General features: G+C 39.6%; 1 protein-coding gene across 1 annotated transcript; it reads right to left on the bottom strand.

Moving 5' to 3' along the window:
* Positions 1-18,710: 18,710 nt before the first annotated feature.
* Positions 18,711-58,828, bottom strand: IPO5 (importin 5). The gene is made up of 26 exons (XM_055336040.1): positions 58,626-58,828; positions 52,151-52,231; positions 49,299-49,491; positions 46,461-46,563; positions 45,267-45,363; positions 44,952-45,056; positions 42,392-42,514; positions 42,183-42,303; positions 39,813-39,900; positions 37,831-37,937; positions 35,392-35,516; positions 35,211-35,300; positions 34,918-35,091; positions 32,267-32,485; positions 31,177-31,260; positions 29,682-29,814; positions 29,473-29,594; positions 26,889-26,985; positions 25,539-25,711; positions 24,465-24,576; positions 24,323-24,378; positions 23,188-23,310; positions 22,196-22,415; positions 20,985-21,213; positions 19,456-19,597; positions 18,711-18,855 (listed from the first exon to the last, which is right to left on the bottom strand). Exons 1-26 carry the CDS (start codon positions 58,713-58,715, stop codon positions 18,769-18,771), a joined length of 3,294 nt encoding a protein of 1,097 aa, XP_055192015.1. The 5' UTR covers positions 58,716-58,828; the 3' UTR covers positions 18,711-18,768.
* Positions 58,829-72,089: the final 13,261 nt, after the last annotated feature.

Below are 72,089 nucleotides of genomic sequence, written 5' to 3'. Positions count from 1 at the left end.
CTCTAGGCCCTGCCATCGAGAACCAGGCAAAACAAGTCCAGTCCCTATTATAGACAACGGGGATCCTCTCCCAGGATCTTGAACTCCCATGTCTTTCCTCTGTGTGACACAACCAGATTTCATGATTCAGGTGGAGGTGGGTGGGGCTCTCTTTTCCCCAGAACTCATTAGTTTTAAGAGCTGACTACATCCTCAGAACACCACCTTCTCCCAAAACTACTCATAAGAATCAGCTGCAGTGAGGGGTGGGCGTGAGGGAGCCAGTAGGGGGCATTTATGTCAAAATTCCAGAGGAAATATAAAGCCTTAATTCCATTTAGGGGACAAAATGTTTCTTCTTATTAAGGAAAGATCGAGCTTCAACAGGCACAAGAATTTGGCTTATTTTTGTAGGGTTGAGATGAAGGAAGGAGAGGAGAGGAGATTGACCATTTAGGCACAAAAAAAAACCTTCCTGATTTCTCTGGAATCATGGTCTTTTGGGATATAGACCCATTATCTATGAAGTGTTCTTCCTGCTCCCCTAGCTGGGCATCGAGCCCTTTAGAGACAACTTGGGCATGTGGAGAATGCAGCCTTCCAGACAGGATCCAGCTGTGCGGACAGAAGACGAATATCTCTGAGGACCTACTGAGTGCCAGGCTTCCAGCCACATGCTGGCAAAATTGCATTAAACCCTGTGCACAAAAGTTGTGAGCGTGTTTCTTTCTTTCTTGGACGTTTCTAAAATGAAAATGACTTCACTGGGGATCCCTGGGTGGCTCAGCAGTTTAGCACCTCCCTTTGGCCCAGGGCGTGATCCTGGAGTCCCCGAATGGAGTCCAACACTGGGCTCCAGGCATGGAGCCTGCTCCTCCCTCTGCCTGTGTCTCTGCCTCTTTCTCTCTTTGTCTCTCATGAATAAATAAAATCTTTAAACAAGGGCAGCCCTGGTGGTGCGGCGGTTTAGCACTGCCTGCAGCCCGGGGTGTGATCCTGGAGACCCGGGATCGAGTCCCACGTCGGGCTCCCGGCATGGAGCTTGCTTCTCCCTCTGCCTGTGTCTCTGTGTCTCTCAAGAATAAATAAAATCTTAAAAAAAAAAAAAAAAGATTCCCTCTCCCACTCCCCCTCCCCCTCCTCACTCTCTCGCTTTCTCTCTCTCTCTCAAGTGAATAAGTAAATCATAAAAACAAAGAAAAGCAGGGGTTGTCCTACTACAATAATGGAGCTTAAGCTCCAGGTTTCTGTAGTAGCATGAGCTCGTCTCAAGGCCCCCAGCATTTGTCCCCTTGGCTATCAATTTTTGTGAGCACTGTAAAAGTGATTTATTTTTGTATTCTTTTATTTTTCTCAAGTGCCACAAAATCTGGAAGGTCTCCTACTAAAAAATCATAGTTACTTCCCTTCTGTAGTTGATAAATAGCACAACCACGTGTTCCATCCACCAGGAAAGGCCTGGGGAAGCATCCGAGGCCACCGTGACTTTGCAAGGCTCAGTCCCAGCGATGTAGCTCATTTTAGGTTTCCCTTGAGGATTACAGGCTCGTGCAGCTCCATCTTCATTAGTGGAGACCACTCGTTCCTTCCTCAGAGCAATCAAAATGGCTGGCACCTTCCTGGGACGCAGGGCACGGCGTGGGCAGCCTGCTAAGCCGTGTGCCCCATAAATTTGAGAAGAAAGTGTTCCCTGCTTTCTCCCTTGCCTGCAGACAACAAGGAAAAACAGCCTCAGCTGTCAGCAAGTTGAATAAACAAAGTAAGGGATTATTCCTGCCTCTTTACCACCTGTGTGACTAACCTCTGAAACCAGCAACTCCTATTATTAAATCTTATTTTGGAGGAAGCTGAGGAAAATGATTGCATTTCAGTGCAGAAAAACAATCTGAGCCTGTTTTGTTAGCTTCAAAAGATTGTTTTGGTCATTAAGGACCCATGAGAGGAGAGAGTGAGACTGCACAGCTAATTATCTTCAGCCACTGGCTGCCTCTGTGGCAAGCCTGCCAGTAATGAGGCCTCGGTCTTGGGTTCGGGCCCCAAGTGCCCAAGTTAACTTTGCTCCTAACACAATTACGGAATGCATCTTGACTTCAGGCCTCTTAAAAATGCATGTCGTTTGTCCAGGAGGGCCTGAGTGAGAAAGTATGCTCATCACACAATTGGAAGAACACTGTAAAAGTAAATACCTCATTGATCTTGGGGCTTCTGTGACTTCTTAGGGATGAAAAACAGACTTAGAGGACTCTGGAGGAACTGATCGGAGACTAAAATAAGAGCACATAGTAAGTACTGTAAGTTGTGTGGAGATCTTTCAGCTTTAGTTAGAAGAGGAATATATGCTCATTAAAAATAAAGAGTTAGGGTTATATCAGTCCTGGGATCTATTTCAGTAGGAATTTCTGTAGAAGGAACATACAGTATGGTATGATCCTATTTTATGAGATAACTAAAACCCCTTGCATATGTCTATGTATATATGCATGAGTGTCTTAGAATTTGTAGAGAAACACGGTGTTAACATTAGTTACTCTGGGGAGGACCTGATAGGAAGCTAGAGGGGGAGAAGAAGAGAAGCCAAACCAAAACAGAAACACAGGCTACCCCCCAAAACCCAACCTACCAACCAAACAAAAAAACAAAGAAAAAGAATATGTATATGTATTAGTCTAGGTTCTTTAGAGAAACAGTATATATACATATAAACATGTATGTGTATAATAGGATGTATAGACACACATATATATGTGTATACGTGTGTATATTTATACATTAAAAATATAAGTATTTATATATATTTATATATAAATATAAGCACATATATATATATATATACATATATATATATATATATATATATAGAGAGAGAGAGATTATGGGAATTGACTCACAGGATTATGGAGGCCAAGGTGACAATCTGCCCTCTGCACACTGGAGAAGCGGAAGAGCTGGTGGTGTGGGGCACCTGGGTCGCACAGTCGGTTAAGCATCCAACTCTTGGTTTTGGCTCAGGTCGTGATCTCAAGGTCATGAGATTGAGCCCTGTGTCAGGCTTTGTGCTCAGCACAAATCCCTCTCCTGGGGATTCCCTGGGTGGCTCAGTGGCTTAGCACCTGCCTTCAGCCCAGGGCGTGATCCTGGAATCAAGTCCCACATCAGGCTTCCTGCATGGAGCCTACTTCTCCCTCTGCCTCTCTCTCTATCTCTCATGAATAAATAAATAAAAATCTTAAAAAAAAAAAAAGAATCCCTCTCCCTCTGCTTCTCCCCCTGCCATGAGTGCTCTCTCTCTCAAATAAATAAATAAATCTTAAAAAAAGAAAGAAAAAGAAGAGCTGGTGGTATAATTCAGTCCAAGTCCAAAGGTCTGAGAACCAGGGGTGCCAATGTTGGACGGGAGGAGAAGATGGACATTCTAGTTCAAGTAGAGAGCAAATTTCTCTTCTTTTGCTTTATTGTTCTATTCAGGTCCTCAGTGAAGGGGATGATGCCGTCCTGTATTGGTGAGGGCAGATCTTTTTTACTCAGTCTACCAATTCAAAGGCTAATCTCTCCCCAAGACATCCTCACAGACACACCTAGAAACCATGTTCTATCTGCTGTCTGGGTGTCCCCAACCCAGTCAAAATGAAGCATCAAATTAACCAGCATAGTATAGTATGATGACAATTACAGATTTCACTCCCTTTGGTGTAATGATATGTATTGTGTAGGAGAACTTTAAAAATTTGATTCAAGTGAAGTTCACATGACATAAAATGAGGCATTCTAACGTGAAAAGTTCAGTGACATTTAGCACATTCATGTTATGCGTTCACACCTCTCTCTGGTTGCCACACATTCCCATCACTCCAAAATAAAGCTCTGTATCCATTAAGCAGTTTCTCCCCATTTCTCCCTCTCCCCCAGCCACTGGCAACCACCAATCTGCATTTTGTCTCTATGGATTTACCTATTCTAGGTATTTCATATAAGTGGAATTATACAATGTTCGGGAGTTTGTGTCTGGCTTCTTTCAGCAGCATGTTTTTGAAATTCATCCATGTTGTAGCATGGATCAATACTTTATTTCTTTCCATGGGTAAAAAATATTCCATTATTTAGGGTAATGTATTAGTGGGGTATGACTATATATCAATCGATTTATCCATTCATTCATTGATGGACATTTGCGATGTTTCTACCTTCTAGCTGGGAAGAGGGCTGCTTTGAACATGTATGTCCATGTATTTGAGTACTTGCTTTCAATTCTTTGGGGGTACATGCCTAGGAGTGGAATTGCTGGATCATATGGTAATTCTATGTTTAATTTGTAAGGAACTATCCAACTGTTTTCCACAGTGGCGGAGCCATTTTGCATTCCCACCAGCAATACAGGAGGGCTCAAGAGGAAGTTTTTTAATTCAAAAAAAGAAAAAAAAAGGGAAAGGCACTAGAGTAGGCATAAATTCTCAGAGCTCATTAAGGGCAGTGTTCATGGGGACACAGCAATTTCAGTGGCATGAAAATTGCCTTTGGCCTCAGACCAATCCTTTACTTACCTTCAGCCTCGGCTTCCTCATTGATGAAACTCAAAGACCATAACATTACAGGATACTTGAGTATTAAGTGAAAAAATCATGAGGGATGCCTGGGTGGCTCAGTCGGTTAAGTGTCTGCCTTCGGCTCAGGCTTTGGATCGAGCCCCATGTTGGGCTTCCTGCTGGGTGGGGAGCCTCCTTCTCCCCCTCCCTCTTGTGCTTTCTCTCTGCCAAGTAAATAAATAAAATCTTAAAAAAAATAGCCATGAGAAAGCTGGCACAGTGTAGACAAGTTTGCTGAATCTCAATGTCCTTTACAAAGAGGAGCATTCAGCGTAGTTGAAAAGGTAGTAGAAGCCATGATGGACATACAATTGATGATTCTTCCAAATGGGAGAGTTTCTGAAGAAAATGTGTCTCTGGAAGTATAATTTCAACGAGAAGAGGGTGCCCATGGTGGGGGGCAGTATGTCATATGTTGGTAAAAAGCACAGCCTTTGAAACCAGATGGTCTTGGGTCTTCAAACTAGGTTTGCTTCAAATTAGTCAGAATTCCTTTCATTGCAAGTGACAAGAACCCAACTCAATCAGCCCATGCGAAGAAGGGGGGACTTGTGGGCTATGGCAGAGCTTCCCAAACAGGATACTGTGCGTGGGTTATAGGTGGGCGGTGGTACCCCTTCCCTCAGCCCTGGGGAGGCGATGGGGTCTGTTAGGGCTGGTGCCTTGACATAACAACATATGAAACTGGTCACTCTGCTTTCCTTGGCATGCTTTCCCAGTGCACACCTGCTATCACATCGTTACCAGTGACCTTCATGGGCTTCTATCCTCACATCCCAGTGTTGGAGAAGAAAGAAGGCTCACTCTCCCAGGCCCTGGACAGAAAAATCCCAAGAAAAGTCTGATTAGCCTGATTTGCATCATGTGTTCATGTTTCCCACCAATTCCCATGACCAGGAGACTAGGTATGTCAACTGGTAAGCTTGAGTCAAATATTCCATCCCTTGTAGCCATAAAGATGGAATCATTTAAGAAAATGGCATCTCCCATATCTAGGGAGGGAGGGAGAAAGAATGGCTCATCAAAAAGAGATGGACACAAAAATTTTAATGAGATTTAATTTATTAAAACATTTTTTTATGGTTTGTGCTTTTGATGTCATCTAAGAACTCTTTGCCTAGCTCTAGGATCCAAAGACTTTTTCCTAAGTTGCCTTCTACAAGTGTTAGAGCTTTATACTTTGCATTTAAAGTCATGATCCATTTTTGAATTAATTTTTGTTTTCAGCGACAGTTTTAGATTGAACTTCATTTTTTTTTTTTGTCTCTGGATGTCCAATTTTCCAGCATCATTTGTTGAAAACACTGTCCTTCTTCCATTGAACTGATTTGTACCTTTATTTTTAAAAATTATTTATTTTTTTTAAGATGTATTTATTTATTCATGAGAGACAGAGAGAGAGGGAGAGACACAGGCAGAAGGAGAAGCAGGCTCCTCGCAGCCCAGTGTGGGACTTGATCCAGAATTCTGGGATCACATCCTGAGCCAAAGGCAGATGCCCAACTGCTAAGCCACCCAGGTGTCCCCTGTACCTTTCCTAAAAATTAATTGGACATATGCACTGATCTATTTTTAGCTTCTCTTTTCTCTTCCATTGATCTATGTGCCTTTTCCTCTTTAGTACAATGCTGTCTTGGTTACTAAGACTATATACTGTCTTAATCAGGTAATATATTTCCTCCCACTGAATTCTTCTTTTTCAAAGTCGTGTTGGCTAGTGTAGTTCCTTTGCCTTTCCATATAAACTTTAGAATTGGATTATCTATATCTGCAAAAAAAAATATTACTGAGATTTTTATGGGAACTATGTTGAATCTGACATTTTGGGGTGAATGGATATCTTTCCAATGGTGAGTCTTCCAATTCATTGGTACCTAATACCTCTCTATTTATTTAGAGGATTTTATTTCATCCACATATTGTGATTTTCAGCATACAGATCCTATCCTGCTTTGTGCTGCCAAGACCCTTTGAAGATGGTGAAAGATAAGCTCTTGGCTGGGAAAAGTATTTGCAAATCATCTGTCCCACAAAGACCTTATGCCTGTAATATATAAAGAGCTCTCCAAACGTGACAGTAAAAGAAACCAGACAAATTAACGATTGTAAAATAGGCAAAAGATATAAATGGATGTTTCACCAAACAGGAGTATGAATGGCAAATAAGAACATGAAAAGATATTCAATGTCATTAGCCACCTCATATTTTAGTACACACAAGCTTTGCTCACACACAGACATTAATAAATTGAGCGTTCATGTTGACTGCTTAGTGTGGGAGAATTAGGTGTGTTCATATTGGCCACTAATGATGAAGGACAGAATTGAACAAATCCAGGGTTATATCAAAATGGTGTGTTTTTACCATATAGAGGGGCTATTGTTTTATCCCCCTGGAGATAAATAACAAATAAATAACAATGGGGATCCCTGGGTGACGCACCGGTTTAGCTCCTGCCTTTGGCCCAGGGCGCGATCCTGGAGACCCGGTATCGAGTCCCACGTCGGGTTCCCGGTGCATGGAGCCTGCTTCTCCCTCTGCCTATGTCTCTGCCCCCCCCCCCCTCTGTGTGACTATCATAAATAAAATAAATAAATAAATAAATAAATAAATAAATAAATAATACATTGTAAAAAGTATTTACCATATGGTACATATATTCCTTTTCAAAAATGATTTAAGTACATAGAGCTAGCTAAACCTGTATTTTAAGGTAGCATATGCTAGTTTTCATATTTTCTAATATTTATCTTCTATGATTCCCTTAATCCTACTATGCTATTATTTTTATCATAAAACTCTCATGGTTTCTCCAACTTCTTATTTATATAACTGTATTGTACCAGGCCATAATTCTGATGGGAATGGGTACAAGCTGTGATCTAAACAATGCTTTAAAGAATGATGCTAGGTATCAGACAGCAATGAATTGTTTGTTGTATATTTATTAAGGGTCAAATAATTAGTTGGCATTTATCATGCACTGACAATATGTAAAGGGTTTTTTTTTTAGATTTTATTTATTTATTCATGACAGACACACAGAGAGAGAGAGAGAGAGAGAGAGAGAGGCAGAGACACAGGCAGAGGGAGAAGCAGGCTCCACGCAGGGACTCAATCCTGGGTCTCCAGGATCATGCCCTGGGCTGAAGGCAGGTGCTCAACCACTGAGCCACCCAGGGATCCCCTGGAAAGGGTTTTGAAAAAAATCCTCCAATGTGGAAAATTTTCAAAATAAATTTACATAAATAGCAGCTCAGGCCTCAAGCTTAATCAAGTTTATGTTGTTAATCGGATTATTTGTCCCAACAATGGAAGAGGATCAGAAAAGATAATACAATCCAAACACAGTGACAATTTTTTTTAAAGATTTTATTTATTTATTCATGAGAGGCACGCAGAGAGAGATGAGAGAGAGAGGCAGAGACACAGGCAGAGGGAGAAGCAGGCTCCATGCTGGGAGCCTGACGTGGGACTCAATCCTGGGTCTCCAGGATCACGCCCTGGGCTGAAGGCAGCGCTAAACTGCTGGGCCACCGGGCTGCCCCACTGTGATGATTAACCCAGGATAGGACCATTCCACTTGAGAATTATCTGCTGTCCTTTTTGCCCCAAGGGCTCTAATTATTCACAATAACCTGTATTTCTTGTCTACTTATGCTCTGAAAGTTGGTCTTGGAAGGATGAAAGTAGAAGTCTGACCAGCAACAGGAAATGGCAGCCAAAAGCCCCGTGTTGAGGTATTTCTAATAGAGTTGGTATGTTTTTTTCCAAAAATTTTATTCATTTATTTTATTTGAGAGAGAGAGAGAGAGAGAGAGCACGAATGGGCGGGGGCAGAGGGAGAGGGAGAAGCAGACTCCCCGCTGAGCAGGGAGCCCAACATGAGGCTTGATCCCAGGACCCTGGGATCATGACCTGAGCTGAAGCGGACGCTTCAGCAACTGAGCCACCCAGGTGCCCCTAGAATTGATAATTTCTTTAGAAACAGCTTCAATACAGGTTAGTATTCCTTCCCCCAAATGATGAAACTCAGTCATTGTTCTTTAACTTTCAGTCATGATGTTCCTCTGCTGCCCCCTCAAGGTTCTCAGATTTTTCTCTAGAAAGACAAATTTTTAAATAACCAAAAATACCACCCAAAACAGAATATAAGAATCACACGTAAACTGCTCATAATGTAAAATGATAGTCTCAGTTATTAAAAGACAGTAATATTATCTTCCACTTACTTTGTGAGGTGGCCATTCACTTCAAACTAGCATCATTCAGGATGATGAATCTTTAAGATACATAATTAAAAGATGTATTTTGCATACATTTTAAGGTCAAGAGGAAACTTTTTCGAATATCTGATATTCTTAGGTTGTAGGATACTCACAGTATAAATGAGCCGCAAATTCCATCTTGATTAATGTTTCACTGTGTCTATCATCAACCTACCAACTCTGTTTTTGTTTTTTAAATTATTTATTTATTAATGAGAGACACACACACACAGAGAGAGAGAGAGAGAGAGAGAGAGAGAGAGAGGCAGAGACAGGCAGAGGGAGAAGCAGGCTCCATGCAAGAAGGCCTACGTTGGACTAGATCCTGGGTCTCCAGGATCACACCCCAGGCTGAAGGCCGCGCTAAACCACTGAGCCACCCAGGCTGCCCTATTTTTGTTTTTGTTTTTTTAAAAATATTTTACTTACTCATGAGAGACACAGAGAGAGATGTAGAGACAGAGGCAGAGGGAGAAGCAGGCTCCCTAGGGGGAGCCCGATGCAGGGCTGGATCCCAGGACCCCGCGATCATGACCTGAGCCAAAGGCAGATGCTCAACCACTGGGCCACCCAGGCACCCCTGAACTCTGTTTTGTACTGAGATAAAAGAGTTTTTCAGAATTGTACTAGGCATGAAGGGCCTGCGGACGGCGGGGGAGCCAGGCAGGGGTGCAGGGGGAAGGCAGGGCCCAGGGTGCGCTCCTGACCTCGCTAAGGTCTCGCCGCAGCCCTGCAGGGTAGGCGTTCATTTCCCCATCTCCCAGTGAGCAAACTGAGGTAGGAAGCTAGTGGGTGCCAAGCACGGTTTCCAGATCCCCCCCCCCCTTAATAAACAGCGTCTGCGCAATTCAACGCCTTCCAAGTGCGCGCCCCCTCGCACGGCGCAGCTGGTCCTCCCGGGAGAAAACCGCGATCCTTCCGTCTGACTCGGCTCCCGCTTTCCATCCCCCCTGCGCGCGGGCAGCTCGGGGGGCACCTGCTCTTCGTGGGGCCGGAGGTTGAGTTCGAACCCCGCGCGCTCGGGAGGCGGGTCTCGGCGCCGAGCCCGGGGCGCCGGTGCTGCGCCACCGTAAATGCCCTTCGCGCTCCCGACCGCGCCTTTGAAAACAGCTAAGATGGTCAACCGCGACGGCGCGTATTTAAATACCACAATTGAATGAGAGAGAGAGAGAGAGAGAGAGAGACACGGCGCAAATAAAAATCGGGCACGCAGAGGTGCTGGAAGGCGAGCGCGGAATGGGCCGCGGTGCCGGGCGGGCGGGGGGGCGCCCCGAGGGCTGGGGACCCGGGAGCAAGGCGGCCGGAAGCCCTGCGGGACCCCACCAGGCTCGCCCATCCCTCCGACGCCTGCAGAGGCGGGCGGCACACACAGCGGGGGATGCCCGCGCCCGCGCCCGCGCCGCGCCCGCTGGGGAACGTCCAGCCTGGGTGTTGTAGCAGGTGCCAGGGGCGAGCCGGGCAGTTCCCCGACGGGGGTGGGGGGTCCGGTGCTATGGACCGGCACGTCGTTGTCCTTAGGAGGTGCGTGCTGCAATACAAGGGAGCCCAGGGTTAGGATTCTGTGGCTTTGGCTAAAGAAAGATGGTTCGAGGGCAGCCCGTGTGGCGCAGCGGTTTAGCACCTGCCTTCAGCCCAGGGCGTGATCCTGGAGACCCGGGATCGAGTCCCGCGTCGGGCTCCCTGCATGGAGCCTGCTTCTCCCTCTGCCTGTGTGTGTCTCTGCTTCTCTCTATATATATCTTTCATGAATAAATAAAAAAAATCTTAAAAAGAAAGGGGTGCGGGTGGGGTGGGCATTGCGATAGGTGTGGGTCCAGGGCAGTGGGGCTCACCCGTCACCCCAACAAGGACCAGTGGGGGTTTACAGTCAAGGAACAGAGCGGGGCTCGGTGCATGGGAACCTGGGAAGAGGCGACATCAGGGATACATGGGGTCCCGTTGAACCCACCAGGCTGGACCCTCGAATCTGCAGGAAGGATATGTGGGAGTTGTTTGTGCTATTCCTTACGCTTCCCTATGAATTTGAAATTGTTTTGAAATAAAAAAATTTGAAACCTCCCAAACCTGTACAACTCTTTAGTTTCTGGTTCATGCCTACTAGCGTGTTGGCCGAGCCATACTCTTGCCGAGTTTTGTTTGTCTAACCTGACGTGACTCGGGGCAATTGCATTTCTCATCCCTGAGAACAGAACTTGCAGATCCTGTAGGGTTGCATTGGGAACCTCGGTTCAGAAAAAGTATCTCAAAGATTCGACTTCAGTCTTACCATCTGCATGATCTTTGCGGTACCCTCGCAGCAATGGTGCCTGATGCTCAACCACTGAGCCACCCAGGTGCCCCACATTATCATTTTATTTTTTTTCACATTATCATTTTAAAAATCAACTCACAGACTTATTTTTATTTTTATATTTTTTAAAGATTTTATTTATTTATTCATGAGAGACACACACACACACACAGAGAGAGAGAGAGAGAGAGAGAGAGGCAGAGACACAGGCAGAGGGAGAAGCAGGCTCCACGCAGTGAGCCCAATGTGGGATTCGATCTTGGGTCCCTGGGATCACACCCTGGGCTGAAGGCAGATGGTCAATGGCTGAGCCACTCAGCTGTCCCCAAAATAAAATGAAATAAATGCTAGTAAAGATAATCATTTTATCAAAATGCATACTTGAAAATATGCTCCCTAAAGAGAGACTTCCTATGCTGATTTAGTACTAAAAGGATATTTAGCAAGATGCCACTTAGTTTAAGACAAAACAAGGTTCTAAATCAATGTGATGATCTAGTTTTAAGAATTTGATGATAGCCAATACTGAACATATCAATTTAAAAAGCAAAAGATGTTTAACTTCCACCATTAAGAGATGTTATTGATAATTTCTAGCCAAAATAGTGTAACTTTTATTCGAAAAAGCCATTTAAATATTTATCACCCTGGGAGGATACATACGAATAGATAATCTTTCCTTCTGGGAAGGTATTTAAAAAAATCCTTTTCAGATAATTAAGTATGTTGGAACTTTAGTATGTTTACTGCAGGAACACAGACCTTGAGCAGGGCAATTTCAGATTTCTTTCATAGCAGAGGCATTTAGAAACCAAAAAAAAGGGGGGGGGGGCTAGAAGGTTAGATAACCACTTATTGAAAAAAAAACAGTAACAAAAAACCAAATGTCTGGTAAGAGTTCAGGCTGGGTTAACTAGATAGGTGGGTAGTTTCTCAGAACAGTTTTATTTTTTTAGAAATACATTTAATTTTTTTTTAAAGTAATCTGTATAGCCAATGTGGAACTTGAACTCAAAACCCTGAGATGAAGAGTTGCACACTCTACTCACTGAGCTGGCTGGGCACCCCTCTTAGAATAGTTTTTAACCCGACCATGTCCATCAGAAAGACACATAGGCTTTGCATCAGGAATGCTAATTTTCTTCCAGAAGGTTATGAATTACACAGCAAAAATGTTCTGTTGGGATCTAGTCTGAATTTTTCTTTCAGAAGGAAAGCTGAAAGGTGATAGCCGAGGCACAAGAGTGAAAAGAGACTTTTCCCGGAATAATGTATAAATCTTGAATTTTAAACCAGGTACAAGTGGCCATTTGTGTAAAAAGTTAGATAATTTTTTTAAATTAAGACACCGCAGAATTTGACCCTTTTCTCAAAATATCCATATACGAACTAAGGAAGAGAGCAGTCCTTACTTATCCATTCCCATCTGTTTCAGAAAAGATGTCAAGGAACTTTTTATAAATAATGGAAATATTTTCCGCAAAATGTTCAGATGAGTTCTGAAGCAGAAAGCTCAGATTATCAGGTTTTCAATCTTGGTTGGTTTTGGAATGTTTGCCTGGACCGATTAGGGGCTGATCCCCAGGGCCTGGGCGGAGCTGTCACAGTAAGGCCACTACCCTGAATCCTCACCCCCACTCCCCCCAGCGCTTTGGTTACATCCTTCCACTCAACTGTCACCAGCACTCTCCACCACACACAAATCAGAGGAAGCCTTTGGAGGTCCCAAGAGAAGCTATTTGGAGACAATGTCATCTATTCCAGTTAGCTCAGGTAAAGGCCAGGAGGGGATGTCTGCAAAGAAAACAGGGCCAGGCAAGAAACAAAATGGTCTAGTACAACAATGTGGAGTGGGGATGAAGGGAAACAGCCCCTTACCGGCAGGTCTGAAAAGTTTTCAAGTGAGCAGGAAGCCGGTGGGGCCAGGACACCCTTCCCAGGAAACTGGGGTTGGGGATGGGAGCCAGATGGCAGGGTGGAACCGGGTCCCACTGGCCGGCTCCCAGCCTCCAGGAATGGCTTCCGGGAGCTGGCCTCTGCAAGGAGCTTTGGGGTGAGTGGGATCCCTGAAGGCTGGTGCGAGGCCTTCCACTCACGGTCTCTGCTGACAGAGACCTCATGGTTTCCATCTCAGGAGAGCAAGGGGCGATCTCCATTGAGCATCAGGGAGGCCCCTTAGTATCTCCAAATGCCACCTTCATTGAGCCTCGGAATCCTTCCTACTGCTATTCAGGAGTCATCGCTCTTTAAACGATTATAGTTATAATTTCAATCCATTTTATAATGCCTGGCATCGGTGTTGCTATATTTTTACTTTTCTTTTGACTTTTTTTTTTTTTTTAAGATTTTATTTATTCACTCATGAGAGACAGAGAGAAGCAGAGACACAGGCAGAGGGAGAAGCAGGCTCCATGCAGGGAACCTGATGTGGGATTCGATCCCGGGTCTCCAGGATCACACCCTGGGCCAAAGGCAGGTGCTAAACTGCTGAGCCACCCAGGGATTCCCCCCTATAAATATTTTAAAGGTCAAGTATTTAAAATGTCAGAAAACATGGCAGCTGAGGCCAAGAGTACAGGAGTTTGAGAAAACCTGGGAGTGTGAAATAAAGTGGTAAAGTGGCAGCCGTGTACAGCTGGGACAGAAACACACACAAAGGCTGCTGGCCCCACCGGGTTTCTACCTATGCTGACACAAGAGTTAGCTGCATCTGGGGACTGAGACCAGGTTTGTAAATGGGCTACAAGACACTTGGCACATTCTTTTCCACTGTCAACCTAATTGTGACTTCATGGTAATACCCCCCTAGGCAGGAGCCAGGGGCGGCTGCGGGGAGAGGGCGTGGAGACCCGACCAAAAGGCTGCCTGGCTCCTTCACCTGCGAGGTAGCACATCCCGGTACGGTACCCTGGGCCACACTGGCACAACCCCAGCTGTGGTGGCAAGTCTAGACAGAAAGCCTCAGCTCCAGGAGGGTTTTTCAGTGACCAGGAATGGGCATAGATGTTTTTAAGATTTATCTGTTTTAGAGAGAGAGCATGCACAGGTGTTGGAGCAGAGGGAGACCCCAGTCATGACCTGAGCCGACAGCAAGAGCTGGACACCAACCGAGCCACCCAGGTGCCAGGAGTGGGCACAATTTTAGTGTCTACGGTAGTTTGCTAAATGCCCAACTCCATTTGAGGCCAGTGTTTGCACACTGTTTGCATTATTTACTGTGGTATTTCTCGGATTTCTCCCAATTCTCCACTGTGCACCCTCTACTTTTCCTTGTTATGTAATTACGTGTCCCCTAACTGAAGGCTGACCATGTTTCGCTCAGCACTTGTACTGGGGTCAGTTTTTGTTACACAGCTTAGTAACATTCTTGGCTGGATTCTTGTTGGTAAATCCTGCTTCCATTTCCCAGAGGAAATATAGGACAGTTAACTAGTTGTAAAAGCAGATCCTACCCAAATTCTCTCTTCAGATGTGTACTCAAGTAGTGACCCTGCCCTACTAGGCACTGTCCCCAGTGCTTCCAGGTTTTGTCCATACTGCAAGCCTCATGTGGTAGGTGCTGTCCAACAGTTAAAGGGAGCACGAAGGCAGCGGTGGATGGGCTCGCCAACGGCCCACACTAGGAAGTAGCTGCGGCTAAACCGTGTGCACTATCATTTCTACCTTAGACAAGGCAACTAAGGTACAGAGGTTAAATCTGCCCACCCATGCTGTCAACACTCATATTTTTGAACCCAGGCAGTGACTTTAATCAGGGGTCAGCAAACCACAGCGTTTTTTTTTTTTTTTTAAAGATTTTATTTATTCATGAGACACAGAGAGGGGCAGAGACACAGGCAGAGGGAGAAGCAGGCTCCATGCGGGGAGCCTGATGTGGGACTCGATCCTGGGTCTCCAGATCACGCCCTGAGCCAAAGGCAGACGCTCAACCGCTGAGCCACCCAGGTGTCCCACAGCCAGTGTTTTTGTAGATGGGACACGGCCACACCCTTTGGTTCAGAATCCTCTGTGGCTGCTCTGGCGCTAGAATGGCAGGTGAGTAGTTTTAACAGACTCCAGGGCTTGCAAAGCCTAACATATTTACTGCCCTTTAGAAAAAGTTTGCTGACCCTTGATTTTCATCACTCAGCACCATGATCTTTCTTTCAAGGTGTGCTTTAAGACCCAAATTGTTGTCAGGCTGCAATTCAAAACTTACACATTTTCTACTCAACCGTCACAGAGCCTCCGGGAACACAGGGAACTAATTCTTAATCCACAGCAAACACACAATCTAGATTTCCATCACAATCTGAATGCTATAGTCAAGAAGACAGAAATGTATAGACCAGAAGAAAACAATGAAAGATCCAGAATTCTCAAGGAACACATTTCAGAAGTACGCTCTCCTGCCCTAACTAGAACTGAAACTTTGTGTTTTGCATAAAAATCATACATTGCACTGCTTTTGGATTCATTTTTTACAAAGTAACAAACGAGCTATAATTTTTTTTCAGTGTTAGTATCTGTCCATTCAAATGAACAAAATACATAATAGATTTAGGTCAAATACGGTCAAGTTAGCGACAGGATTATAAGGCTGTGTATAAAAAAGGGGAAAGCAGTCGGGTCCAGGATGACTTTAGTTACCCCTGCTCCTGAGCTGCAGAAGTTCAAATGTTGGAGGCCTGGGCGGCTCAGTCGGTTAAGCGTCTGCCTTCCTCATTTCATGATGCCAGGATCTTGGGATTGAACCTCACATTGGGCTCCCTGCTCAGCAGGATGCCTACTTCTCCCTCTCCCCCTGCTTGTGCTCTTTCTCTCTCTCAAATAAAATCTTAAAAAAAAAAAAGTTCAAGTGTTGGAAATAAAAATCTAGGCCTACTCCTTGCAGGTTATTCATTCTTAAACAGTGGTACATTTGGAGTGAAGGAAATGAAAGATGGCAGGTCTTGGCCATCACTCCTTTGAAGCAAAGAGGGACACAAGGAGCAAAGTCATTTCTATGGAACAAGACAGGAACCAAAAAATTATTTGATACAGTATTCATAGGCAGAATGAAGCCACACTAAAACACTTAGCTATCCCCTCAGTATTTCAAATTGTTTAAAATTCCAAATAGGCAATCATTCAAGATTAGATCAAAAAATATAATGCTCACACCACTATAAGTATGCACCCCCCCTTTATTTATTATGAGACCAGGTGCATCAAGAATGTTTATTTGCTTACGTATTTTGTGATGGTTCTGTTAGCCAAACTACAACTCCAGAGTCATGATAAAGTTGCCTCCCATTACAGAAGTGTCAAATTAGCTTTAAGACAATTTACTTTTCTTTAAATTTACAGCATTAAAAAAATACTCCAAATGGGTTTTGCTACAAATTTCTAACACTTGTGCACTTAACTTAATCCTTTGTTACAAAATACCCAGAGAATGTTAAGAGCCACACACATTATTTCCTTCCAGAAATAGCTTGGATTCATAAATATACCATTACTGGCTGACACACAAGGCCACTAGGCAACTAAATTTGGTACAAAAGGAAAAAACATGAATTTTCATCTTGTGTAGACAAAATGAGGTATTAAAAATGTTTCCCCAGATAATTCCAAAGAACTGCTAGTTCATGAACATATCACAATTAGTTAGGAGTCCTGGATTATTTCAGGATCATGTCACATGAGCGGCCTTCAATACCAACCTTTCCTGATGAATTCAATTTCAACGACATGTTTCTCTACATTTATCCAGAAGGGTGGATTTGTACCCTTTTATTTCTTCCTTCAGGGATCTTACCCACTCTTCACTCGTCCATCTTATGACTTTCCCATAGTGTTTAATTAAACCAGAAGCTATGAGAGTCGTATTCCTAAGTGGTTAGCACAGAACTCTGCAGACACTAGATTCTCCACAAGTCTGCAGCCATTCTCCGACCACACTTACATCTCAATTCAGGCAAGCGTGCCACATTTTTAGTTTTAAGTGTAGTAATAATTTAAATTAAAAACAAAAGTGAAACTGTGATAGGCATCAGTACACAAACTGGCTTTTCAAACTCTATTCTATGTAAGAAAGCACAAAGAAGTTGTCTTGACACATTTTACTCCAACAGAAATACAGGGTATAAAGTAGCTCCAAACATTGCTCCCCACACATTACAAAACAGTTGAGGTGTCCACTGAAAGCAATGTCTGTGCTGGTGAAGTCATTCAACGTTGTTCCGCCAGTTACTGAAGCTTCTCCGGGCTACCAATGTTGTGCTGAAAACTGAAAATGTATTTGAAGGTATGGTATCTGCTACCAAGTGAACCATCTTAAGATAATTCATTTTTTCTATTCCATTTCAGATTTAGTTTTAATAAAGTAATGCAAATCACTTAAAGAAAAAATCTTTAATTTTAAATTCTGATCTAATGCATAAAATTCATTTTTGTATCACGGTTAAATTTAGTACAAACTATAAAAATGTTAACACTGAAGTTTCAACAGAAATCTACTAAGACCCCTTAGAAAAATTATGTAAAGAAATAACAGCAAGTCATTTACTGGTATGAGGTTAACACACAAAGAAAAAAAAATTCACACATTTTCCTGAATTTACCAGTAAATAATTTTAGGCATAATATTTATCATAAAATTAAAAGTTTGAAAGTTGTGTGTGGCTCCATATCAATTATAATTTGCAGTGAAAATACTAAGCCAAATCTTTTTTATCTATCAGAACGATCCTAATTTAAAAAAACTATTGGTCAAAATTTGCAAGCCTTAAAAGGATACCAGTCATGAAGGAATAGATATATAACTTAGCTTAAATTAAAGTGGAAAATGGTAAAAACTAGGTGCTTTTAAAGTTCAAACTGCACAAGGAAAATACTGGGGAAAAAGAAAACACTCAAAGCCATAGTTACTACTCTAAAAAAATATTAGCTTATTCTTATATTAAAAACATTAAATGAATCAAAGCGAGACAGTACTGAATTTTTACACAAACTTCTTTCGTATTTCAATGTTGTTTATTGAGGAGTGAATGAGAGACTACTGCCAGACATGCCAACGACACTTCACATTCAAGGACTGGAAGCTGAAAAGCTTTCCAAATTGAGTCACTGCATCAGCCTTTTGGGGAAAAACCCGAAAGTGACATCAAATATGACATCTTCATGCTTGTTTTTGTCTTCAGCTTTTTTTTTCTTTTTTCAATTTTTAGATCTACTAGTTTGTTGGGTAGAAGGCTTCTTTCTACCCTTGAGAAAGACTCACACTCCAATTAATAAAATTAACACTAGGTGTAGAGCAAATTGTTTTAACACACATCTATGCTGAATAGCTGATCTTAAAGCTGTTTGTCTTAAATTTCATTATGTCTAATGAGAAAACTTAATTTTACTTCCCTTTCACCTTCACGTGAGTGGCTTATCACCAATAGAAAAATACTCTTCAGTGCTACCGTAGGGCTTACGGGGAACCTCTTCAGTGGTACGATAGAAATCCTTTCAAACACCACTCTGAAACCCAGTGCTTCTCTTCCCACTCTTGGAGCTTTGCGAAGAATGGCCTAGACAACACAACTCTACCGTTCTCTTTTGCTCAAAAACAAAACAAAGAAACCTAAACAAAAGGGTAAACGTTTATTTGGAGTTAGTTTTCTGGTGGTGATATTAAGGCCCTCAGGCAGAGTTCAGGAGTTCCTGTATGGCTGCCTGCTGCTCAGGACTGAGCTGCGCTATGCACTCGGTCCACAATCCTCCAGAAGTCTAGGAAAAAACAGTTTCATAGATTTAGATTCAGTGAAATGGTCATCTGGAAGGATTTTACTAATCATCATTAGGTAGACTATAATAATGCCAAATACTTTCTTCTGACGTAGTTTCATGAGTATCATTATAAAAGCAAGACACCTGGTTCCATTTATTTAAAGTTCATTTCATTTACACTAAGTTTTCTTCATTCAATCTGACCTGATAAAGCTACACTAGAAGAGAACACCGTCAAGTAAACAATACATTAGAATTCAGGAAGCATAAATCATTGAAAAGATTTTGGTAGCTGACAGCTTATTTACTATTAAAATCTTTTTTTATTTGAGTAAATGCAAAAAACCCCTAGAAGACATGTATGTGTTAGTAAGTACCAACTGCAAGGTTCAAAATGTCTCAAGTTTAGGACAAATATTTTAGTGGTAATAAAAAAATGAGAATATATAGACAGATTTTATATTAATTTGAAACTTAGAGACAAAGAATATAAAAATGAAAATTGGTACCTATTTCTTTTCTTTAATACAGGAAAAAAAAAAACCACCTCCCAAAAAACTATTTTATTTTCTCTTCCCCAATTTAAGCAAAACGGCTTACCTGTACTTGACGAACTACATTAGCCAGACGTTTGGCACAAGGATCTTCATGTTTAATTGCCTCATGCATTTCTCCTTCTGCAATTATACTGAATATTTTGGGCAGATTGGTATTGTTTGGGCCAAGAACGATGGGGTGATTACTGACCAAAGAGAATAAAGCAATTATAAATGAAAATTATAAGGAGAAATCACTCAAGCACTCATACTTTCCTACATGCTTCCTCCAACATGGAATTTTGTTACAAAGTTTTTATAAGATTATTATGCATTCATTAAAAACAAATTCAGTGGGAGGAAAAACAGCTAATTTTATTTATTAGCTCTTCAGTGTTTTCCCATGTAAATTAAGAAAAAAATACTTGACTCATCTTTCAGGTTTGTTTTAAGGGCCAAAAAGAACGTTCTAAGTGCTTTATAAATAATTTGTAACTTATTTAAAGGGGGACAAAAAAGCTTTACTAAGAATAAACTTAAAATGTATTTTACTTACACGTGGGAAAGTGGTTTCCAAATAAATTTGAAGTTCAAAAGGATTTAGGGGCATTTCAAGAATAATCTGGGAAATAAACTTTAAGCAAGTTTAATGGAAAGAAGCATAATAGTAAATTTAAGTAGAATTCTAGTCTTTCATTAAGAAACTTTCAGAAGTCATTTCCAAGGGAGATGATCAAACAGAATGATGGAGACCTGGTGGCTTCAGAGACAGGAGCAGATAAGGAGTGTACAGTCTTCAGGATGGCTATCACATCCCTTAATGATAGTTCTCCATGGGAACACTCAAACACAACGTTTGTGCAAACCTGAACTGAAACAGGCACGATGGAATACACTTCCTGGCCTATTTCTACAAATTCCAGGAGAGTAGTTGTGGCCCTTGGAGTTATTCATGAATAAAAGCAGTAATTAACAGCGACAGAGCCTAGATCTGATTAATATTTAGAACTTGGATATAGAAAAACAGATAACCAAAGAACACGCCTTTGATTTGATAGCTTCTATAGCCTCCAGGTTGTTGCAATTCTTTGATACACTCATGAACACAAAAGAGCACTAATATTGCCAGAGCCCAAGGCCAGATTTTGATTACCAGTCTGGAATACTTTCCTTATACTGCTGATTCTTGAATCCAAAGAAAAAACCCAGAATTTCAGAGGGTCAAATAATGGCATGAACAACAAACCTACTTTAATCTTTTTTTTTTTTTTAACCTACTTTAATCTTATTCTACTAATAAGTGATATATGTCAATCACACCTCAGGAAAGCTGAAATTTAAAAAAATCTAAAGCCAAATAAAAGCCAGATTAACGGGGTGGATGACAACATTAAAAGGGAGCCTTCTTAAAAACATTACGTTCTACAATGCCTTATCTGTTGAATTTAATTCCATAAAAAAGTCAAAATTAGATCTAATTGAAGGCAGTGTTAATTGTCCTACAGTTTAAACTAAACATATGAGGGCTGTGCACAGGAATCACTATTTTAAATAAAGAGGAAGAAAATAAGGTCTATTTGTCCCTTTTCTTACCTTTCAATCAAGTCACACAGATAATTGAAAGTCTGAACAGCTTCTTCTTTGTCTTCATGTAGTGGAAGCCAAGACAACCAATGTGGCAGGACTTCTTCAACGTTTACACAGTCCGGTTTGAATTTCATAATTTTTCCTACTGCTGAGATGCAGTTCTCTGTAGCGTTGACATTTTCTTTGGTCTTAGAATCGGCAGACTGAATAACTCTTACCAGCAGTGGAAGTGCTTCTAAAATAAGTAATTGCAAGAAGGTCAGTTAAAATCTCACATTCTTATGCCTATATTTCTTTTTTTGCTTTGACTGTATCGATTATAGTGAAGAATTAGTAAGGTATAAGACATGACATGTTTTGTTCTCTTGGCTGCAGAACCAGACCTAGAGTAAAGAAAGGCAGCAGGCTGCCCCCACACGGCCAGGAGTGCCAGCACTCTACTGAGACTACACGAAGTTGGGAGCCCCCAGATTTACAGTCCTCACCCCAGGGTATTTAAGCTTTTAAAAGCCTCTCTATATTTCTGCACTAACTGTCCAGGGACCCCAGTATGTTTTCAAAGTCCTATGCTAGGGGTGCCTGAATAGAGCCCCTGCACTGGGTGGGGAATCTGCTTCTCTCTTTCCCCTCTGTCTCTCCCCCTGCTCATGTGTGCTCTCACTCTTCCATATAGATATAATCTTAAGGGGGAAAAAAAAATCCTATGCTGCAGCTGGGGTATAATGCCCAAACCCTAAATGAACTGTACTCTGGAGGGCAGGAGTGGTGAGGCTCAGATTTCCAAACTTCCAAACTTCATTCCATTTCTTTTTTTTTTTTTTTTTTATTTATGATAGGCACACAGTGAGAGAGAGAGAGAGGCAGAGACATAGGCAGAGGGATAAGCAGGCTCCATGCACCGGGAGCCCGACGTGGGATTCGATCCCGGGTCTCCAGGATCGCGCCCTGGGCCAAAGGCAGGCGCTAAACCGCTGCGCCACCCAGGGATCCCATCTTCATTCCATTTCTATGAGAATAAAGAAGGCCATTCCATTTCCAAGATTCCAAACTTCATTTCCATTTCTATGAGAATAAGGAAGGCCAATTCATTTGCACTATAGGTGAGAGGTTTGAAAAAGGGAAGAATACAATAAAAACAGCTATATAATATCTGGAAGTGTAGAAAAGAGAAGAAGGAAATGATAAAAGGGATGCCTATAACCAACAAATGAAAGTACCTGTACAAAAAGGACGATAGTTATCTCCACCATACTGTGCCATGACTCCCAGGCCATATGCAGCTGCTTGCCTGACTTCTGGGCTGTTGTCACATACATATTGGAGCATCGGCCTTAAGAAATATTCTGCATATTTAAATGAGGCTGGACTACAGTGTTCTATGACATCATCAAAGATGCACAATCCCCATTGTCTGTCTGGCCATGGTCTATGTGGACACTATAAAAGAGATAATCTTTTAAGCTCTGAATACTGGAGTACATTAAGAATGTAAAAAAAAAATTCTCTCTAGACTATCAGCTTATACATGGATATTCCTGATACAAATGATGAAAAACAACACAGTAATAATCACTTTTTGTGAGTAACAATCCCCAAATTACAACACAGATTTAATGAAGTACAAGTTTGAAAGACTTTGTATGATTTTCTAAAGAATCTCACCATCTGACATTACCACATACCAGAACCACCAGCAGAAGCAGCAAGATACGTATACTTCCTTTTTAAAAAACGTGCTGCATTACCAAATACAATGCAAAATTAAAAGCCAAAACAAGACAAACTCCTATTGGCTGCTTTTCATGCATATTTTAAGAACTGAATACATAAGGCCATCATCCACAATAAACGACTACTGATTGTACATAACAAGGATTTTAACTGAATCCTCTAGGGTCCACCAAAAAAAGTAATCATTTTGTTAATTTAGCAGGACACACATAACCTCAAATAATGAAAAGTCATTTGTATATCTCTGGAACACATTGTAATTTAATCGAACTATGGAAAAGTTAATTAGCCAACCATAAGCATATATTAAGTGAGAAAGTATCAACGGCAATGCAATAAACTTGATAAAATTAAAGATATACTCTGGAAATTATGATTTCTAAGACCCATTTTAACCTGAAAGTGTGTTTTCAAGTGCTACACTGAAAACATCCCAGGCAACTACCTAAAATAACGGTCAAAGAAAGGCAACACTTACAATGAGGTTGACAATTAACGGAAGCAGCTGTTCAAACCATGGTAACACCTTTTCCTTGTAGCTACTGAATATTGAGTGTAAAATGTCTGACACTTTGGTCAGAATATAAACATCATTATCATCCTAAAACCAAAAACAAAACAAAAAAAAAACACATAACACCCATATGTATTAAAAAGCATCTCCATTATGACCAACAGTTACATTTATTTTTTAAAAAATCTAAGAAATTTCTCATCACTTCTTCAGGACACAGGAAAGAGTCTGGAGACCACAGTAAGCTTGATGACTGGGGGTCACGTCTCCTATCTGCTATCGGTAGATTAAAGGTGTGAGCAAGTTTGTACTTATCCCAGAGTTTTCTGGAAACGTACTTAAATATTGAAGTTCTGTGTTTTTACTTTAGCATTATTTTTTGTTTTCTGCAAGAATGTTTCTAAGTTTGGAGCAGACTGGTGAAAGGATGTGGGGTCAATTACAACATTTCATCCTTGGGAGCAATATGTGTGTGAGCATGTGAGCACCTCACACAGAAATGGGATGACCTGCACATGTTAGCATGGGTCCACCAGGATGGCCACATGCCACACTCTGGGCCCTAAATACACAGGTGAATGAGGAGAAAATGGAGTAACAAGGTGAAGATGACTTACATCGACCACTCTAGGTGTAGCATTTGTAAGAAAACCTGCATTATTCTGTGGTACGGTAGAAAGACAGCTGATGTTACAAAAAGATCTGGCCTTAAGTCCTAGATTGACAACTGTGTGTGGCTCCAGTTGGTCATTTAACATCTGAGTTTGAGTTCACTTATCTTTAAAATGCTGAAGGCACCACCAAATAAAAAGTTACTGAGAGGAGTATGTAAAATACTAGGTGAACTTAAAAGTGCTGTTATGTTGAGGTACTCCAACAAAAACTCTCCCATAGCATCCAAGACACAAATAAGCTAACTTCAATTACTTATTTCTCTAAATTAGTATATGCAATATATGTTAGATTCTTCTGCTGGAAAGTACTGATAATTACCATCAGAATGACAAGTCAGGTAACAAACTTTCTAGAAACTTAAGCATTTAAAAATCTTCCAGATGCACGTGATCATATAAATAAGGTTCTGAAGGGAATAATTTACCTCATCTTGTAGTGACTCTTCCACCTGCTCATCATAGTCTTCATCTTGTCTTTTAACTAAAACACACCCAAACAAATGTCTTTTTAAATATTGCCAAAATGGTCAAGGATTACATTCAGAAATAAAAGTGTGGAAAACTTACCTTGCCGCAATTCTTGATTTTTAAAATGTTCTTCGAGTTTAGCTTTCAATATTCCTCCTAATTCTTCAAAATGTTCATTATTAAGGCATCCATCTCCCATGACTTCAATGCACTACAATGACATGAAGGAAAGCAAGCAGGCCATGGGATTTACGTTTTAAGAGTCAAAAGTTAAATTCCATTAAGAATCACATGGAAGCATGAGAAAAATTAACATAACTCAGTACCCTGGAAGACTAATGACTAAATGAGTAGATAATACTTGGCGTGTTGTGTTACAATGACAGTACTTCAAAAAGAATTTAAACAGCATTATTTGAAACATGTCCTGAGCGTATCTTAAATGCCGGGCATTACAATTAGGTGCTGAGGTCTCAAAGATAGAGCAGAGCATCCAGCTCCTAAGGAGCTTAATCACCACACGCATACTCTACACAAAACCAGCTGGAGAAAGGCCAAGCAGCATGAGCTGGGGTGTGTGTGTGTGTGTATGGGGGGCACTAAAGCCCAGCAGCATGCATTCTTTGGAAAAATAGAAGAAAACTGAACTGCAGGAGTGTAAAAGGGGACAAATAATGGTGATGAAACTTTAAAACGAACTGTGGAGCAGGTAGGCCATGGAGCTAACCAAGAATATGGGAAGTGGAGTGACAAATTATGAGCAAGTTCATGCTCAAGCAAAGGAGAATGAACTAGAAGGGAGAGAAAGGAGAGACTTCTGGAACAATCCAAGGGAGGTTATCTCAGCACAAAGGTAATGTGAAGAGCAGAGGGACTCAAAACAGAATAGGACAGAAACTAGGTATGTGCTGGAAATGAGCCAAGATTCTGGAGCTGGATTATTAGGTAAATGATGGTGGAAACTAACCAAGAATGGACTGTAAGAGCAGCTACTCTGAAAAAAAAACAAACACAAAAAGAACACCACCAAAACATTAAACTAAAAAAGAATTAAACATTTCTGGTAATTAAGAATCATTTGTTATAGCACAAAAAGATTCAATTTTATTTATTTAGCAAGACTAATAAATGCACACACAACCTTATACATATTTTTAAGAGAAGAATATTTACCTTTGCAAAGGAGTGCATTATTTCTGAGAGGACATCTGAATCCGGTTCGGTGCCAATGGCCTTGATTAGAGCATCACACATAAAATGCCACATCTGTGTGAGATACTCAGGGCCACGAACTCTTGCACATTCCAAGAGAAGAGGCATGGATTCTGCTGCTGCCACTCGAACACGTTTATTGTTAAGGAAACATAATCATTATTCTTAGATACGCTTAGTGTAATCACTATCCTCAAAAGATCGTTCTTATCACTTTGCTTATGTAAATGTTAAAGTGCTCACTGAGCGCCAGATAACTTGTTTATCTGAGATTGCAATATAGGAGCTTATGTTAAATAGAGCGTGTGTATAAAAACAGACATCTCCCTACCCATTAAGACTTATCTCCTATCTTTTCTGTCACCTACAACAGAGCAGCAAGACTGAAAGGTGAAAGGATCTGGGATCCTTAGAGCAGGTCTCAAGATGTTCCTATCCCAAAACTTTAGGCAATATGTTTCTAATAAATGGAACCAAAGCTATGATTTTCCTGGGAAAATGAATGAGGACCTCCTCCTGTCAGAGCCTTTTCAGTTTTCAATGAAGATCAAGATGCCCTTCCCTATCTAATATCATTTATAAAATCAGATCGGGAGATTTCCTCTAAAAAAAGACTTCTTTGTCCTCTGGCATCATGGTATATTTCTGTTGGGCAAAAGTGGTCTTCTGTAAAGGATGCCACTATGGGATACTGCATGAAAAACTACAACACAGGGGCTCTGCACTCAGGCAGATCTGGGTTTAGGTCTGAGCTCAAACACTGTTGAGCTGTCCTTTATTTCTTCTTTAAATCTACGTATGAAACTGTGTATGTAAAGGCATAAAAATGTTTCTATATGTATTAACTACTATTATCATGTTGAGAAGAGAATATTTAACATGCAGATTTATCAAGAAATGTTTCTCCCCAAAGGTGGTATCCATGTTTGAAATGCAGAGCTATGCCACAGAAAGTTATCAGTGGGTCTCTAATGTATTTAGAATGGTCTTAGTTGTTTAACATCATCAAAAGATATTTGAGAAATGTAGCAATTATATACAAATGTAAACATTTGCTAATAAAATATCAATTCTTAAAATCTTTTAGAGGTTCACAGAAAAAGCTGTTAACTAAGACAGGTAAAGTTTTCTTCTTCATGTTTTTGGCAAAAGCAAAAAAACCATGAAACTAAAGCACATGAAAAATTGAAGTGTATAATCTTATAGTTAGTGCAAAGAATAAAGGTGACATAGGCTTCGGTTAACACAAAGTCTAATACTTGAACAAGCTATAATTTAACTAATTGTTTTGTGTTCAAAGTTGTAGGATATCATCATGGAAATAAAATTTCAGTAGAGGGACCATCAGTTTGACAACTTGTTCAGTGTATTCCACAAAGCCTTCCTTCAACTCTTTAGCATAGCAAACCTGAAAACAAAATATTGGAAAGAGAAATCAAATCAAGATCCACGTTAGTTTTTAGGTATTAGTATTTAACAAATAGAATACTAAGGACCACAGGATGCTGTACCCTGACTAGAAATACATTTAAAGCTGCATGCAGAGGGGTGCCTGGGTGGCTCAGTTGGTTAAACAGCTACTTTTGGCTCAGGTCATGATCTCAGGATCCTAGGATCAAGCCCCATGTCGGGCTCCCTGCTCAGTGGGGAGTTTGCTTCTCCCTCTGCCCCTCCCCTCAATGCCTGTAACAAGCTCTCTAACTCTCTAATAAAATATTTAAAAAAAAACAACAGATATAGGGGTGTCCAGGTGGCTCAGGTGGTTGTGTCCAACTCTTGATTTATTTACATTATGATCACAGGGTCCTGAGATTGAGCCCTGTGTTTGGCTCCACACTGAGCGTGGAACCTGCTGAAGATTCTCCCTCCCTCTCCCTTTTGCTCCTCCCTTCCAGCTTGTCTTCTCACTCTCAAAGAACCAAACCAAACCAAAAACTAAAGATGTAACTGTAGCCTATCTTTTCTGTCTGCAAACAGGCTGTTGTTTTTATTTAAAAAAGAAAAAAAAAATTGGGATGCCTGGGTGCCTCAGTGGTTGAGTGTGTCTGCCTTTGGCTCAGGGCGTGATCCCAGGATCTGGGATCAAGTCCTGCATGGGGCTCCTTGCAGGGAGCCTGCTTTTCCCTCTGCCTGTGTCTCTGCCTCTCTCTCGGTGTCTCTCATGAATAAATAAATAAAATCTTAAAAAAAATTTTTTTTCAGGGGTGTCTGGGCAGCCCAGTCAGTTGAGCATCTAGCTCCTGGGTTTCAGCTTAAGTCATGATCTCAGGATCAAGCCCTACTTCAGGCTCCATGCTGAGTGGGAGGTCTGCTTAAGTAGTCTCCTTCTCTCCCTCTGCCCTACCCCTCACTCTCTCTTTCAAATAAATTAGTAAATCTTTTTTTTTTTAAAGATTATACTTTTTTACTCATGAGAGACATACAGAGAGGCAGAAACATAAGCAGAAGGAGAAGCAGGCTCCCCATGAGGAGCCTCATGCAGGACTCGAGCCCAGGACCCCGGGATCAGACCCCTAGCCGAAGGTAGACGCTCAACCACTGAGCCACCCAGGTGTCCCAATAAGTAAATCTTAAAGAAAAAAAAAATCATTTCAGCAGTGAAACAGAAAAACAGAACTGTTTATTTATTTTGAGAGAGAGAGCACATGAGAATGGAGGTTGGGGGAGAGGGCAGGAGAGGGAAAGAGAGAATCACAGGCTGGCTCCATGCCCAGCACAGAGCTTGATACAGCTTGATCTCATGACCCCCACACCACCACCCGAGCTGAAACCAAGAGTCAAACGCCCAAGTGACTGAGACACCCAGGCGCCCCTGACAGTGCTGTTTTAAAAACAATTGTTTCTTTACTTTTTCCCACTACATTAAAAGATTTGATAGTTCTGAGATGTGACATAATTGCTCTCTACTTGAGAAAGATACCAGAAAAACTCAAAATGTTTAGAAATTATTGTAGGTATAAATAGTTATAGAATATAGTAAGTACTGATGATAAGCAAAAGTTCAAGAAATACAAGTTTAAATGACTTAGAAAACACAATGGTGCTTTATTAATACACGATAAACTGTAAGCAATTAATTTTTATTTAGACATATTTAACTGCTAAATTTGTAATCTGAAACCATAACTTAATTCTTTTAAGAAATATATTGTCCCTGTCTATAGCGGGGAAAAAAAACTCAAAGAGAACTTACACACAAGACCCTAAATACTATAAAGAGATAATCATTGCAAACATTTTGATGTCCGTACCATGTTTATATTTTTATATAAGTGAAACCATACCAGTTTTATTTTCAGTATCATGAGCACATTTCTGATCATTCACTCAAAAAGTAGTCCTTTGTCATCGTATCTACTATACATTAAACACAAAACAGACAAAAGTCCTTGCCCTCATGTAGCTTTGTATCAGCCGTGTAATAGTCTAGGGTACGGTATTATTATCTTCCTAAGAGTAGGCACTTAAGCTGCTTGTTGTTGTTGTTGTTAGACATAGAAATTTATGTATATGATTTTTTTACGGTTTATTTATTTGGATAAGAGAAAGAGAGTAAGCAAGGGAAGGAGGAGAGGGAGAGAATCCTCAAGCAGACTCCCTATTGAGCATAGCAGGCTTGATCCCAGGGCCCTGAGAGTTCATGACCGAAGCTGAAATCAAAAGTTGGCTGCTTAAGTGACTGAGTGAGCACCCAGGTGCCCCACCTATATGATTTCTTTATCCAGAAGTAGAAATGTTGGGTCAAAAGGTTTCTACATTTTACTTTTTAAAGAATATATTCTTGCTCATTAAAATAATTTCTTTAGCATCTACAGAACAAATGCCTTGAGAAATATTTATGTATGTGTTGTGGGAAGTTGTCAACTGAAATTTGGTAAACACTGTACACACTCACCAGCATCTGACAAGCAGTAGACTTTTCTTCCAATCCTGCAGTCTTAATACCAAAACTCTGCTGATCTCCAAGGTTCACAAATTCCCAACCGTCATCGTCACTCATATTCTCCATGTCTTGGGCTATTAACAGAGAAGAAAACAAATTTATGTTAAAAATAGTCACAGAGATGAATTTTATGACTGCTATGTCTTCATGAAGACACCTACTATCTAAAAGGGCTACTTCAGGCTTAATCGAAGCAGTCTTCATTAAAGGCCCCATAACCACTGGAAGGTACTGCTGAAATTCTTTTCCAAGAATTTTGCACATTCTGGCCCATGCTGATATCATGTAAGAGATCTGGGGGAAGAAATTAAAATTGACTTTAAAACAATGGGTAAAAAGATATCACAGAGAAAACCATTACCCTATTTTATAGAAATAATGTTTCATTTTACATTCATATCTCTTTTAGACAGAAGTACATTTTCTAAGGTCATATACTTAAAAACATTCAGAAACAACAGAATCATTGTGACCCTTTACCCTGGGATACAGACAGCAGGCGAGGCAAAAGAGAAAGACCAGGACCGTGTTTTATTTTCTCTTACTTTCAAGAAGCAATATACGGTTTTTCTCTAATACCTGGACCACATAAATAAAACCCACTTAATCATACCAACTCCCAGGCACTACTTTTTTGAAGGTAGGAACCTATTTTATCTGACTGTATCCTTACTGCCTAGCATTCTATGTATTAAACATTAACACCCAAGAAACAAAACATCCCTTTCTTCCAGCTATTTTAATTTTTCAAAGTGGTTGGGTTATGTTTAAGACACCTCTTCTACTATGTTTACACAGTCTTAATCACCTGCAAATTACCTATAGAGAATCTAGTTCTAATTCACCATCTCGATAACTGAGAAAGGGATTTTTTACTTTCCAATATAACTACCTCATATTCATTCATACACATACTACCCACTCCTACTCTAAAACGAAACAGAACAAAACCAATTTTAAGTTTATGGGAAACAATTACAGCATGGCCGTATAAAGTCAAAACGTAATTCAGCAGCTATTTATGGAATGCCTGTTATACTTTAGGCATCGTAAATACTATTAGGATTATGACACACAATTTACACCCCAGGGTCATAAGGACATAGTATCAAGTCTCACACAGGATGTGAAATATGAGCAGAGGTTAGTCAGGCTGAGTGGGGGAGGGGGTCTAAGTGAAACAAATGTTTGTTCACGGCAGAAAGAAAAGCAGAGCATGTTCTAAGATTGTTAGGTTTCTGTACTTCTTTTTCAACAGGGGAGGGAAGTCATGTGGCACTGACGGGGTTAGGAGACATCCAAACAAAGATGTCTAGTAAGTTGTTGGATAAATAAATCTTGAATTCAGAGAACGACCTGGAGGTCACAGCATACAGAGGAAGACTGAAGCCACAATGTAAATGACACTGTTCAGCAGCTAAGAGGGCCTAGGACAGAACCATAAAAGCACCAAAAAAAAACCTGAGAATCTGAGAGGGGGTGGCTACAGCAGGCTGAGAAAAAGGTGGTATGAGAAGTGAAGGAAAACCAGCGAAGAATGTCTCTGAAATCAGGGGTTATCTCAAGAAGCCTATTAATTTCTTTGTCGAGTTCATTAACCTTGCATTAGCCACAACTCCTCAATGGATCAAGGCGAATGTGTCCAAGCTGTTTTACCTGAGGATCATCATCTTCCATATCACTGAAGTCTGTCTGGGTCTTCAATAAGAGCTGCATCACATCTGATGCATCTTGCATGAACTAGATGAAAATATTTGAGAAAATCAACACCAGTGTTACCATTACATTATCCACATGGGTCATAACTCCTCAGACAAGGGTTACACTCAAAGATTTCCATCTATATATTACACAGACTTAGTGCTCTTTCTAGAAAAATAGATTCTTCAATGAAGGTCAGGGTTAACTGCAGTGTAAAGGTATTTCTAATAACATAAAGTTTTGGTCTATGGTTTGTTATTTCCAGCAGTAAAAAGATAATCGAATTCCAGAAAGAAAATTTTAGATTGCTCTCTAGAACTATATCATTTTCATTTAACTCTGTATAGTTCTAGCAATCTCCCTTGTGTAGACAGTGTGTTTCAAAGACAGTTTGAAAGTCAGATACATAGAGCATGGAACACAAAAATGTTTTACTGGTTAGCTTCTCAGTATCCCACAGAAAACTATTTATAAGTTAATACTGATGGTTTTGGAGGAGACCAATCAGAGAGGTTCTAATGTTGACAGTTCTGAGTGTTAGAACCCGGGGTGGGGGTCAATGACAGAGAAACTTCCTTTGATTGGCTTTGACAACTCTGAGGTGCTGGCTGGAAGGAAAATATGCTGGTCAACAGTCCTTGCTAATTATTTTTCTGAAGTGTTATATGCATATAGAATTTCTATCTCGGGACACCTGATGTTTTTTGGATTAACAAGAAATCAAGTGGAACGTTTCCAAGTACATGTTTAAATGGGTGAAACTAAACATATGGATCTTGAACTCCACACACCTCCCAGGAGAAAGACTGTAAATGTGGTAGGAAAGGGGGGAGGTTTCAAGAGCATAACTGAATTAAGAAAAAACTTAATATTAACACTGATAAAATGAATTTCCATACAAAGTAGGAGTGACAGAAGAGTAAGATGATGGATAAAAACAAGCATCCAGAAAATCATTTATCAGAATTAAAGGCTCTCTAGTACCTTCAATGCCTCCACAGCCAAATTACATATAGTAAATTCAACCTTGGAATAAATTACTTACTTTTTCCTTCCCAACGGCCAGACCAATGAGGCTGATGCACTCAATAGTTTTTCCTCTGAGAAGTCTGAGTTCCTTTTGAACTGCATTCTCGACAATGTGCTTTAGTGATGGCATAAATAAGTCATAGTAGGGGACAAATTTTTCCTCTGCAGTATCTGCAACTGACGCGATAGAGGTCACAACTTGTTCCAACACTAACTTGGTGCCTTTCTGAATCAACTAGAAGGAAGACACACAAAACAAATCATGGAAATGAGAGGCTGGAAGACATGTCCTCTGATAGTTCTCAAACACTTCTCTGAAACAGCAAGCTGAGACCACCCTTCAGCAGCCTGAGTGGAGACCACAGGTTCTGGAGCAGACTGAAGAGTCCCTGTGGAACTACTGAGAGAGGATCTCCTTGCTCCTCTGTTAACAAAGTGCTCCCTCCTCATGTTGGCCTTGTCTCAGAGCAACTAGTGCTTGAGCACAAATTAGATTCCTCTTCCAATTTCTGTATCCCCAGCTTCATGCCTATCTTTCTTAGTCCTTTTTCCTCGCTTACTCCCACTTAGTGCTGTCCTACCATATGTGGAGAGAACTCCCTTTACGGTCCATTCCTTTACCTTCCCTGACTCTCCCTAGAAGGTACCACTAACACCACCACTGGTGCCACAGCTCTCCTGCACTGTTTTACTATCTGGTGAGGCTGATGAGCTCACCTTTCTCCTGCACCAAAGACCTAGTGTTCTCTGACCTGGCCAGTAATCATGTACTTGCCACTGGGCTCATGTTGTCACCTGTCAATATCCCCTCGGATTCATATGAATATCTGACCCAGTGGGTATTCCAGATTTCTTTCCTCCCCCTCATCAACTATAGCCACTCTCTACAGAGCTCTTCATCTTGTACTACCACTTCCACCACCTCCATAAGGGAGTAACCTACTCCCTTCTGCATCTGCTCCACACTTCAGGTCTTGACCTACCTCTCATCTCAGAGGAATGCTGTTCTTCCTTAACTACCTTCTCTTTGTACAACTCTTGCCCATACACTTTATCCTCTTCCCCAGCTGATCTTAGCAATTCCTTCTTTTAGTCTTTTTTTTTTTTAATTTATTTATTCATGATAGTCACACACACACAGAGAGAGGCAGAGACACAGGCAGAGGGAGAAGCAGGCTCCATGCACTGGGAGCCCGATGTGGGATTCGATCCCGGGTCTCCAGGATCGCGCCCTGGGCCAAAGGCAGGCGCCAAACCGCTGGGCCACCCAGGGATCCCCCATCTTTTAGTCTTTAAAAATCTGACATGTTGCCTATCTGGGGGAAGAGGATGCAACAGAAACTCTCTTTACACTTCAGCCCTCTACCCAAACCTACTCATATGCCTTCATCTTGGATCTACTTCTTTCTGTCTTAAGACTAACTCGTGTTCCTTCATCATGTTCTTGGTCTGCTGTCATCTGACATTGAGCACCCATCCCATTTCAAACCCCTTCCTTTGCCTTCTGAGACACTGTATCTTGTTCCTTTAGGACACAATTAGGTAAAGTGTGGCTTATGAACTATCACTGGTTCACAGTGAATTAATGTACAAGAATTGATATTCTAAGGGCAACTGGGTGGCTCAGTTGGTTGAGCATCCGACTCTTGGGTTTTGGCTCAGGTCATGGGTCTCAAGGTCCTGGGATCAAGTCCTAAGTTGGGCTCTGCACTCAGTGGGCATTCTGCTTGAGACTCTCCCTCTCCTCCTACCCTCCCCCCTGAAATAAATAAATAAATCTGAAAAAGAAAAATCGAGTATATAATGTTACAGACTGACTTTACTTATAAACAACTTGACAGTTAACTTTATATCCGTTGAATATAATCATTTTAAAAGGCTTTTGTTTGTCCTTTTTATTCATTTCATTTTTACAGCAATTTATTTTCATTGGATTTGACAGCAAACTGAATCTAAACCCTTACCTTTCTTGCCTGCATCCCCTTTCTCATACATAGCTATACTAAACATTGATAAGCCAATTGTTTCTAGGTTGCACCTCTTATTTAAGCTTTAACTATCTGGATAGCCAGGCCTTGTCTGAAATCTAACATATTTTAAGCAAAAAGGATTTTTTTCTTATCTACTTCTGTCATCCAGGTGAGAAGAATGGTCAACATTTTTTTTACTACTTCTTCATCTTTTTAAATTCAAACCAGCAGAAACTGTTAACTGCTTCCCGAGAAATGACTTTCAGAATCATCTTCCCCAATTTCCATTCAAGCTCTCTGAGAAATAATCTTCTGACAGTCTTGACTTAAATCTTCTCCCTTTTTGTTTATGCCTCACAATGCCATCACGCTAATTTCCTACAATCACATTATCATGATTTCTTGCAGCAGTTAAGAACAAAATGGTTCTTCCAAGTTTACATAAATCAGAATTCAAAATAACTGCCTTGTTTTCAAGGCAATTCAAATACTGTTTTTACCTAACCTTTAGGCTCTATCTTCTTTCCCAATTCCAATATTGGCCTATCTCTGTTCAAGATTGAATTATTCTACTTCAAAAGCCTAACCTAACTTTCTATTCTTTATGGCCATGCTGAAAAGTTTGTTTCTCTAGGTCTTACCCATTAAATTGACCTATGTTAATTTCTAAGTAGGAGCTCAAAACCTAGTAACTTACCTCTTGAAGTTTAAGAACCATAATGGAATGCAGATGTTTCACCAAATTGTCTAAATACGGAATAAGCAGTGACTTGGGACAGTCCTCGGTGAAGTTAATAAGAGCGGCTGCGGCATGGGCCTGCACTCGTTGGTTGCCTTGATCTTCCATGGTCTGTAGCAGGGCTGCAATCACCTGGAAGATGAAAGCAGATGAGCACACATTCTGAAATGCCACATTTCAAAGCATATATAACATACTACCCGCCCTCTTCTTAAAAGTCTGACTTGAGTGTTTGAGGCCTTGTTACTTACCTTCTCATGAAATTTCTTTTGGAAACCAGGTGCAAAATCTGTAGCCATCTGTCCCACAGCATTACAGGCTGCATACCTTACTCTTGGATGCTGGAATAGGTTACTTTGTATGAGTAAAGGCAATGGGTTCCCATGTGAAACTACGGTAATAATTATTAGTCAGATATTTACTGATACTTACAGGATCCTGAAGAAAAAGCAAAACAAAATTTACTATCTCATTTAAAATTCCTTCCATTTGCTGGTGGCATCCTTCACCAATGGCAGATAAGGCCATTAATCCTGCATGCCTGTATTTCCAGTCAGCTACAAAAAACAATTACACATGAAAGAAGAGCGATTAGCATGTCACTCTGGTAGTCAGAAGTATAAAATGAAGTTCTCTTTATTTGGAAAAGACTATCAAAATATTTTTATACATTAATGAGAAAAATGGACAGAAAAGAGTGCCTGACTAGGACTATTTCACTGGAGTGACGGTTACATCACACAAGCATTTCTATTCCAGAGGTAGTTAAAAGGCAGTATGGAAGCAAATTATTAGTATTTATACCAACTACTGAAAATAAGGTTTTCCCCGTAAGATTTACCATAAACAACAAATATCTGGATTTTGTGTCACACATTCCTATTCATTGAACAGATTCACTGATTTTCATCCATGGTCCCATTTCTTTTTTCTTTCAAGTTTATCATTTTATCTGTTTAAGCAATTTTCACACTCAACATGGAGCTTGAATTCATGACCCCAAGATCAAGAGTCGCATGCTCTACCGACTGAGTCGGCCAGGAGCCCCCTTCACATTTCTAGAAAAAGGAAAAAAGCCATGGAGGAAAGATACTGCTTTTAAAGAATTTTTATTTAGCAATATGGCAAATGAACATAGACAAACTTTACTTTAGATTAATAGAATATTAGCTAAGCAGTATTTGTTTTTCTGAACCTTCCTATCATATTTTAATATATTAATTTCCCTGACTTTCTTTTCTAAATATTTAACTGTTCCCTTTAAGGTGTTTCACATAACTTGTTGCATAAAGCAAGAGATACATCAATATAGAAAGTTAGTATCTGAGTAAAGCAATGGTTTTCAAAGTGGGGCCCAACTACCCTGGGGTTCTCTGAATCAAAACTATTCTCCTGATAATATTTTTTCACTCTCATTATGGGGATCCAGTGGAATACTCGAAGGATTACAACACATATAAAATCCCACGAGATAAGTAAAGCAGAAAAAAAATTCAGCTAAGATACTTAGAAGATATTTTTAAAAATGCATTCTTCTAACATTTTTGTTTTACAAGTCATTATTCATGAAAAATGTTATTTCTTAAAGTGTAACAGGTTTATTATTGTTACCTTTAAGTGAGTATTTTAAGTGTTTGTTTCCATTTCTAAAGGTATACACGTTGACACAACCTAATAAACAAAAGCACTCTGGGATCTTCAGTAATTTTTAAGAGTATATAGGGGTCTCGAGAACAGAAAGTTTGAGAACTTTTACAATTTAACTATTTACTTTGGGGAGCCTAAAACCCAGGTAAAGATGAACTCTGCCTGTAACTAATTCTACTAGAAAGAATTTCTGAAAAATTCCTAATTTTGTTCTTAAGAATTACACCCTTATTATTTACAACATTCTTGATATTTTTAAATATTAAAATGTGCACAAGGTCACATTTTAAATATTTTTTATATTTTTAAATATTTTAACATTTTAAATATTTTTAATGTGTTTCAATTACCCAATAGACCATTAAGCCAGAATTTTTCAACCGAGTAATAATCATCCTAAGAAACCAGTAAATAAGATGCTCATCTTTGCACACTGAATTTACTAATCTAAAAAAGAGATGCAATAAATATTTATTGATAGAGAAGTGTCCAAATTTGGTTCAGAGAATAAAAAAAGATATGCCTATAAATCTCCAATAGACAGAGCTCCTGAAAATAAGTTCAGCAGAATGTGATGGTATGGTATGGGGATTTGGAAATAGTGTTTCTCCTTTAAATTTTGCTCTTTATTACTTAAAGCAAAACCCGTAAAACTATCTTTAAAAAGAAAGTGGGGCACATGTTATTAGGAGATATATATTGTTTGCTGCTGCTGAAGCACTTTGTGCACACATTAAATACATCTCTGCATTTTCTCCTTTTTCACAGATGAGGAAATTAAGGTGCAGTAGACCTGCCATAATGTTAACAGTAACAAATCTTAGAGTTCATTGCCATATATCCAAAACCTTCAGCATCCAGCTAATAAACTGCAGCAGAAATTTAAAAGCCAAATTTCTACTACATGTCACAACCACATTCACAACTGATTTGAAGAATACTGTGAACTGATGGTGAAATAGTGACAGCTGGGTGACCTTGTGCAATCTTTTAATGTTTCTGGGCTACTTTCTTCATTTTAAAAATGGAAAAGCTAGATACTTTCTAGCAGCTCTGATAACTTAAGCAATCTTTAATGCTGTCTCCATCCCTCTGAGGAAAAAAAAAACCCTCAAGAAATTTAGGAGGCAAAAAAGGCAAAGAAAGATTAAGTCTAAGCGTCTGTCAGAACTGAAGATTTAGAAAAGCACGTTACACTACTCTCTTTTGGGATATCCAGCTTACGATTTTGGAGCATCTGCATAATGTGTTCCTTGATCATCGGCAGCACCAGTTTCCCACCAAGTCCACACGCCATTCGGTCCAGGGCGCTCTCACCAGCCACTGCATTGCTGCACAGAGACCAAAGAACATATTCATTATGTTCAACAGACACAACAGTGCACTGTACACACACAGATCTAAAACACGTTATCACATTAAACTACCAATTCAAGCAGTCTTCTAAACCTATGAACTTGTAGGTTAAAAATCCAGAGTTAAAGAAAAAGGGGAGGGCACATAACATTTCCATGATTCATTTGCCATAGTGTAAAAAGTCCTGCTGTGTCTCCATCTTAATTTTCAAGACTTTGCTATTTCTCTCCCCACACACACCCCTCACTGGGTAACGCTTGAGCTTTATGCTTTCAAGACTCAGAGGTAGGAGTACAATGTTTAGGAGAGCCTTGTTATCTCATTTCCTGTACATCCTTCAACTCAACGGACAGAACATAGAAAACTGAAAGCCATGCTGAGACTCTGGAGGATGACTTCCTTGCTGTGAGTTTATGTACTTTAAAGGGATGTAAACTGTGTTGCCACAAATAATGCACCAGTGAAACTTAATACTAGAGTTTTCATGGAAAACAGAAGAAAATTGGCCAGAAGGGCCTCTGCACTGTCTCTGAACTGCAAGACTAGTAATGAATTTGTCATGTGCATCATCTCAAACTGCTGGGTCGAGGAGACTATAAAGATGAAGCTACAAATTTTCTTTAGAGAATATATTTAAACTTACTTTGGAAATAATTTAAAACCTATTTACATAAATAAATAAATAAATAAATAAATAAATAAATAATAAAAAAATAAAAAATAAAAAAAAAAATAAAATAAATAAAACCTATTTACTCCCAGATAAGAAAATCCTGTTCATCTAGCCAGGAAAAATAGCTTCATAAGCCATATAAATTAAGTGCCTTGTATAGGGAGCAGTACATTACAGTAACTGAACCAGGCAAAGGAAACCCAGTCTGAGCCTGGTCTTCCCTTTAGCCCTATGAGGTTATTTCCAGTGAAGGATTATTTTCATGTACTTCAAAATAGCATTCAAGCCAGAGTAGTCATTTTTAATAATGGGACTAAGTTGAAAAACACACTGTATTTTCTTTAAGTCAAATGTCTTTAATTTTACCTAATGCCTGTTTTAATAGCTTATTTCAACTACCAGTCTTTCAGAGAAATACTTTTAGTTCTCTTTAAGAAAGGTAGTTTGATTAACTGCAAAGAGTAAAAGAACAGCATGAAGTCTCAGTCTATAGATAGGCTATATAAAACCTGAGCAAATCACTCAACCCACCCGCCCTCCATTTCTAACGCTACCTGAGAATATACCTTTAGGACCACTGAAAGATCCACTAATAGAGTTCTGAAGTGCACGTCTCATACACATGTAAGAACAGGCCATCACTACTAGACAGTGAATTCGATTCCAGTGGATTTTCCATAGGAATCTTTATCCATGAAAGCAAAGCCTAAGTCTAAACAAGTTAAACAGTAGCTCCAGTGTCACTGAACGCTACAGTATAAATCTCACCACCGTCCTCTCTAGCCTAAGGTTAACTTGTGTGAAATTGGGAAAACAGGGCATTTTGCAGGGAACTGTGCGGAACCAAATATTCTGCACGAGGTCTATGTACGTAAAGGCATTTTTCACAATAAAGCTTTTTTATACATACTTTAAGATACTCTTACACTAAAAAAATCTTGAAAATTCAGAGTAAAATGGGGTGGAAAAAGTACCTATTTTATGAAAAATAAAATATTTACAAAATCTGACACAGAAAGCCGAAGTATCCCATGTTCCAAACTTAGAAGTTTAATTTTAAATTACAGAATATGGTGGGAAGAGACAGGCTCCAGGAACCCTTATACTCCAGCTGCCACCTGAGTTCGCTCCATTTCACCAAGGGAGCCTCTAATGCAGTTTCCGGGTGCATGATTACCTGTCAAAGTCATCATCTTCCAGCTCATCTGCATTCGCCCAGTCCTCATCCTCTTCAAGGTCAACCATCATTGCTAACATCTGAGGAACTTAAAGCAAATCATCATTTCATCTCTTAAGACTATAGCTTTTTTTTTTTTTGTCAATATCACCATTTATTAACATGAATTTTAAGAAGTAAAAAACAAAGTAAGATTTACTTTGCCTCTAAGAGTGAGACAGAAAAGTCTGCCTGTGCCCCCAACATCTGGTTTGTTAAGTTTTAACAAATTTATTTTAAAGATTTTATTAATTTATTAATGAGAGACACACAGAGAGAGAGGCAGAGACACAGGCAGAGGGAGAAGCAGGCTCCATGCAGGGAGCCTTGACGTGGGCCTTGATCCCAGGTATCCAGGATCAGGCCCTGGGCTGAAGGCGGTGCTAAACTGCTGAGTTTAAATTTGTTAAAATTTTTAACAAATATTTGCTGCATTTGCTTTAGATCTTGTTCTGCTTAAGAGTTAACATTAAAGATAAAAGACAAACTTCCCAGATCCTACTATATTCTTTATTCACCAGAGGTGAGCACAACATAAAATCGATGCTTCTCACTCCCAAAGTGTTTTTATACTTGAACTACAGATTTTTCTGTAAACAAATATAGCACTATCTCAAGATTTTAATTTTCACACAATAAATGGTACCATGCTATGTATATATCCGTAGGCAATTTGCTTTCTTTTCAACACACATGGATTTCAACTTAATTACTTCAGAATATTCTATTACATAAACACACTATTCTACTGATGGACATTTTGGTTGTTTCTAATTTTCTCCCTATTACAAAATTTGCTTTGATGAGATTCTTATCCATATACCCTTGACAAGTGTGAGTTCAGGGCATGGAATTGTTACAGGTATCTTCAATATTACTAAGAAAGACTAACTGCTCTGCATAGTGGCTGCATTAAATGTGCACTGCTCCAGGTTTGAAAGGAGACCTGTCTCATTTCACAACCATGTGTGAAGTGCCCTGAAGCTTTCTGAGTCTTCTCTGGTCCACACCTGACACCAGACTCCCCAACTGCACTGGTGTTTACTGACGCTGAGCAGGCTCATTAGCTCCTTCATTGTGGATTTCCAGTTCCTAGCCCTTGTCTGTTTCCTACAGACCTGAACTTGCTGACCATGTGCACTATAGCTGCTTTCGCCCAGCCTGCAGCTTGTCTTTTAATTTCACTTGTGGTGTATCTGGTCAAAAAATTGTTTTAGTATTTGCCAATTCAGCAATGTTTGTACCTATGGTTTGTAATTCAGTCTTAAAAAACTTCTTTCTACTCTTAAACCTTGTCTGTAAAACGTGTCGCGGGATCCCTGGGTGGCGCAGTGGTTTAGCACCTGCCTTTGGCCCAGGGCGCGATCCTGGAGACCCAGGATTGAATCCCACGTCAGGCTCCTGGTGCATGGAGCCTGCTTCTCCCTCTGCCTATGTCTCTGCCTCTCTCTCTCTCTCTCTCATAAATAAATAAAAAATTAAAAAAAAAAAAAAGTAAAACGTGTCGCTCATTTAGGTGCTAAATCAACCCCGAATTAATTTTTATAGGATATCTGAAGTTGGGATAGATTTTTGCCACAGAAATGACCTTTGGTCAATAACTGTTCTCTTAGTTTTTTTAAACATTTTATTTATTTGGTGGGGGGACATGAGAGGCAGAGGGAGAAGCAGACTCTGCTCAGCAGGGAGCTGGAGACGGGGCTTGATCCCAGAATCATGACCTGAGCTATAAAGGCAGACAGATGCTTAACCAACTGAGCCACTCAGGCACCCCAATTATTTATCTTTTAAAGTCAGCTTTGTTTCATGTAAGTGGATCTGCTCATAGAATCCCGTTTCCTACAATCCATTTGCCTACACCTGTACCACCAACAGTTTCTAAATCTTCATAGCTGAGAAGGCAAGATCTCCACTCTGCTCACCAAAATTGTCTTGGCTTCTTCAGGCCATATGTTATTTTACACAAGTTTTATGATCAACCTTATGACGAACATTGTCTTCGTTTATAGATCAATTTGAAGAGAAATGTTTAGTTCTTCTACTAGTCTTTCAACATGTTATCTGATTTCCCCCAAAAAAGTCTTCTATATATTTTGATTTCCAGGTGTCACAAGTCATGCCTACAACTGTGGGACTTCAGAATGTCTACAGCACAGTTACCATGTTGGGTCCATGCACATAAATGTGTACAGAGATAAATTTCTCCACATTCATCTGTTTGTGAAAGACATTTATAATATTCTCAAGAAATCTGTGAGCTTACACAATTTTCAGCAAGTTCATCCAACAATTTTTCCACATGAACAAACTATTTAAAGACCTTTGACTTACTAGTCTGTGCAACAATGTTGGTATGTTTTCTTAACATAGCAGCTGCAGTCTCAGAGAGGGTCACGATTACTTCAAGGGCAAGCTGGCGTTGCATATTATTGAGGTTCGTGTCTCCACACAACTATAGAGAAAACGTATTTTATACATTTAGTAGTTTAGATTATTAACTGAAAAGGATAAACAGACATTTACTGAAATATCTAATTTACCTTTAGACTTAGCTGTAAAGTAGCTTCTAAGTGAGGACGCAAATACTTTGGAACAGTATCTGCAATCTCAACAAGGGATTTCAGGACTGAATCATCATTCTGGTAGCACGAGTCATTCACAGCCTAGAAAAAATGAAAGAGAAAAGAAAAAGGTCTGGGTTCAAGTTACTTTATAGATGTGATGTCTCACTGTCAAAACATTAAAAGGCAGACAACAGAATATTATTGACGATTATTTTTTACTAAATAACAATTTAGCAATCTAAAGAGTGCAAATCTCACAGCCGCATATATTCCTTCCTTTTGACTAATAGTAACTAGAAACATACAAAGATTTAAATCTAAGCCAGAATTATAGTAACCAGCATAGCAAACTTAAGGCTGTTAAGGAATTACTTTCCTCTGTCCCTCCAATATCCATATCCTAGTCTTTTTCAGACATGCAGTAACTACTAGACCCTATGATACATTTAAAATGTCCAATATTACTCAATTTATTTCTCTTTGACATCAAGTTAACTCACTGTGTATTTAAGTATACACTCTGTATCTTACCATTGCCTATTTCAGAGTGACAACTTCTAGAAGTTTTGACTAACATTTTAGCTTACTCTAAATTCAGGGGAAGAAAAATCTGAGATTAGAATGTAGCAGTGGGTAACTCACAAAATTTTTTGGTAATAAACTACTAAAATGATAGAATGGACAAGTTAATGTTTGTCATTGACCTAAACTATCATTGCAGTTTGACAGTATAGGGAGAAAAGTTTCTACTAAATCCTGCAAAATTACTGAAATATGCAGAATTCATATGGAACTTTTCAGTTTTAGCTCTTCCAAATCCTCTCTAAGCCAGTGGTTCTCAATAGGGATGCTATTTCTCCCAGGAGTTTTCTTGGTCATCACAATGACTGAGGAAGAGCAAAGGCCAGGGTTTCTAGATATCCTGCATCTGTGACACAAATGCTTCTGAGGAACTCACATGACGAGCTTATCATGCATCTCACACAATCACAAAAGTCAGGTATTTCTAAAACAAAAACCTAATTTACAATGATCTGAACATAAAACCAAATTCACAAATTATTTTTTGTTCGGTTTTAATGTACCACGGGTTCCCCCTCACCCCCCAAGTATAAATACTGTATAAACCAAGGATGAATACATAACTTTGTTTTGTCAGGATCTTTACCATTTCTGGAAATCAAACCATCAATACTAACAGCATTTGTGGTGTTTGCCTTGTCAATAGTATCTATCAGTTCAAATGTTTAGCTACTGTGTTGTATGGGTCACTTAAAAAACACCTAGTCTATTATGTCTTTCATTGCAGTCATACCATACCATATACAAGTTGAAAAGCATGCCATTTTACTGTTTATTCCTTTTTTATTTCTTCTTTGTAACAACTTAAGGCAATTTATTCTTTTTTTTTAAAATTTTATTTGTTTATTTATTTATGATAGTCAGAGAGAGAGAGAAAGAGAGAGAGAGAGAGAGAGAGAGAGAGAGAGAGAGAGAGAGGCGCAGAGACATAGGCAGAGGGAGAAGCAGGCTCCATGCACTGGGAGCCCGATGTGGGATTCGATCCTGGGTCTCCAGGATCGCGCCCTGGGCCAAAGGCAGGCGCCAAACCGCTGCGCCACCCAGGGATCCCAAGGCAATTTATTCTTATATTTTAAACTTGTATGTGTACATATGTATGCTACCTATGCATTTCAAAATGGAAAATACAGTTATTACAAAATATGGGTCTAACAAGTTGCTCTAACTTACCCAATCTTTTTTTTTTTTTTTAAAGATTTTATTTATTTATTCATGAGAGACACAGAGAAAGAGAGGCGCAGAGACACAGGCAGAGGGAGAAGCAGGTTCCATGCAAGGAGCCTGATGTGGGACTCGATCCTGGGTCTCCAGGATCACACCCCGGGCTGCAGGCGGCGCTAAACCACTGCGCCACCGGGGCTGCCCTAACTTACCCAATCTTATTTTACTTTCTGCTTGAGGCAGAAGGTATCCTTAAAATAATAATAACCCTTAAGTGAAATTAACCATAAACTATTTACTTTATAGTATAAACTGTTACAAGCCCTGGATTGAAGACTAAGGACTGCTGTCCAATTTGGGTTTGAGACATGCTTCAATCACTTACCAACACTGTGATCGTGGGCAAGTTTCCTAACCTCCCTCCCCTCTTTAGTTTCCCCTTATGTAAAATGGGCATTACATTTCGTAGGTTATTTGGTTGATTCCATGAAAATAACCTATGTGATTATATATTCATTAATAGCCATAAATTGCTTTTATCATTTATGTTATAGAAAAGTTTTGAAACCCTAACCTACAATTTTTAAGAGACTGATAGTCTATGAAGGGAAAAAGATCGGAGTTCAATGGGGCTAGAGATTTGCATTTTGTTTGCTGCTGAACTCCTAGTGTCTAGTGCCAGCACACAGTAGGCAACAAATACACTGAATGCACTAGAGAACTTTGATGAGACTTTACACTGCAGAAAACCAGTAAGGATTTAAGGATCACTTATTTTATACTGTTTTCTTACCTGTAAGAATCCAGGTAACAAGTCTGCAAAATGTTTGAATAGAGCAACGTTGTGTTCATTTGCAAGTATAAATGCAGCTGTAGCTCTGGCAGATAATGTCCTTATCTAAAGTGAAGACAGTAAAAAATGTCAAACAGGAGAAATTTTTGATGGATGCAAGTTCAAGATTTCTTACTCAAGATGAAATTTTTCAACAGTAACTAGTATTTATAAAGTATTAAAACTAAAGATAATCTCCAAGTATAGAAATTTCTTTCACAAGTTAAAGGTTATATTGAATTAGGTGTTAATATTAATGGAATTGGAATTATTTACCGATGGATGTTCCTGATCTTGCATACACTGAACTAACATCCGTTTGATAACGTCTAAATAGTGCTGCTGCTGGTTCCCAAAAATTCCAGGAAAGTTCCTAAACAAGATCCAAAATGACATTATATTTCAGTAGTGTCAGCCGGAACATCTAATGTTCTAATCTAACCTTAAACATCAGCCCGACTCAATTGTGCATTAACCTTGAAGGCTGAACATCATCTACCCATCTTCCAAGCAATCCTCTTTTGGGGTGTGGGCAAATGGCAACAAGCAGAGCAGAGAGGATTAGGCTGGAAGCAGGGGCATCCAGGTGCGCGCACGCTACTCAGCAATTCCAGCCCTACAATTTATCCTTATCACCCTGTCTCCACAGGAAGGTGACCTGGAGTACAGGACAGGGCAAAAGCAAGTACAATGTTTCAGATGGTAGCTGCAGTAACCACACTGCCTAATAATCTGCTTGTTTAGTCAGTGATCCAGGTAGTCCAAATTCTGCTCTGCTTTAAATGCGGCTAACAATTACACTGAATACTTTTAACTAATTCTCTTCTCTGGATTACCAATATAGGTAAGATACATTTGACAACTGACGTGGAAAATGGTGTAATCTCTACCCTTATTCTCTTCTGATGCTCAAGGTAGATCGCATTTTAAAAAATATATAATCTTGAAATGTTATAAATCCAATTATATTTTTAATGTAGAACTGTCTGATAACACGGACAAAATTTTTCTTAGTGCAGATACTCGTAATTCTAAACTTAGACCATTTGCTTATAAGTATATAGAAGTTTATTAAAATACTGTACTTTATTAAGTCTGACTACAGAAGACCTAGAAAATAATAGGGATTCACCAGCCTTTTCTTTCTTCTTCAAGATTTCATCATTATAGTGATTTTCTAAAAGACATATTTATATTCAGTACTGTGTTAACCTATAAATAAAGAAGTAAGTGTCTTTCGTGGAATCATACAAGACAAAGGAAAGAAAAAATTGTAGAGAACGCTTGTGTACAAAAAAGGATTATAATATGAAATTAGAAGCTTTATGTTTTTTCAGTTTTACTTCCAACACAAATACAAAGCTCATCTAAAGTCATTATATAAGTCTAAAAAGTCAGACTAAAACAATCAATTAAAATGTGCTTTTGCACATTCACAATTTTTCAGGAAAATTAGATCCATGTATGTACCAGAAAATGTGAAGGGCAGCTTCCCGCAGTCCCATATTTTGAGAGCTGACTGAATCAAAAAGGAACTTCAAACCTTCAGGCCACTGGTTGTTGCCATCCTCATCTAAAAGTAAAGAGATCCAGGCATAAAGTTTTGAAGTCAAAACTTCAAAAAATGAAGGGTGAATCTTTTCATTTCATAAGCCCCAATGTATGTAATAGAAAATGTTACACGCTATGTATTTAAAAAAAAAATCCTAATAAGATTAGGTCCTTTAACCATAACATGGCATTCTAATCTTGTAAAAAGCACCCATGCTTTTGGGTTATGTGCACAGACACTGGCTATGGTTATTTCTAAGGAGTGGGATATGGAGAAAAGGCAGCACTATGACTCTGTGATTGGCTAAATCTTTTATTTATACTATTGCTATTAAAAGTTTAAAAAGTAGGCATAGTTAATATTTGGTATCAAGGTCCTGAAGCCAAAACACTGTAAAAATTGCCTGCAAACTGGAGAAGATCTAGGAGTGGGAATACCAGGACCCAGAGCAGTATTCATGCTATCAAGGTGTTTATTTTTAAACAAGATTTTAAAAAACAGAATTTCTGTGGTACTTTGAAATTAAAGTGAACAACCACAAAAATCTGTACCAGTTAAATGACTTACCAATTATATTGTCACAAAGAACTTTAAGAGACATAGAAATTATAGATAAGTTATGCATGTACTTTTTTAAAAATGTCCCTCTATATTTGAACTTCTTTGAAATGACAAGTGTACTACTCAGCTGACATAAAAAAAAACAAAAAACAAACAAACAAAAAAACCCTAATCAGTCCCTTTAACATAAAGGTCATGCTTGGGGGTCAAGAGGGAATGAAAAATAAAAATCTACGGAGAGACCATTTTGAAACATTTTAGAAACCTTGCATTATTAAATGATTTTGAATTAGAAATGATATGTCACCTATAAAACTTCATACCTGCACATTTAAAGAAAAAACTTTAAAACAGATTTCCTAGGCTACTTAAAAAAATTCAAAATTAAGGGTTTCAGTGAGTTTTGAACTTATTTAAAATAAAAAGTTTAACACATTTCCTACTTTTAAGAATTGGTTAATATCATTTAGCTGGGGCACCTGGGTGGCTCAGCGGTTTGGTGCCTGCCTTTGGCCCAGGGAGTGATCCTGGAGTCCCAGGATCGAGTCCCACATCAGGATCCCTGCAAGGAGTCTGCTTCTCCCTCTGCCTATGTCTCTGCCTCTCTCTGTGTCTCTCATGAATAAATAAATAAAGTCTTTAAAAAAAAATATCACTCAGCTGACTTGAACAAGAATTTTGGCAATACTGGTAGTGGAGATTAAAAAATGAGTGTCATACCCTAATACTCCGCAATTACACTACTAGGTATTTATCCAAAGGATACAAAAGAGCTGATTTGAAGGGGTATATGCACCCTAATGTTTATAGCAGCATTATTATCAACAATAGCCAAGTTATGGAAAGAGCCCAAATGTCCAGATTGATGAATGGATAAAGATGTGGTAATCTTGGAATATTACTCAGCCATCAAAAAGAATGAAATCTTGCCATTTGCAATGATATGGATAGAGCTACAGTGTATCATGCTAAGTCAGTCAGTCAGAGAAAGACAAAATACCATATGATTTCACTTATATGTGGAATTTAAGAAACAAACAGATGAACACAGGAAAAGGGAAGGATGACAACAGAGAGGGAGGCAAACCATAGACTCTTCACTATAGAGAACAAACTGAGAGTTGCTGGAGGGGAGGTGGGCGGGGGATGGGCTAGATGGGTGATGGGCATTAAGGAGGGCACTTGCAATGAGCAATTTGGTGGGTATTATACTTAAGTGATGAGTCACTAAATTCTACTCCTGAAACCAGTATTACACTATATGTTAACCAGAATTTAAATTAAAAAAAAAAATTAGTGTCATGATTTATAACCAACAATATTCCCATTTAGCCTTATACTTAGTGGGGCATCCTTTTCAACCTTTAGATATACTGTTTAAATGAACTGAGTTTAACATCGTATCTATTGGGGTGCCTGGGGGGGTGCAGTTGGTTAAACATCTGACTCTTGGTTTCAGCTCAGGTTGTAATCTCAGGGTTGTGAAATTAAACCCTGCACTGGGCTCAGCATAGAGTCGGCTTAAGATTCTCTTTCCCCCCTTCCCTTGTCCCTTCCTCCCTTTGCCCATGCTCTCTAAAATAAAGTTCACTAAAAAAAAAAAAAAAAAACATATATCTGAATCTGTCAAAAAAAATAACAAAGCATATTCAATCACGTTAATATTTTTAGTATGACCGAAGAGAGTTTTGATTATTGGTAAAATGCATTTTTAGAGATTTTCCTTTTATTTCACTGTTTAAAAATATTTTGAGGTATTTCATAAACCACACAGAATAGTGGTATAATAGCCTATGTGCATAATTTACTAATACACAAATGTAACAATAAAAGCTCCTGGAGTCCACGGATTTTTACTTCTGTTGGTAAGTTTAACCTACAAAGTAGGTTGTAAGTTACACTGTGCTTTCCAAACTTTCCTGATTAAGGGGGAAATAAAACTGACAATTTTTAAGCAAATTACAAAACTATTTCTCCACACAGATGTTCTGAAAACCAGCAGGTACATATTATGACTGTACTTCACAAACATTTTATTTTTGGCTCTAAAGGCAGACTCCATGATCACTCTCATTTTGAACAGAATAAATAGTACTCAGGTACTTGTGAATCTTTCTTTAAAAAGATGCCACTTAAAAAAAAGGGATATATTCATTTTCTTCTATAACATAATAATGAATGTATCGCATACACACCTATTAAATTCCTGGCCAGCTCTGCAGCAATATCACAAATTTTTTTCCTCATGCTAGACTGGGTTTCCATTTGAATAATCATCAGTAGTTCACTCTTGATGGCAGTCTGAACATCAGAAGGAAGAGTTGGATAGACTTCATCAAATGCAGAGGACAAAAGACGTCTTAGGAGAACAGCAGCCATTTGTCTAGCCTATAAATGGATAACAAGGTTAATAACTTGGTGTCTTACAAGAGAAAAAATTGCCAACAGACTACATTCACTCCACCATTGATGGATTTTACGATTCTATTTTTACAATTCATTTCAAAAGCACTGTTAGATTTTTTTTTACAAAACAGGTAAAATAAATAAAACTCTCTCTAATCACATTAGCCTAGTGTATAGAAAATGCTACCCAAAAGCTATTTTTTATTCATAGCTAAGGAAAAGCCCTTGAACACATCAGTTCACAAATCAGACACATACCTCAGCAGTGATAAACCTGCCTTTAATTTCTATTTGTAATACCTTCTTTTAAGAAAAATAAATGTTAATATAAACTGCAAACCCTAGAATGCTCCTTTCCTACTTCTCCATCTGGCTCTCTCATTCTAGTGTACCTACTAATATTACTCCCTGGACTATCTCGCTGTTTCACAGCCCTTTCATTAGCCTCTTAGATAACATGCTATCATATCCATTTATCTTTATGCTTCATTTGAGCAAACAAACATTACAAACTCCTAATGCCTGAAAGTGATAATCAATTTCAATGTGTATATTCTTATCCCATTTAAAACCTGTAGAATATATTTAAGTTTGGCATTTTCTGTATAATATTCCCCTTTAGATTATCCAAAGACAAACACCATTCTGAAATTTTATCATATTAAATCAACAGGCCTTTGAAACTATTAAACCCAATTTTTCGTGTTTTCTTTCATTTCTGGGCTGCAGCTCATTATCACTATAATCAGTATGGAACTGTGGCCAACAAAAAAAAGAGTTAAGCCACACAAATAAAATGTGCCAATTTTTTTCTCAAGTCATTTTTCACTGAATTTTTTATTTGAATTACTTTTGGCATACAGCAAACTTTTAAAGAAATTTTAATGCTCTAGAAAGGATTCAAAATGGTTAGAATCTCTAATCTCAAGTTTACGCAATTCTCACACTTACACTGACAAGTATGAAGCCAGTCAAGATCCTGAGGCTAGTTCACAATCATCTAATTCTTAAATCAAATCAAGATTTAAAAAAGGTTCAACATAGGTTTTTAAAAAGAAAATTCGATAAGTTTTTTAGTATTATTTATTCTTAGCTTTAAAATTTGTTTCATAGCTAACTTGATTCAAATTTCAAGATTTAAAACAGCCATTACTTTATGTTTGTTCTTCATATGTGACATTCATTTTGAATTAAAGAACATATTACGAAGGTGAAGAAGTGCCTTCTGTCATCTATTTTTAAAAAGTGGGGCACTGGGATCCCTGGGTGGCGCAGCGGTTTGGCGCCTGCCTTTGGCCCAGGGCGCGATCCTGGAGACCCGGGATCAAATCCCACGTCGGGCTCCCGGTGCATGGAGCCTGCTTCTCCCTCTGCCTCTCTCTCTCTCGCTCTCTCTCTGTGTGACTATCATAAATAAATAAAAATTAAAAAAAAAAAAGTGGGGCACTTTAAACTGTTTTCTAAGCATTGCCACAGAACATCAAATTTAAACTGAGTACAAGTCAGGTGCAATACTATATAGCAGTTTAGTGTGACTTCATTTTCATCACATTTTAATATTAGTAAAGAAGTCTTGCTTTAAAAATTCACTTAAAAAAACAACAAAAAACCCCAACCAACTCTAAGGCCAATGTGGGGCTCAAACTCATGATTCCAAGATCAAGAGTCCTATGTTCTATCAACTGAGCCAGCCAGTCTTCCTTCACTTTACAAATTCTCAATTCCATGGTTCACAGAGGTGAGACTAGATTTCTAGACTTGGGATATTTTGACACCTTTTCCAAAATAAAGAAAATATTCACTTAAGACTCTATATATAAAGATATTACTTTGGGGAAGAAAAAAAAATCCACTGTTAAATGCATAGAAAAGCAGTAAGAAACAACAAATTTGAATTTGGTACAGTTATAATAAGGTCATTTGCTGAAAACCATGATTTATAAAGGATTCACCAAAGTGTCTCTCTATTCCTAAACATCTTTAGCACATATTCTTTACTACCTTAGAGATGACTATAAGCATAAAAATTTTAAGACAGACAATACATATTTTCTCAGAAAACGTTTGGCACACATTAAAACACTGAATTAAATTTCCTCCTTCAGAATGAATTGCTTAAAGGAAGAAATTTTTTTATAGCTACATAAGTCACTTTAATAAATTCTTATGTAATTATTTAAAAACCATTAACTTAAAAAAAAAAAACATTAACTTAAATATCCTGGACATATCAACCAGACACGGAAAAAAGAAATTTCATTCTTAATATAGGGTACTCAAAAAAACTAACTGCAAAGTATCTTTTAGCAAATACTAAGTTCAAAGTTCTGGTAATGTCTATGGCAACAGTTCTCATTACCCATGTAGACCCGTATCTAAAAGCCAACTTGTTTTTTTTTTTTTTTTAAATATTTTATTTATTTATTCGAGAGAGAGAGAGAGAGAGAAAGAGAGAGAGAGAGGCAGAGACACAAGCAGAGGGAGAAACGGGCTCCACGCTGGGAGCCCAACGCGGGACTCGATCCCGGGACTCCAGGAGCGCACTCTGGGCCAAAGGCAGGCGCCAAACCGCTGAGCCACCCAGGGATCCCCTCCAACTTGTTTTTTAAGAATGTCATAATCTCAAATATTAGAGTAGTACCTCCTCAGCAGCTGTTGTATTTCTGATGGCTTGTAAGAGGAATGTGATCTTTGACTGGCCTGGGATATTCTCATAGGTTTCCTACAGGAAAAAGAAAAATGTTTAAGGTTAGAATATGTTAAAAAATGTCATCAGCACACCAGTGGAAAGAAATGAAATAAAGACTGGGAAAGATTCACATGCATGAGAAATCATGCTGTTAAAATTTCCCCCTACCACAAAATACACTTCAGCTGGTTAGGAAAGAAGAGATGTCCAGAGAATCACTTTCAAGCTCCCTTCTACCTATAGCTTTAAGATTTTTCTAATGCACGCACATTTTCCCTAACTTTGCTTCCCTAATGAACAAAACTCAAGGCCAAAGAGGGCCAAAAAAATCTTCAATGTGACCTGAGCTACCATGCTGTAAAGTGCTCACCTAGTATCCCTTTACATCATGGAAAACTACTTATCTTGTCAACATTTTCTAGATCAGAAGATGTAGAATTGGGTTCAAGTAACCACTACTTAACAACCACCAGAAACATATCTCAAATGAAATAAATCCGAGAAAGGGAAAGAAAGTATTCACATTCTTTATGCTACTTTTTCTTTCAAGCAAGGATTATACTAAAACTTATATACATAAATAAATGAATATGGCCAGGAGAAATTTGGCCAAGAGACTTTAATATAATTCCTTTAATATCATTTTAATAATCTAGAAAACCAGGTTTTGTGACTCAGGGCACATCTTTCCTTTCCCAATAATAATGTAAAACAAGAACAAATTGGTTAACAATAAAAAATTGACACCAATTAAAAGATGGATTGTCAGGGTGGATCAAAGTATAAGATCTAAATACATGCTGTCTACAAAACTAAATTGAAAAGAAGTATAGATTCATGTGCACATTTAAGAATTCTAACAATAGCAGTCTTGGACTGTGGAAAATACCTTATTCTTTGAAATATATTTGGAATTGTTTTCCCCAAGAAGATTCTTACCTTTGACCTTTGTCTGCTCTCTAAGAGTCACCACCCCTATTACCTACTTTGTTTCTCTGGATAGAAGTCCCAAGGACAACAGATGAAACAGTGTCTCCTTGAATCCATCCATATCTACCTTATTTTAACTTTTACTAAGTGCTCTGTGGCATCCCTGAGATATTGACAGATAAGGAAATAAAGGCTCAGAAGTTAAATGACCTGGCCAAGGTCACATACAATAAGCAACAGAAAGAACTCTGGTTTTCTGAGGTCAACTGTACTTAAAAACTCCCTAGCACTGAATGCTCTTTCTGTGTTTCACTCCTGGGGTCTGTATGACTCCACCAACCAACCAGTTCTATTTATGCAGTGCTACAAGGTTTTCAAACTTCTTATATGTATCTTAATCCTAAGAACACATGTGAGGGAAAGGAGAATTCAAAATCTCCCGATAACCTTAGGTTCCTCTCAGATACACTAGCACGCAGGAACACAACAGGAACACAACAACGCTGAAAACTGTGACAAGCATTAACAGCTGAGACTATCGGGGCACCTCGGTGGCTCAGTGGTTGAGCATCTGCCTTCGGCTCAGGTTGTGATCCTGGGGTCATGGGATCGAATCCCACATCAGGCTCCCCTGTTGGGAGCTTGCTTCTCCCTCTGCCTATGTCTCTGCCTTTCTGTGTGTTTCTCAAGAATAAATAAATAAAATCTTAAAAAAAAAAAACAGCTGAGAAGATGGTCTGAATTTCTGTACACAGAAATGAAGTAATTTTATGTAGAGATATTCTATGATTGCAAAAACGGAGATGTACCTTGATTTTTCTCACTTAATCTTTATGAATGCAACTCAAAGGCCAGTATAGCCTTTTCATTTAAACATAGTCTCTCACACTACAATAAAAATGTCTTTTTATCCTTTGTACCTAGCCTAGCCCCTGATGCACTGCAGATGTTATAACTGTTTTTACCATTTTACTTTCCAGTGATCTAAATCAAGTTTCAGAAAAAAAAAAAAAATTCTTTACTGAACTATTACTCTCAGACAACCTTGCCCAACTGGGACTAATAGTTTGACAGTTATACTATGCTAATTCTAGTAGACACTTAAAAACATTTAGGTCAAATACTAAACTCTATTCCTTAAGGAATTAGAAGTCAATGGAGAGAGAGAGTTTAGTAAGAGTGACATCTGACTCCTGAGAGAGGGTTCTCCCCATTTGTTATGTTCCACTGTGGCAATCCAGATATAGTATTACATTTACACCGTAACTTTGGTCAAGGATAATAGTTTGGCAAAAAGAACACAGCCTTAAAACCAGGTAATTAGCCTAAATAGAGTTCCACGAAGATAGGGATGGTATCTCTTTCTCCTTGTATTCCTAGCACCTAGCATATTGGAGCGCAGCAAATACAAAGTATATACATAAAGAATATATAAAAATATAAAGAATCTTTCTAAGAATATTCCTAGCACTAAGCCAGGCAGGTTCAGTGAATGTTGCCAATGTCATGGCAAATAGAATTTCAATTCCAGGGCAGCCCGGGTGGGGTGGCTCAGAGGTTTAGCGCCGCCTTCAGCCCAGGGCGTGATCCTGGAGGCCCGGGATCAAGTCCCACGTTGGGCTCCCTACATGGAGCCTGCTTCTCCCTCTGCCTGTGTTCTCTGCCTCTCTCTCTCTCCTTTCTCATGATAAATAAATAAAAATCTTAAAAAAAAAAAAAAGAATTTCAATTCCATTTGGTTTCACCATGCACAATCACACAATGTAAAGCAGATTTTACCTCCCCTTTCATGTCCACAAAAAAATGCTAGTAAGCACTCATTTCACTCATTCCATAAATATTTATGGTAAGCCTACCTTGCCTATGAAAAGAGGGGACAAGTTTTACCTAACTACAACTTTTACCTAGTAAACACCCTGGTTCCTCAAAAATCAAGTATATTTTTCAGTATGTTATTCTCCTCCAATTAAAACCTCATTAATGAAGTTCTATATTAAAATCAATGAAAAGGGCAGCCCCGGTGGCTTAGCGGTTTAGCGCGGCCTTCGGCCCAGGGTGTGATCCTGGAGACCCGGGATGGAGTCCCTTGTCGGGCTCCCTACATGGAGCCTGCTTCTCTGTGTCCCTGCTGCTCTCTCTGTCTCTAATAAATAAATACAATCTTTAAACTCAATGAAAAAGTCAATGGAAAAAATAAGAATGCAAAATCCATGCATATGATTAGTAAAATACTTAAGCTTAAGTCATATAAAATGTCTTGTCATGAATGCCATGGACATTCAACTTTGTATTACCTGTCAACCGCTTATTCAATTGTTTATTCACGTTAATCATTATATTTTGAGACTTAGTGGCATTGAAACAATTTTTTCAAGCATCAGAAACATTTTTTGTAAAGTTAAAGAGAAAAATTCTTGAAGATTTAACAGAAATAAAATATAAAGCCCACCAAATGGTTTATACAATGGGAGTTTAAAAACTTTTAGAAGTTTTGAAGACCTTCAATGTTTTCAACAGTAAAGTACAATTAGTCTTCTACTGTACTTGATTTCATGTTTGAATACAAAACAAGTCACCTTACTCAACAGTCTTGTATTTGTATCAACTATTTATAAAATCACAAAGGTATTTACTGAGATATTGTCAATTCTTTAGTTAAAAAAATTTCTATATTTGCTATATCAGACTTTAATACTCAATTTAGTTTGATTACTTATAAATAGCTCATTTCATAAGGCAAAAAAAGGGGTATTCAAGTATCATTATATGCAGCTTTTTATTTTTCAAATAATATTTTGCTTTTGTAAGCAGCTCTATTTACAGTCCAGCTTTGTGTTATAGAGAGACCAGGAAACTTCCCTTCTAACATTTACTTTTTTTGGTGTCAAATTAAGAATTTTCTATTTAAAAAAAAAAAAAAGAATTTTCTATTTTATGATACTTAATTTACATATTAGTGTTTCTGAGATATACAAAGAAAGCAAAAATGTGTTACCTGAATGATAGGAATAAAGAGAATAACAATAACAGTACAGTTGATCTTTGAAAAACATGGGTTTGAACTGCATGGGTTCACTTATACATGGATTTTATTTTTTATGAGTACAGGACGGTACTGGAATGTATCTTCTCTGCTTATGATATTCTTAATAACATTTTCTTCTCTTAGTTTGTTGTACAAATATAGTATATAATACATACAACATACAAAATATGTGCTAATTGGCTGTTTATGTTCTTGGTAAGGCTTCCAGTCAACAGGAGGCTGTTACCTAAGTGTCTGGGGAGTCAAGAGGGTGGGGGCTCCTGTCCCTAACCTCTATGTGGCTCAAGGGTCAACTGTACTTTTCAATTGTTCTTTATGAGAAAATGTGCTGAATGCTGCTAACTATCCCTAAAGTGATGGAAGTGATAAAAAGATTTACAACAGGCACCAATTGGAATTCAAGCTGAACCAGACACTGGTATTTAGTTCAATAGAAGAGAGATTCCCCACTAGGCTTGACAATAGAGACTTAAGCAACTGGAGGGAAGAGGGAGAATTAAACTCGCTTACTAATTACAATGCTGTTCTGCTTTGCAACACATGGCAATTTCTATTATGGGTTGGGATTAAGAACTTATTTTGGTGAAAAATTACCCCCAGAGTTAGCAGGATGCACTAAAATGTTTTTATAGGCATCATCACATCCCTCTGATAGGAGTGCACATTGATGCAACTAATCAATGCACATTACTTCCAAGGACAAATGCTACTTTTTAAAGTATTCCACAAGCAAACCCAGCAAACCCAGCCCGAAAAGATTGGAATGCTTGTACTCCTATATTTAGGAGGACACTGGAAATCTTAACGTCCATTCGCAAAAGTGCTGGTTGAATAAATAATACATTCATATGATGGAATACTGGGTAGCTGCCTTAACAAAATCTCTTTCTTATGTGGCAACTTGAAATACTTTGAGTGAAAAATCCAACTTGCACAACAGTATGCATATGAGAGGCTCATTCACGTAAAAATGCAATGTATACATATGCACTTGTATTTTCAGGGACGACTCATAAGACAAAAAAAAACTATTTTGCACTGTTTCAATTTTTACCCTGAACACATGTATCACATGTATACTACGTGAATCAAAAAATCAGTAGACTAAGATTAACGGTTGTTCAACACGCTTTTTCACACAGAACTGAACATCCAATATATGGACTTCATCACATATCATAAAACCACTCAGTGCAGCCAGCATATCCTAATCTATTCAAAGCAAATATTAACTTTGTGATTCTAAAGACATCTATGAAATTCAGGAGGACAAGACCCCCCCCCCCACATCATTAGCTACACGTAAATTTCTGCTTTGTAAAAATATCCGAACATCCTTCACCGAATCTTGTAAAGATACTCAATCACGTGGGGGCAGAGACCTCTACATGTGGCCAAGTCGGAAGACAGGTTCTGAGAGCGCACTTCAAAAAAAAAAAAAAAAAAAACTAGACAGCCCCTGCCCTCCCTTTTGGGCTCTCACGCATCCATCGCGGTCTCAGCACTGACAGCACTAACATCAGTCTTCTCCTGAACCAAGTGGGGCTTGCTGCTGCTTGGTAAAGGAGCTTGCGGAGACCCCTGAAATACTGTCTCCTGAAAATAAGTGTACTCAGAGCTCCACACTTTGTGGAGGCCAGAAGCCAGAGGTGGTTTAAAAAAAAAAAGAGAGAGAGAGAGAAAGAGATTCAGGTTAGATTTAATGAAATTAAAGACTTAAACATATGGTGGCCCTGGCCCACTTAAACAACGGAAGTCCCAGGACATCGCAGTTAGGAGACCACAAATCTCTAGAGATCAAAGCACAAGTGTCTGCAGGAAGAATAAAGTAAGGTGGAAGGTGCTGAGACAGAAACCCTCAAGGCAACTTCACGGAATTGTGGCGGGGGGGGGGGGGAGAAGGGAAATCCAGCTTCCGAGGTTGCGAACTAGGCCAGGGAAAGAGGACCAAATGGACGTAAGTGGGAAGGCAAGAGGGCAAGACACACGTCTCGGGGGGGGGGGGGGGCGGGGGGGGAGGGAAGCAGGGGTGATGGGTCAGCAGCCGCCCGGGGTCGCGGCGCCGCAGGGCCAGGCTGGGTGGAGACCCGCCAGCAGGGCGGGGGAGGCTCCCGCCGGGAGAGAGCGGGAAAGGGGCGAGGGGAGCCCGGGGCCCGCCCCGCACCCCCCGCCCCCCACCCCTCCCCGCCGCCCGCTGCCCGCTGCCCGCCCCGGGCGGGGGCCGCGGGGGCCGCGGGGCCGCACGTGTGTGCGAGGGGCGGCGGGCGGCCAGGGCCGGGAGGGCCCGGGGGCACGGCCGGGAGCCGCGGGCCGCCTCACACGTGGGCTGCGCGGCCGCCGCCCGGCCCGGCCCGGCCCGGCCTGCGCCGCCACGGCTGGGCGGCCGAGGCCCGGCGGGGCGGCGTCGGGGGAAGGGCGGCGCGCCGGCCGGGGCGCGGCGGGCTCGGTTACCTCTGCCTGTTTCCGGACCACATTGTCGGGGCTGAGCAGGTTTCCCAGGAGCAGGTAGAACTGTTGCTGCTCCGCCGCGGCCGCCGCCATTGCGCTAGGCGTGTGAGAGAGAAGGAGGGAGGGGAGACAGGAGCCGTGAGGCGCGCTGGCGGGCCGGCGGGAGGGCTGGGGGCGGGCCCAGCGCGGGGACCTGCACCAGCGGCGGCGCGGGGCTGGGGGGGCGGAGGCCGGGCGGGAAAGGGCGGGGCAAAGGGGAAAGGGGAGGATGGGGCGGGGCCTCGCGACCCCTCACCCCGCCGCGGCCCCCAGCGCCGGCGCCTCACTGGCTGCAGGCGCGGGGGGCGGGGCCGAGGCCGCCTCCGCCGGGGCCGCGCCGATTGGCCACGCACCCTGCGGTGCCGTCACTGGCGAGTGGCGGCGGGCCGCGGGGCTGGTCGCGGGCGGGGCGGGGCGGGGCGGGGACTGTGCCGGTCAGCTGGGGCCCGGGATGACGTCGGGAGGGCGGCGGGCGGGGCCGGCTGGCGGGCCGCGCAGAGCCGCGCCGCGGGGCGTGAGGTCCGGCCGGGGAGGCGGGGCCAGCCCCGGAGCGCGGGAGATTTCGGCGCGGCGGGCTGGCGGGCAGCCTGGTCCGCGGCCGGAGGCCTGCGCCCCCGCCCCCGCCCCAGCTCCCCGGGTCTCGGGGCCCCTGGACCCCCACCCCCGGGCTCCCAGGTCCGACCCTCCGACCTCCCCCCCGCAGGACTGTGACTCAGGCCGCCCCTTCCCCCCGCCGCGCTCGCCGGTGACTCACACCTGGGGCCGGGCGGCCGGGCGGCCGGGGGGCGGAGAGGGGTTCCTCAGCCCCGGCCTCTCCCGCGTCTCCGCCGGGCCTCCCCCCGCCTCCTCGTCCCTCCCCAGCCCGGGGTCGTCCCGAGCTGTCCACGTAGCACACATGCCTCCATCCCCTCCCCACGCAGGATCCGAGGCTATTCCCCCGGATTCCTCGTGTTGGGGTCCCCGTTGTGTCAATGACGGGGAGAAGCCGAGAGAGAGGCGGGCAAAGCAGTTGCCCCCTAAAGCAACACCGGTTTGCAGGGCTGATGTACACGTTTACCGATTGCTACCGGTACCCAGGGGCCCAGAGACCTGATTTGGCAAAGACAATACGTCCCGTCTTCCTTTACTACGGAGCTGCCCAAATGCCCACAGCAGGGTTCGGACCAAAGGGCACTTCCCTTGAGCCCCTACCGAGCTAAGGGTGACAGTAGAGAAAATAATTTTTTTTTTTTTTTTTTAACCTCAAAAGGACACTGGTAGGGAGGAGGAGGTTCCACATTGGGTGAGATGGAAAGTACTACACTTGTGGCAACCTGTAGGGAATTTGATTTCCTGTTGACTCTCATGAAGTTCTGCTCTCTGAAGTCTGCGTAAAACATTTGCTTTTAAGTGAATGACTTTAAACCTTCGCTGTATACTAAGAATCCAGGCCACTGGGTCCAGAATCTGGGCCGAGGCCCCGGGATGGCTATGCAATTGTGATTGTCGGGCAAGATCTTTTAGAGGATTCTAACCCGATTGGTGGGGAACACTGTCTTAGGAGGTTTGAGCTGTGGCAGTGAGATGAGTTCCCTACAAGAGGGGCGCAGGCCTACCTTTGTACGACTGATGCTTCTTGGATGTGACGCTTCGTGGTTCTTAGGACACAGTATTTATTTGAAGATAGACGATATGTAGATTAGTTTGGGGTAGGTTTTTTTTTTTTTTTTTTTTTGCTTGCTATTAATTTAGGTCAGTGGTGGTCATATCCAGATTTTGAGGAAGCTTGTCCCTCACCCAAGATGATTAAGATTTGGGGAATTTCTTATCTAAACTGTTTTATGTCTAGGTTACCAGTGAAATAAGATAAACTGCGTAGAGGCTTGCTTAGGATATGGCCTGACCTCCAGTTACTTTTTAACATCTGCGGTGGTATGTGTTTTATGGGCAATGATTCTGTAGATTACATATGTTTGTTTAATGATTATTAAGTAATAGAAATTCCAATGTGAGTCTACGAATATGTCACGGAGCTTGTTTTTTGTTTTGTTTTGTTTTAAAGGTTTTATTTATTCACGAGAGACAGAGCAAGAGCAAGAACGAGAGGAGGGAGATGCAGGCTCCCTGCAAGGAGCCTGATGTGGGACTTGATCCCAGGACTCCAGGATCAGCCCCCAGCTGAAGGCAGACATTCAGTCACTGACCCACCCAGGCATTCCAAGGAGCTTATTTTTTGGTGGGGCAAGGCACAAACTTATTATAACCTGAAATAATCAGGTTACAAATAAAACAAGTTAGTGGTAACATCAACTGCTAGAATTTGAAATGTCAGCCCAGCCTTATTTTTAATGTTGTAAGTATCCAATCAAAGAGGAAGGAGATTTTTTTAAGAGTAATGAACAAAGATCCCCAAATGGGAAAAATTCCTATAAACCTGGAGTGGATATCAGCCATTTGGACAATTGAGACCGGTTTTGGTGGCCAGGAAGAAGCCTCCAAAGTAGGAACTGCATTTTCAACAGCAGGCCTGCCAGTTTGGAGAGTTCCTAATGTTCAGCTTTCTGGGAATTTATTGCCCTTAGAAACCCATTTCCCATGGAGAGAGTCTTATTTGTTTATGACTATTGTTTCCCCATAAGAAAATACTTAGATATTGTATAATGGCAGCCCACAAGAATGTAGGTTTATTTCCCAAGGAGATTGATGGAAGGTAAAAAACCTTGAACTGGAGTTGAATGGATTTGGATATTTAATCTCTTACTACTTATGTGAACTTGAGTGAGTACTTAATGTCTTTTAAGCCTCAATTTCTCATCTGTAATATGGAATAATAATGGTTGTGAAGGTATAATATTAATCACAAAAGTTCTGACATTAAACTATAATTGGAAATGAAATGGAGTGGTAGAAAACTTTTAAGTTTTGCTCGCTCCTGATTAACTGTCATTGCTTTGGATGGGTTAACGGAACAGCCAGCCCCTGATGCCTTTCACTTCAGCTTATTAGACCTGACACTATTTGCTCCGGGGCATATTTGCTCAGAGCATTTACGACCCCTTGTGAAAAAGGGTGAGGTTGGGAAAATGGAAGACTGGAAGTTTTTCTCAACTGGGACATGAAATCTAGGTAGTTTAGTTTTTGTTTTTGCTTTTTTTTTTTTAAGATTTATTTATTTGAGAGAGAAACAGAGATAGTAGGAAGGAGCAGTGGGAGAGAATCTTCAAGCAGACTCCCCGCTGAGCACAGAGCCTCAAGTGGGGCTCGATCTCACAAACCCTGGGATCCTGACCTGAGCCAAAACCAAGAGTCGGCACTTGACTGACAGAGCCAACCAGGTGCCCCAGTAACTTGGGATTTTTTGATGTGTGTCAGAAGGTACTGCACAGCCTGTCATGACCTACTTATAATAATACAGGAGGCAAGACTCCTTAACGAGAGAGCACAGAATCTTGTTTAGGTACTGCTCTTGGTTTGATGGGTTCTCATGTTGATGGAAGTGGCTGGAGAAGTTAGGTTTGGAAAACCCCTGTGAAAGCTTCTCTCAATTGGAGTAGAATTTGGTCTTGTCTGTCATTTCTGGTGTATTGGATGCTGAATGTAAGTAAAACAACATTCTCCCTAATGAACAATATGTAAATTTTTAAAAGTTGCCACAGGACTCCAAAGGAACCTCAACTACTTGTCCTGGTAATTGTAAACATGTGCTGTCTGTATCACAACTTACTATGAGGGTTAGTTTAAATAAGATGAATGAAAATATTATGTATAACTATACATATATAAGGTGATGGTATTATTTACAGGTGTTTGTATTAATAGTTAACATGGTACAATGAAAAAAAGTTGGCTTTGTTTCCTCATTTGGAAAAGGGGAACAATACTTCTTCATAGGGACATCGTAAAACTTAGGATAATATTTGTAAATGCTCATAGCATAGTGTCTGTATAGAACTCAGTAATTATCAGCTTCTATTAATTAGATGGATTTTAGGGTTAAATATATGTCTATATTTCTTATAGACAAGCAATTACTCTTAAAACTACATGTGATATAGATGTATGTATCACACTTGTGTATGTATAAAGTGCATTTGTATATTTTCTATTAGTCACCCTCCCAATCATGCATAATTAAATAGTACATTGACGGGTTAATGGTAGTTAATAGGCATTTGATAAATAGGATTTCTAACTCTAATATGGATGCTATTTGTTGGTTAGAGAAGAATCAGCAAAAGAGATGAGAACTGTTGAGGAAAGCTGCTTGCTGGAAATAAAATGATGAACTGTTTACATTTCTTCAGCTGCCTTTTATTAAGACTTTCAAGCCCCTGTCTGAAGCAGTCTGTTACAGTCAGAGCATGCCAACCAGGGGCAAGTGAAATCTTCATATTCCTAAAGGGCACTGCCCACAATAGTCAGCAAATTGTTGAACACAGGCAGGGGAAATCTGGATTCGATTAGTTTCTTTTCCTCTCTCTCTGTTTCTTTCTCTCTCATAGTTTTATATATGAAATTCACTGAATGTCTGCCGGTGGTTGGATACATTTTAGGAAGAAGTAGAGTTTGGAGGCTAGGATCACAGGCTCCAAGAACCAACCAGAATGAGAGTTCAAATAATGACTTTACAATTTACATGCTGTGATCTTGCTCAAGTTAATTAAACTTTCTCAGCCTCAGTTCCCTCTTCTATGAAATGGACATAACAGAAGTATCTTCTACCATGTGTTAAAATACTTGGCGTAATGCCTAGCACAAAGTAAATGTTTAATAAATGTTAGCTGTCATTACTGATGCAGATGGATACCTCCAAGATTTATACATTTAATTCTGATTGCCATTTAGTCATTAAGTTATTATGTTTTTATACTCCTATTATATAAGTAGTCATGTGATCATAATGTATAATAAATTGTGGTTAAGGAAAAAAATTTTAAGTTTGATGTGATCATCATAGAGCATTTTAAGGCCATTTTCAGTGTTAAATGCTACATTTCTTTGTCCAGAGTGGTAGCCATTAGCCATTATAGGTTTTGATCACTTGAAATGTGGCTAGTCTGAAATTAGGTGTGCTTTGAGTACAAGCTATAGATTAAATTTCTGGGACTTAGTAGAAAATTAAGAATAACAATTTTGGGACACTTGACTGAGTCAGTCAGTTAAGCTCTTACTCGATTTCAGCTCAGGTTATGATCTCAGGGTTGTGAGACTGAGCCCCACGTTGGACTCCATGCTCAGAGGGGAATCTGCTTGAGATTCTCTCTCTCCCTCTCCCTCTCTCTCTCTGCCTCTCCTGCTTGTGCTCTCTCTCTCTCTCAAATACATCTTAAAAAAAAAAAGAATAACAATTTTATGTTGATCACATGCAGAAATGATAACATTGAGTTAAAATGTTATTTATGCTTATTAATAAGTGATAATCATTAACTATATTTTTCTATTTTTACTTTTTCAAATATGAATATTAGAAACTTTAAAATTATAAATATGACTTGCATTTGTGGTTCACATGCTATTTCTGTTCAACAGTACCTTTGCTAGAGAGTAAAAGAACCAACTAGCTACACACAAGTGTCCTGCATACTTTGTTAATTTTGTTAATTTAGATTTAGGAAGTGATTTGTCAACAAACAAAGTGGAAATCACTTACCTTATAGTGCTTTCTGTTACTTCCAGTTTTCTGACTTGATTCTCAGGGATTTGGAGACATGGTACAGTACTTCCTGAGCAGTGTTCCTTGCTTGGGAATTTCCTTTCCCTGCTGGTTTGACATTAAACAGATTTGTGAACCTTTAGAAAGTAGGTAGGACTTCAGATTTGAGCTTCTAGAATGAATCCTTATAAATCAAGAACTAGTTAAGAGCTAGAAGAAGAAAGAAATCTTTAATGCTGATTATTTTCATTTAAATGTGGTGAATAGATTTAAAAACCATCATTTGCTGCATTTTAGCACCTGAAATAAAAATATACATAGCAAAAGAATTTAGTTTAAGCATTTTTCCCTAGAACACAAGTAGGTTGAAAGAGGATGAAAAAAGACATACCATGCAAACAGTATCCAAAAGACAGCCAAAATGGCTATCTTGTATCAGACGAAATAGATTTTAAGATAAAATTATCTGAGACAAAGTAGGATATTTATTATGATAAAAAGATGGTCGATCGATCAGGGAGACACAACAGTTACAAACACATGTACCCATCAACAGAGGCCCAATATACATGAAGCAAAACATGACAGAATTGAAGGAAGAAGTTCAACAAAATAGTTGGAGACTTCAATCTCCACTCTTAATAATGGATAGGACCTCTAGGCAGAAGATTAACAACAAACAGAAGACTTGAAGAACATTATATATCTAGACCTAACAGACATCTGTAGGTCACTCCATCTAATAATAACGGGATACATATTCTTCTCAAGTGCACAGGGGCATTCTCCAGAAGAGATCACATGTTGGGCCATAAAACAAGTTTCAGTAGATTTTAAAAGACTCAAATCATACAATCATACAAAGTGTGTTCTCTGTCCTCAGTAAAATGAAATTAGAAAGCAAGAACAAAAGGAAATTTGAGAAATTCACAAATAAGTGGGAATTAACCAGCATCCTTCTAAATAACAAACGGGTTAAAGGAGTCACAAGAGAAATTAGGAAGTACTTTGAAATGAATTAAAACCACAAGAGACCAAAGCTTATGGATGCAGTAAAAGCAGTCCTCTTGGGATACTTTAGAGTTGCAAACGTCTTCAATAAAAAAGAAGAGAAAACTCAAATCAATAATGTCACCTAGTTTCTTAGAAACCAGAGAAAGGTCAAACTAAGCCCAGATAAGCAGAAGAGATGATAAAACCAAGAAAGGAAATAAGTGAAATAGAGAATTAAAAAAAAAAAAAAGAAGAGGAAAAAAGGCATTCCTTTGAAAAGATCAACAGAATTGGCAAACCTCTAGCTAGACTGACCAAGAAAAAAAGACGTAAATTACTAAAATTAAAAAGAGGAGGCATCAATATCCAATTTCAGGAACAAAATAATTACAAGGAAATGCTATGAACAATTGTAAGCTACCAATTAGATAATCTGGATGAAATGGAAATCTCTAAAAAGTCACAACTACCAAAATGAATTAGAGAAGAAATAGAAAATCTGAATCGAGGGGAGCCTGGGTGACTCAGTCGGTTGTGTCCAACTCTTGGTTTCAGCTCAGGTCATGATCTTAGCGTCCTGAGATTAAGCCCCACACTCAGCTCCACGCTCAGTGTGGAGTCTACTTGACCCTCTCCCTCTCTGCTCCTCCTTCCCCACCCTGTTTGCTTGCTCGCACACTTGTGCTCTTTTTCTCTCTTAAATAAATAGAATGTTAAAAAAAAAAAAAAGGAAAGGAAAGGAAAGGAAATCTGGATAGACCCATAACAGGTAGAGAGACTCAGTAATAAAAATAATTTCCCACAAAGTTCCAGGATTAGATGGCCTTATTGGGGAATTCTACCAAACATTTAAAGAAGAATTGACACCAATCCTTTCTAAGCTCTTCCAAAAACTAGAAGCAGAATGAATATTTATTCTACAAGGCCAGTTTTAACTTGATACCAAAACCAAAGACATCACAAGGACACTGCATACCAACACAAATATTGATGCAAAAATTCTCAACAAAATCCTAGCAAATTGAACTCAGCAACATATAAAAAGAATTGTATATCATGACTAGGTGGGTTTTATCCTGGGAGTGCAAAGTTAGTATAACATAAGAATAAATCAATGTAGTGCACCATATTAATGGGATAAAGTATAAAGATCACATGATCATTGCAATTGATGCAGAAAAAGCCTTTGACAGAATCCAACATGCTTTCATGATAAAAACACTCAACAAACTAGGAATAGAAGGAAACTTCCTCAAGTGGATTGTAATCTATGAAAACTCCACAGCTAATATCATACTTACTGGTGAAAAAATGAATGCTTTCTTCCTGAGATCAAGAATAAGAATGTCCATTTTCACCATTTCTATTCGACATTGTACTGGAGAATCACAGATATTATGATCTTGTATAGAGAAAATTCTGATGAATCCATTATTATTGTGTTATTAGAACAAATAAATGAATTCAGCAAGGTTGCAGGATACAAGATCACTACACAGAAAATCATGTACCATGTACTAGCAATGAACAATGCAGAAAATGAAATTAAAATCTCTGTGATAGCATCAAAAAGTAATAAAATACTCAGAACAAGTTTAACAAACATACAAGACTTGTACACTGAAAATATAAAATAGCTAAAGAAATTTAGAAAGTCTAAATAAATGGAAAGATATTCTATGTGCATGAATTAGAAGACTTAATATTAATATGGCAATCAATACTCCCCAAATTGATCTACAGATTTAAACAATACTATCAAAATTTCAACTGCTTTTTTTCTTCAGAAAAAGCTGATCTTAAAATTCATATGAATTGTGAGACTACAAATAGCCAAAATAATCTCAAGCCAATAAAAGCTGAGACTCACACTTGATTTTTTTAAGATTTTATTTATCCTTTCATGAGAGACACAGAGAGAGGCAGAGACATAGGCACAGGGAGAAGCAGGCTCCATGCAGGGAGCCTGATGTGGGACTTGATCCCAGGATCACGCCCTGAGCCGAAGGCAGATGCTCAACTGCTGAGCCACCCAGGCATCCCTCACACATTGATTTTAAAACTTACTATAGGGGATTCCTGGGTGGCGCTGCGGTTTAGCGCCTGCCTTTGGCCCGGGGCACGATCCTGGAGACCTGGGATCGAATCCCACGTCGGGCTCCCAGCATGGAGCCTGCTTCTCCCTCTGCCTGTGTCTCTGCCTCTCTCTCTCTCTCTCTCTCTCTCTCTCTCTCTCTCTCTGTGACTATCATGAATAAATAAATAAAGTCCTAAAAAAATAAAATAAAATAATAAAACTTACTATAAAGCACAGAGATACTGGCAAAAGGATAGACACAAAGATCAATGGACTTGAATGAGGACTTCAGATATAAACCTTATTTTGTGGTCAATTGATTTTTGATGAGGGTGCTATGATGGTTGATTTTATGTTTTGGCTTGGCTAGCCTGTGGCATCCAGTTGTTTGGTTAAACAGTAGATGTTTCTGTGAAGGTGTTTGTAGATGTGATTAATGTTTATTGTAAGTTGACTCTCAGTAGATTGATTACCCTCCCTAATGGGTGGGTCTCATCTAACCAATGCAAGGGCTTCATAGCAAAGGCAGGTTTCCAGAGGAAGAAGGAATTCTGCTTCAAGACATAGAAATACCTTTTGGTTTGCTCTACAAATTTCAGATTCCATACTACAAAATCAATTCTTGCCTGAATTTCCACTTGCTGTCCTGCCCTAAGGATTTCACATGCCAGCCCCCATAATCACATGAGCTAGTTCCTTAAAATAGGTCTCTTTATATATATCCTATTGGTTCTTTTTTTTCTGGAGAACCCCGACAAATTCAGGTGCCAAGGCCGTTCATGTGAAAGAACAGTCTTTTCAACAAATGTTGCTGGTACAATTGGATATCCACATGTATATGAATGAAACTGAACTGCTATCTTGTACCATATGCAAATCTCAAAATGGGGCATAGACCTAAATATAGATGCTAAAACTGTAAAATTCTTAGAAGAAAGCATAAGAATAAAACTTCATGGCCTTTGATAGGCAATGGTTTCTTAGATATGGCACCAAAACTACAAAAGATGAAAAAAAGAGAAAAGATCAATTAGACTTCATCAAAATTGAAAACTCTGTGCTTCAGAGGAAACCCATCAAGAGAGTGAAAAGACAACCCATAGAATGGGAGAGAATATTTGCAGATCTTATATCTGATAAGGGAATTGTAGCCAGAATATATAAAAAAAACTGTTATGCTCCATAACAAAAAGACACTCGATTAAAAAATAGGCAAAACAGACATTTAGATGACCTTCCCACACAGAAGATACATGACTGCAAATGGTTAGTAAGTATGCTCAAAGATGTTCTATGGCATTAGATAAATACAAATCAAAACCAATAAAAGGGTATACCACTAGGATAACTATAATAAAAAAGACAATAGCAAGTATTAATGAGGATGTAGAGAAATTGGACCCCTCATACTAGAACCCTATGACATTGCTGATTGGAATGTAAAATGGTGCAGTCCATTTGACAGTTTGGCAGTTCTTCAAAAGTTGCACACAAAGTTACCATATGATCTAGTAATTCTTCTAAATACGTGCTCAAGAGAAATGGAAACATGTCTACACAAAAACTTGTACATGAATGTTCATAGCAACATTACTCATAATAGTCAAAATGTGGAAACAATCCAAAATATCCATAAACTGATGAATAGACAAAATGCTGTATGTCTATTTGGCAATAAGAAGAAACAAAATACTGATACATATTGCAACATGAATGAACCTTAAAAATACTATGCTAAGTGCAAGAAGTCAGACACAAAAAGTCACATGTTTTTTGGTTCCATTTATGTGAAATGTCCAAAAGCAGCAAATCCATAGACAAAGAAAGTAGATTCATGGTTGCCAAGGGCCTGGAGGGGAGAGGGCGGAAAGTAGAGTGGCTGCTAATGGGTATGGAGTTTTTTTGGGGGTGATGAAAATGTTCTGGAATGTGATGGTGGTGATGGATATAAAACTCTGGATACACCAAACAATTGTACACTTAAAAAGTTTGAACTTTATGGTATGTGAATTGTGTCTCAATAAATGTGTTATTTTAAACAATACTTTTCCTTAGCGATCTGAAGGAAATTGATCCAAACCTCAATTACTATTTTTTCTATTTTCACACTATTTTTAATACAATTCAGACTACATGGATGATAACATTCATAACCTTCAAACTTTCTGAGCATTCTTAGCCCATTATTTTGGAGGAAAGAGACTGGGGAGATACTGATACGATTTAGCATCTCACAGTTTGGATACTATGATGTGCACATTTTACCTCTTGCATTATGATGGTGTTCACAGTGGGATATCAATTGTGACATCAATCTACAACTCAAATTTGCATGTACTGGCAGAAGAGATTTTTAGTGGTCTGTAATTAATGAGGTAGAAATTAAAGGAACCTCATAATATAGTTCATACTCTTCAATTCCACCCACACTATGCATTGTACTGCTCTATGCCACACTTAAGTGTTACCATTTTTTTTTAGACATTTTACTTATTCACTTAATTAGTAAATATTTATTGGGCACTTTCTCTGCAGTGGGCACTCTTTGTGGGGATTGAACAGAACTGGGTTTCCACTTTTGTGGAGCTTATCTTTTAGAAGACTCCAGGCAATAAAAAAGTCAACTGAGTAGATTAGATAAATCATACAACCAGGGAAAAGAAGATAATGAGGTCAAGAGTGATTGGTTGGAGTTGGGTGCTACCTTGGGGAAGATATCTGAGCAGAGTCTTGAAAGATGAAACCAGTTGAAGAAATAGGTGAAATTCCTATTTCCATTGGAAGACACAACGAGTTCAAAAGCCCCAATGCGGAATGGAATTGGGTGTATTCCAGGAGGAAGGAAGGGTACAGCCAGAGAGGAGTAAGATATGAGCGCAGGGCTGAGAGGCAAGCAGGGGCCAGATTGCCAGGGGCATTGTGATTCTTCAGGAGTATGACTTATTTTACGTGGATCCCATTTTAAGGGATATGAGCAGTTTTAACAGATCATTTAACATTTAAACAGTTATAGAAAGTTATTTTGGTGCAATATAGGAAACAGTAGGAGGGAGTGAGGAGGCTGGAAGATCATTAGGGAGGAGGTCACTGTAGTACTTCGGGTCAGAGAATAAGGTGGCTTGGACTATATAGCAATTCCATAGTGTCCAGAGTAGTCTGATTGAGATAGTTTGCTTTCCAAAATAAGAGTAGGATGTAGGGTACAGAGGCAGATCCAAGTTTTGTGGGACCTGAAACTTAACACAACTTGAGGGCTCTCCAAAAGAAAAGTGAAACACTGAGCAAAAATGAGTTCCCCTCCATGTGAGCGAATGGTCTAGAAGCTTAAGCTTCATGAGCTCCATGGTGAATCCTCTTCTGGAGGAAGTGAGATGGAGAAGTCAAGGCTGCCTAGGACTTGGTCAATGCCACTAAAATGAGGATGAGTTGGGGTAAGGTCTGGCAAGAAGAAATTGAGAGGTGAGTTTCATTCATGGTAAATTTGAGATGCTAAGGAGACATTCAAGTGGTGACATCCAGCAAGCAGTTGGACAAGCAGGACAGGGATTCCTGGAAGAGGACAGGGCTGGAAATACCCACTGAGGCATGTTATTCATAGCATATAAGGCTGCAGAAGTAGGTGGCATTGCCTGGGGAAGAGAGAATAGGGTCAAGGATTCAGCCCTGAGACATCCCGGCACTCAGAGGCCAGGCAGAGGAGAATTATAATTCATGCACTATATAAGTATAATCCTAAGAGGGAACTGATGGTAGTACATTGAATATTATTAGTCGTGAGAAGGGAATTAGATCTCTAGTTGGCAAGGAATTAATACCTGGGAATCCACAAATGAATGTCAAGATAGTTGGAAGAGCAAGTAGGCAGAGATGTTAAAAAAAAGTCAGTCCTATAACATTTGAAAGGATTATTTTGTATTTGTATTTTTTTGTACTTGAGGAGTAATATTTATTTTTTCTAAATTTTCTTCAGCTACTCAGCGCTCTTTTTTTTTTTTTGCTACTCAGCGCTCTTAACAGTCTAATCTACCTCTCTCCCTTCTCACTTAGAAACAATGCTATAACAATATGAAATTAAAATAATTATTTAAAGACATTAGTTCAAACTAATGCTGAGATGTCAGATGGTGTCCTCCCATCTCAATAGAAGTGTATATCTAATTAGCTTTCTTTATGCTAATGTTTTTGCTTGATTATCAGAGAGATAATAGTTTTTGCCCTTTTAAAGCATGAGGGAAAGGAGTAGGGGAAAAGCAGGAATGTGTTTTAAGTTCTTACTGCCATGTAAAGTAAGAATGATATTGAAACCATGTTGTAAAAAGGCTTGTGTTGCTTGGATTCAGCTGTAAGTCAAGTATTTTCTTTTAAAACAGAACTGCATATGGAAAATCTGATAAAGCACAGATGAAAACTGGACTATTGATTGGCATTTACATCTAAACACCATCATTTATAAAGGGATTATATAATTTCTTATTCAGGTTGGATTCAGGTGAACTAAGTTGCAGGGATTTCTGTTCTTCCAGGGGCTTGGCCCATATGTGTTTACTGTTTAGTGGTTCTGAGCTACAGAATTAGGGCTAAGTCTCTTCTAAGGAAAGAAAATTATTCTGTTTAAAAACTAGAAGAAAATGATAAGCTGTAGAGGAAAAGTGTAAGTGTTAGGTTATAAAGTATATTAAGTCAAGGTGAGAAGATAGAAAGTGAAAGTGGTCCTATTTTTAACAGG

Source organism: Nyctereutes procyonoides, unplaced genomic scaffold (assembly GCF_905146905.1).
Source record: "Nyctereutes procyonoides isolate TBG_1078 unplaced genomic scaffold, NYPRO_anot_genome, whole genome shotgun sequence".
NCBI lineage: Eukaryota > Metazoa > Chordata > Mammalia > Carnivora > Canidae > Nyctereutes > Nyctereutes procyonoides.
The sequence above is the reverse complement of the archived record's forward strand: the minus strand, read 5'-3'. Positions and strand labels throughout refer to the sequence as shown.

Bases quoted from the DNA above. Each gene is read 5' to 3' on its own strand.
- IPO5 (XM_055336040.1), bottom strand. From the start codon at position 58,715: ATGGCGGCGGCCGCGGCGGAGCAGCAACAGTTCTACCTGCTCCTGGGA. The intron at 49,492-52,150 runs GTACTACTCTAA...ATCCATTTATAG, and splicing joins ATACAACAGCTGCTGAGGAG to GCTAGACAAATGGCTGCTGT. The intron at 42,304-42,391 runs GTAAATTAGATA...TTTTCTCTATAG, and splicing joins CTTTACAGCTAAGTCTAAAG to TTGTGTGGAGACACGAACCT.